The 72,089-nt window shown below is 43.5% G+C and overlaps 1 protein-coding gene and 1 pseudogene across 1 annotated transcript; both read right to left on the bottom strand.

Moving 5' to 3' along the window:
• Window positions 1-18,016: 18,016 nt before the first annotated feature.
• On the bottom strand, window positions 18,017-59,832 carry LOC147437246 (ubiquitin-conjugating enzyme E2 2-like). Its single transcript, XM_086486831.1, has 6 exons — window positions 59,658-59,832; window positions 59,368-59,452; window positions 18,723-18,815; window positions 18,543-18,631; window positions 18,378-18,463; window positions 18,017-18,298 (listed from the first exon to the last, which is right to left on the bottom strand). Exons 1-6 carry the CDS (start codon window positions 59,721-59,723, stop codon window positions 18,259-18,261), a joined length of 459 nt encoding a protein of 152 aa, XP_086342957.1. The 5' UTR covers window positions 59,724-59,832; the 3' UTR covers window positions 18,017-18,258.
• Window positions 59,833-69,383: 9,551 nt separating this feature from the next.
• LOC147437245 (uncharacterized) lies at window positions 69,384-70,490 on the bottom strand (annotated as a pseudogene).
• Between the last annotated feature and the right edge of the window lie 1,599 nt (window positions 70,491-72,089).

Here is a 72,089-nt window from a genome sequence, read left to right as displayed (position 1 = left end):
AAGAAAATGCCCGATGCATAAGGTAATGCAGTTTGCAGACCGCCAAGGTATAGGAGTAAGGGGAACGGAAAAGAGTAAAGTTTTAGGGGTACATTTCAAGGGGATTATTACCACGACATCTCAAGGGGAGCATATGAATTAAGGGCAATGTACCCTTAAGGTCAAGGTAAAAAACTCCCACCCATTTTTACTAGGGCTATAGGTTTGTTCCCATAATGTTACCGAGAGATAAGAGTATTTAAGAGGTATTTTACATTAGTACATGTACCAAGCAATCATGCGCATAGTATACTGCAAAAGTACTCACCCATTACTTCTAACATGGTGCAAATTTTGAGTGTGGGAAATAGGTGGAGGGGGAAGGGTGTTTTGGTTGGGGTTTTGTTGTGTTTTGGGTTCTGGGTTCTCTGTGTGTGTAAGGGTTGTTTGCAACCACCAATCTTTTTAACAGTTAGTGCCTCGAAACTAGAGAGAGCTATTTCTTATCTCAGTGTAGGATATAGGTTCCAGTTTAATTTAGAAACTTTAGTATTATAATACAAAAAATAGTTAGCAATGATCAGATGTATGTGGCTGTTTTAACTCATATAATAAGACATAAATGAACTTTTACATTGAAAAGACAGTTGGCTTCATAGAAAAGGCAAAAATTAGTACAAAATCAACTCAGTCTTAGGATTATCTTTGTACATGGCATATGAGAATGAAGCCTCGTTCTAGTATACAATGATAATGATCCAATAAAGAATAACTTCCCCAAGTGGTAAGAGCAAGTATACTATCTAACAGACGATAGATTTAAGCCAAAAAAAATTCAAGAAAGGATAGATGCATTCATCCAAACAAGACAAGAGATTCATTAGCCTTGGATGTGTATTATATGTGTCAATAAACTATATCAGTTATTATCCATGTCCAAATTAGAACCCTTTTTAACTTAAAACCACTATCCAAAATGTTCATGTCTTTTAGTTCTTTTTAGAAAAAAACAGTTTATTTATCTCATTTACTGTCATTTATTGTACGGTTTCTTTAAAGTCCAACGTTTGAAAGACCTTTAAATAGATATTTAACATATATATCATTTTGATCAAAACGCCATTATCCCTTTTGATCCAAGTGCCCTATTTTAACCCATAGGACAATTTTTTAGACATTGTTTTGCCAATTTGTCAGGCCCAAATTCCTAAGTAGCATAAAGTAACCTAATTATCAGCTTGAGATATGTAGCAATACCAAAACACAAATTTTGTCAGGCTCCGATTTTACTAGCTTTACCAAGCACCATGAAGCCATAAAGTGTCCTCAATACCAACAATAAGTACCTTCCATTTTTTTGAAAAAACCTCTCGGCTTTTGTCAAGCCAAATCAACAATCTCATAATCATTTACAAATATCACTCTACCAGAGTTTGTAAGTTTAATGAGACAAAACACTAAAAGAGCCTAAGTTAAGAAGATTAGTTGTAAGGACATGGGTTAGTATAGGCAAGGCCACCGGCACGGTCGGCGAGTGTGTACGCTAGGGGGAGGCTATAAGATAGCATGGTTGGGAGGAGACTAGCACACGCATTACCACCACCCTTTCACTGGTATCCGAGCTATTTTTGTGAGGAGGCTAAAAGCGGCTTGCATGTGCGTGCAACGCCCTGCTTCTCTCCCACTTTCCGCGACAGCGACGTCTCCGCTATGCAGCAAAAAAGGGCAGGCACAATTTTTTGTACGAGTAGCGTGTCGACAAACAGCGACGGCCGACCGTGGCCGCCTCATCTACGCCCTGCACAACGCACAACGCACGACGAAGGCGGGCGACCAAGGCAAACTCGACCGGCTACTCGACGACACCAACGCTCTAAAGGCTTCCATTGGCACCGTTGGTTGCGCGTGTAGGAAGGTCGCTTAACCCTTGCATGAAGGAGGGTTGAACCCACCCCATGAGGGTAAGAGGCCAACACTTTACCATCAAGCTATTGGCGCTTGTTGTGTATAACAAGGAAAGATAGTCTACTTGTGTTGAAAGGAAAACTAGAAGGAAAGGGAAAGCTTCAAACTTCAAGGAAGTAGCTTTACCCTTCCTTTTCATTTCTTGGAGGAAGGCAAGTTTTCCTCCAAAATCCGAAGTAGCTTCAAAGTGAAGAAAAGCCTTCACAAAAACGATGAGTTTTTGTGAAGAATCATCAAAGGTGTTCTTACAAAGAACGACAAGTGAAGCGCTCAAATTCCTGCAAGGCGAGGTTCGCATGCAACGCAAATTGTGGAGCATACAAAACACAAAGACTTCAATTTCTCAAAGGTACAAGTTGTTGTTTCTTTTTCTCTCTTTGCATTAGTGTGTGTTTACCATGGCCAGTGAGGATATCCCACCTACACACACGTTTGATTTTGAGCATGTAGATCAAAATCAGGGCACCACGGGTGCTGCTGACACTAATATGCATGATGATGATGATCTAGGAGATCATGGGCTTGTAGATATGGCTTCTTTCAAGACTTTGGAACATCACCAAAGCTTACTTCAAAGAAACCTCTCTGCACTCAATGCAAATGTTACCAATCTTACAGAGTTACTTGTGAAGTTTATGAATTCACAAACAACTCAAGGAGCCACAAGTGGCACGGTTCAAGGGAACCAAGCTCGCATGACTCAAGGAGTCCAAGAGACAAGTGCTGCAGAAGATGCAGAAGGTAGCAATGCATTACTTAAGAATATCACCATTCCTGAGTTTCACGGGGAAGAGCGTGATCGTAGCAAGGATGCGATCAATATGTTCTTACACAAATGGAGTGACATTCATAGATGGAGACACACCCCGGATATAAAGACGGCTGTGGAAACAAGTCTATCTCTTAAAGGCAAGGCCTATAAGTGGTGGATGACATTTCCAATAGATGCTCGTCCTCTGTCTTGGGCTGCGTTTCAAGCTTCTTTCTCCAAAGAGTTTTTGGACTCCAATGAAGAAGATAAGAATTGGTTAGCATGGGATGCATGCCACATGTCTGGCCTCTCTCTCACACAGTACCTTTCAAAGTATCGAAAATCATATTAAAACTAGAAGGTCTAGATGAATTCCAAAAGATACGGGGTTTTAATAGGGGTCTTGACAAAGAATATTGTCTTCATGTCAAGACCCAATATCCAAAAACTTTGGAAGAAGCCATTAGTCATGCACAAAGATATGATGATGACCAAGAGAGGAAAGGAAATGTTCCCTACTCTAAGAATACTTTTGCTAAGAGCAATGTGGCTAAGAGCTAATGGCGAGGTAGATCTCCCACACGTTCCAATAGGAATTAGAGACAATCCACCTCTCCACGCCCACAAGAGGCTAAGAAGCCTAAGCAATCACAGATACTCTACGTGGGTCTCTCAGCACTGCTGATTTTGAGCGTGCAAAGAAACACAATTTGTGTTTTAGATGTCTTTCGGACCAACATAACAAGAAATATTGTCCTCTTTTGCAAGGCAAAGAAAAGGCCATGCACACGGTGCAACGCCTCACATTAGATTCATCTCCTAAATATTGTGATGTAGAGGTTCTTCATATGGAAGAAAAGCGCAAGTGTTGTGTGCCTGCTTCAATGTGGCAGCCCACCTTTGGCCTCCATGATTTGATTCGCATGCATGGCACTATTAACGGACAACGTGTTCGTATTTTAGTGGATGATGGTGCAACTCATAACTTCTTGAACTATAAGCTAGTCAAGAAATTGAAGCTTACACAGACTCCCTACTCTCACGAGTATATGGTGGAGCAGATGTCAAGGAATGATAAAGAAGTATGGGACACGGTAGTTCAAGGGGTTGAGCTTATTGTTCAAGATCATACGATAACCCTTGACTTCCAAGTTATGAACATGGACCGTGCTGATGTAGTTTTAGGACGGGAATGGCTGCATGGTTTAGGAAACACATTGCACACTAGTTATGAACACAACTCCTTATCCTTTATAGCCAATGGTAAACATGTGCTTTTGCTTGGTGAGAAAAATATACCATCTGCACCTCGAGCTTTCTATTTTGCAGAAATCAAATTTAATAGATAAAGTCTTTTTGTGTTACTACTTGTCTCCAAGTCTTGTGAATTCTCAAGAGCAAAGTGCGGTAAATTCTAGTATGGGTATGCAAACTGCAATGAATTCTAGTAATAGTATGCAAAGTGCAATGAATTCTAGTAATGGTATGCAAAGGGCAATGAATTCTACTGATAAACAAAGTGTTAATAAATCTAACGAGCAAAGTGCTCTCAATTTAATTCTATAGAGCAACGTGCAACTGTTGTAAAACAAACATTACAGGAATTACAAGATTCTCCATCCCAGCATAAATCTAGTTTACTTTCTACTTTTGCACGGCAAAATCTGACTCACTTACTCATGGAGTATAGTGATGTGTTCTCAAGTGATTTACCATCGGGTTTACCCCCTACACGTGATGTGCAACATGGCATAGATGTCTTGCCAGGCACTAAACCGGTGAGTAAACCACCTTATCGTATGAGTGCTAAAGAAGCCAAGGAGGTTGAGAGTCAGTTGACTGACTACCTCGCTCGTGGTTTCATTAGACCTAGCACATCGCCTTGGGCATCACCAATTCTATTGGTAAAAAACAAAGATGGTATTATGCGCATGTGCGTAGATTATCGCGGATTAAATGCGATAACCATCAAGAACAAGTATCCTCTGCCTCGAGTGGATGAGTTGTTTGATCAACTCCATGGGGCAAGATACTATACAAAGATAGATCTTCGTTCAGGATACCACCAGGTACGTATCCTACTGCAAAATATCTCCAAAATTGCCTTTAGAACACGGTTCGGGCATTTTGAATTTTTGGTTATGCCTTTTGGTCTAACCAATGCTCCAACTACATTTATGACACTCATGGATAGTGTCTTACGTCCCTATCTTGGAAAATTTGTTGTGGTTTTCCTTGATGATATTCTCATTTACAGTAAGATTCAAGATGAACACATAGAACACTTACGATTAGTGTTTGAACAGCTACGAGCTGCCGCGCTGTATGCTAAGCAAAGCAAGTGCGATTTCTTTAAAACAGAGATACATTACCTCGGTCATGTGATATCTTATTCTGGCATCAAGATGGACACTGACAAGGTCGTTGCCATTCTTTGATGGCCACATCCCAACACGGTTGAGGAGCTTCAAATATTTTTAGGCATGGCTGGATTATATCCGTGACTATGCCAAAATCACTGTTCCTATTATGGATCAACTTAAAGCAAAAGGTAAGACCTTTTCTTGGGAAGAAGCCCAAAAACGCATTTTCTAACAACTCAAGGTAGCTATCGCCACTGCTCCCATCCTAGCAATCATCGACCCACTTAAGCCGTTTGTGGTAGAGACTGATGCTAGTGATAAAGCCATCGGTGCAGTACTTCTCCAGGAGGGAATACCTATAGCCTTTGAAAGTAAAAAGTTAGATAGAGCTCAACAGAATTATTCTGTCTGTGAGAGAGAGCTCTATGCCATAATTCATGCTTTACGAAAGTGGAGACACTATTTATATGGTGCCGAGTTTGAAGTAGTTTTTGACCATGAGAGTATCAAATGGTTTACTACTCAAACAGACTTGAAGGGCCGTGAAGCTAGATGGGCAGAAATCCTTCAAGATTATGATTTTAAGCTACGATATGGCAAGGGGCGATATAATGTAGTAGCGGATGCACTAAGTCGGATGCCTCAAATTAACTCACTTGCTTTCACGGAACTAAAGAGTGGATTTTTGGAGTCATTACGTGGCAAGTGTGCACAAGATCAATCATATGCTAAAGTGTGGAGTGCAGTTTTAAAAAGGGATCCCTCACACTCACATGTCTCTGAACAGCCAGATCAACATGTCTCTACATGCGCAGATAGAAACTCCAACACACATAGCTCCACCCCTACTCAGGAAGAGCTTAAGCGATGGAAGAATTTTTCCATTGATGATGGCTACTTACTCCACAAAGGTAGAGTATGCGTGCCAATGACTCAGACACTAGGCGCAAAATCTTATTTGAGTGTCACGATAGTCCAAGTGCTGGTCATCCAGGTATCCGTAAGACGTATGCCTTAGTTCGACGGCAATTTTATTGGTCGGGCTTACATCACGATGTTCAAGAGTATGTACTAAACTTCCAACAGTGCCAAGTTAATAAGGCAGAGCGCCTCAAGGTAGGTGGCCTTTTACATCCTTTAGAGATTCCACAAGGTAAGTGGGAGAGTATCTCTATGGATTTTGTAGTAGGACTACCTACTACAAATCGTGGCCATGATGCCATTTGGGTAATTGTAGACCGTCTCACAAAGATGGGTCAATCCATTCCCACTAAGACTACGGTTAAGACAATGAAATTAGCACGGCTATTTGTAGAGAATATATATAAACTCTACGGTCTTCCAGCTAGTATCATTAGTGACAGAGATCGAAAGTTCAATAATCACTTCTGGAGAGCTGTGTTCCAAAAGTTGGAAACTAAACTTAATCTAAGTATGGCTGATCATCTAGAAACAGATGGTCAAACAGAAAGGGTTAATCAAGTGCTAGAGGATATGGTACGAGCATACGTTAGCAAGAAGCAAACCAAGTGGGAATACTACTTACCTATATTGGAATTTGCTTATAATAGTTCAAAGCATGTGACTACAGGGTTTAGCCCATTTATGCTTTTGTATGGATTTCAACCTAGATCACCCGTTACGGTGGGGTTGGCTAAGCAGAAGATACAACAAGCGAAGGATTTTCTCCAAGACCATTTTGACATGCCTCGAGTTTCTCGGCAAAATGCTAAGCAAGCTCAAGATCGATATAAGAAGTACGTAGATGAGCATAGACATCTTGCTACTTTCGAAGAAGGAGACAAGGTTTTCCTCAAAGTTCCGGAGCATTCAGAAAGTCTGAAGACGGGAAAAGTTGCTAAACTTTCACCACGCTATTGTGGAACGTTTACCATTCTCAAACGTATAGGTCAAGTGGCCTATAAGTTAGCTCTTCCAAGGCACTCACAAGTTTATCTTGTTTTTCATGTTAGCCGTTTACAAAAACAGCTAGGACAAAATGATAATGTCATTAACACAGGTGTGTTGGTTGACCTTATCACACCGCCAAGCATTCCTCATGAGCCCGAAAAGATTTTGGATTCTCATGAGCTTCACACCAGACATCATGTGAGACGACAAGTATTGGTAAAATGGCTAAATAGACCTAAAGAAGGTTCTACATGGGAGAATGTCTCCTCACTTAAGAAACATTTTCCTACGTTTGTTTTTGAGGACGAAAATGATTCTCCAAGGGGGGGGTAATGAAGTACATGGGTCCTATGGGCAAGGCCACCGGCACGGTCAGACAATGTGTACGCTAGGGGGAGGCTATAAGATAGCACGGTTGGGTGGAGACTAGCACACGCATTACCACCGCCCTTTCATTAGTAAAGAGAAAAAACCCATATATGTTACCAGTTTTTTTACCGTCATGCGATATAACCTACTACGCGGGATCCTTTATAAACGTAACAATCCCAAAAGTGGCATGAGGGAGGACAAAACCCCCTTATACTACACAGTAGTATGCAAAAATATTCATGCGTTTGATATAAAGTCCCAACAGCCCCGATTCTAGGTCAAAAAAGACAATATCAAGTATAAGGTCCCCCATTTTTCATTGTCCGAGTATTGCCACATCAAATAAGCACTATACTGGTTGTGCATTGGTTACCATAACATCTAAAATGAGTTACTGGCGTTGTTCAAGCTTAAAAAAACCAAACTTTTGTTCAAAAGAAACAAAGCCCCTTCACACTACGAAGTAGTATGCAAAAATTACCATGTATCTGATAAAGTAAAAAACATCCCCAAAACTAGGCCACACAAACGACAGCATCTTGTATGAGATCCCCCATTACTCTATTCGAACATTGCCACATCAAGGACCACTTGTATGGCTATCAAAACACCTTTATCAAAAATGATTTACAGGCGCTGTACAAGCTAAAAAAAGACAAAAACTAATTACCCTAAAAGGGCAAAAAAACCCAACAGTAATCACTATGATCATCAATCAATTATGTATTACAAGCCATCTTTAATTGCCTAGTTATGCAATCGCAGAAAAAAATTAATATCAAAGGGAAAACCGAGTATCGTCAGCAGCAGCTGGTAATAACTGCACGTTTTAGCAAAAAAATCATTAATGTATCTCATCAAGGTATCAAGTTGAGTACCAACCTGAGATGGTAGCTCAACAACTTCCATAGCTACTTAGTATCAAAAAAGCCCTCACACCTCTCCTTGAAAAACACGCGCAGAGGAGAATAAACCCATAGACTAAGTGAGGGGCCAGAGCACCCTCACCTTATATAGCGCCTTTGGGCATGTTCAAGGTGAAGACACCCACGATCAAGTACTCAATAGCTATTGCCTCCCAAGACGCCTCTATGGCCACTCCTGCCTATATACGGGGAGTTGAGAGGGAGAGAGACCCATGTAGGGAGTCTCATACGTAGTGCAGTGTAGTTAAGTGAGATAGACAGAGCCAGTGGGTGTGAGCTTTAAGATAATGAAAGCAACTACCTCAAAAAATCCCCCAAGGGGTGGGTTCCCATGTGGTGTTTAGGAGGAGAAGGGTTACCCCCCATTTTTTTTTTAAACACCACACCAACTAATTCCTGTTCCAAAAAAGTATTTCCACAAGGAATCTGGGTTAAAAAATACATGTTTTTTTGTTCTATATATAATCAAACTATTGTATAGGTAAACATGTGTGTGTGTGTGTGTGTGTGTGTCCGCCCTATCCCAGGCACCATACACAATGGGTCGATAGTAGGCCCATTGTGAATGGGCCTACTACCTTATCAGAGAAATGAGGTTAAGTTGGTTGAAATGAAAAATGGATTCTATGATTCTATTAATTATGTCCTTTCTTTTGAAACCATTAAGAAAAAATTTATGTATAAAATTCCCAAGCAAAGAAACAATTGGAAGAGGAGTAAACTATAAGATATAGGAGGCTTATACACGTACCAAGAGCAGCTTTATGTGGACAGTTACTGTTCTTTTTTAAGAATTTAATAGGTGGGATATCTAATAGGTCTCTTTTGGTCATAGTCTCCTACACAAGGGCTATGTAGTTTAATAGAAAAGTTAAGGAATTGGACAGTAGTGGCAAAAAATCCAGATGGTGAAGTAAACCCATGTTTAAAGGTTGGTTCAATCTTTACGCAATTGGGATAAACAAGATTAATCTCATCCGAGAATAATCTATTGTTGAGACTTAATAAGTCATCCATGTATCTGTAAGTATGATTGAAAAGTGGAAGTATATGATATTTACTTTTGTCACTCATGATTTTTAGAAACCATTTGTATTCAAAGAAGACTAAGTATAGATTACACATTGAAAATGAGCAAGAAAATCTTATAAAAATTCCCTGGCTTTGATTAAAACACTGTCCTCCAAAGAGAATGGTACAGTTATCAAGTACCCAATATATGTTATTGAATAGTTTTACATCATCAAAGTGAAGGGGATGAGAAAATTGTGTCTTTTTAATCCATCTAGGGTGTCTGGAAAGTGATAAATAAGAGTAACCATTCACCCTAGCAATTTTGAATGCCAGTTTAATCATCTGAGATAAAACATCTTTCAGACCTAATTCCCCTTCTAAAGGTATATTCTGATAGCATTGAGTAATATTTGATGTGAAGAGATGAAGTAGGTTAAGAGTAACCTTAGTGAAATTTTTAACTAACAATAAAAGGGTTGTAATGAATTTGAAGAAAGAGCAGATTTTCTGTTTAGAGGCACAGATTTTTTCAAATTCAGAAAGAATAAGGTCAAGGTAAAGGGTAATATCTTTAGTAATAGAAAAAAAAATACTATTTGAGGCATCAGATATCCATCTAAACTTATGTTTGTGTAAATTATAGGTGGGAAAAAGTACAAGAAGTTTGGTATTTTAATCAAAATACCCTATACTTTCAAGATGTTTTGAAATATCACAGGTGACTTCATAGAAGGAAGCTTTAAGTGGTGTAAATTCCTTCCCAAAAATCCTAAAGTGTGTTGCATTCTTGGCCAAGTTTTTTCATATAAGAGTGGGACAATTGAAGCTTTTATCGAATCCAACAATAAACCAATTATGTGAAAGTCTTTGAAAATCCTCAGCTAGTTGTGGTGTGATCCAAGAGCTGTTAGTAGAAAGTCATTGAAAAGGTATATGTGAGATCTTTTGAAAGAAGCATTTTTCAACTAGTTTTATTAAGTCCAGTAGGAGTGCCTTCTCCAGCCGAAGAATAGTGACAAGGTCAGCTACACAGCTAAGTAAAACTGTTAGAGTAAGGTATGGGTTTTTTGGAAAAGTGGGTATGTGATTAAGTCCTTTAGCAAGGATTTTCTTGATTGTGGTATTTTCAATGAGATCCAGACTACGAGTGCAAACATGTAAGCCATAAGTGTCAAAATATTTGCATTCCGAGATATTTAGCACAATCTCAAACAGGCATAGTGTTGTGTCTTAAGAAAACATTGTTGTAGACCACATTCCTAATAGGTTGTTGATACCTCCAACCAATAAGAACATTATCAAGTATCTCATGGTTTCCAAATAATAAGTCAAAACAATCACAAAAAAGTGTTTTTTGGTGTACCCAATCCAAAAGTTCATTTTGAAAAAGATAATGTTCGTAGATAAACTTTTTGTCAGACGTCTTTTTGGTGAGGGATAACCTTCCACAAGGGCCAACAGCAACCTGCACAATCATAAGTGATCATAAGTCAAGAAGGTGTCGAATGGGGGTATTCCTTCCTCTTCCCCTAGTGAAGCTACGAGATGTTCCTCTAGTAAAATTAGAGGAGGAGCTGGGAGTCAGGAATGAAGTGAAAGAATTGGGAGTGGCAAAAGATTTGGATATTTTTAGTGAGAGGGAATCATCATCATCAATACAAGGTTTAAGAAAACTAGTGATAATCTTTAACACCTTGTAATTGGTAGTTAGATAGGTCCCAGGTTCATCAGCTTTCAATTCTTTGAGAATATCAATCATAAGCCCACAAAAATTGTTAAAAGCAATTTGAGTAATAACCAATTGTTTGGTCTGGCCACCAAGCCAAGAGCAGATGAGAGACAAATGAAAGTCCACAGGTTTTTTAGGAAAGAGCTGGTCCAAATGATTAAGAATAAACCAAATAGCATGGTCAAACCACATGATGTTAGATTCACATGGGGCTTTAGGATCTAGAAATTTACAAGCACATTTAATATAAGGTTGAAAGACATTCCAAATGGATTATGTGTAAAAATCAGGATTACTTTTAGCAAACTCCATGTTCCCTTTCGTCCTTATGTATAGACTTGTACTAGATGAGCACTTGGAGTGGTCTATCAGGTTGACATTGAAGGGGGCTTTTATGAGTTCTCCTTTGTCTAAGAACTGACCTCCTTTCATAATTTTGAGTCTACAGCCCTCAATAGTGGCAGCTAGAAGGTTAGCCAGATAAACCCAAGTCTTGCTAAGAATAGGTGTTAAAACAGCTTTGTTAGGAAGAACCCAAAGTTGATGATCCACACCAAAGGATTCAATTTCAATATGTCTGACAGGGAGGAAAGGAAAAACCTTGGATACCTTGGGAACCATGTCTAAAACGTTAGAGTCACTTAGGGAGCAAAGATTGTTTTGAAATTCCTTGACAGCCTCAAGTGTAGCGCTATCTCTACAAACTATTTCACCCGTTTTGAGGAATATAAGGAGCAGCGAAGGCACTAATAAAAGATGCATTGAGCCCACACTATTTTTTCAAAAAGTTAGATCAGCTCCAGAAGAAGAAAATAAGGCAAGCTCTTGCTGATAATGTAAAGAAAGAATAGGCAATTGGGCTATATATTGAGGAATCATATTCACCCCATCTTTGGAGTCCTTGTCCAAGGTAGCTAAAATTTTGACCCAATCATTAAAGGACAGCATGTGTAAGATAGACATTTTTTTGTCAGAAGATAGAGCCAAATCATATGTTAATTGAGAAGAATCCAGACTGCCAATACATCTGAGGATAAGAGAGGTAGCCACAGAAAGGGTTTCAAATATAGTTCCAATCCTTGCGAGAGAGCAAGGGTCTACAATAAACAAAAATAGTTAGTAATTCATGGATTACTTGTGGTAGTATGTAATACAATGTTTGCCCGTCTAGCCAAAAAAGGTCTAGTTCTAACAACTAGGGCATTTTTAGGAGTCTGGTCCTTTAGGTAAAGTTTAATTTGTTCTAAAATCCTTGTATGTTTCTTCGAGTCGCGGTTTACCCTCATGCGAGCTGTCAATTGAAAGCGTTTGTGATCCTAAAAGAAAGTATATATACGATTAGTCCAGTAGTTTAGGCCTGCAATCCTTAAACCGGCAAGGTCGAAGAGCATGAAAGCCATGAGCAGGAAACCAGAATCTTAGCCTATGTAGGACCACCTAACACTAGCCAACCAATCAAGGAATTAAAGGCAGTGGGTCCAAGCATAGAACCAAGATTCAAGAGAGTCTCTAAAGCTAGCGTCCGGGTTTTTTCAAGAAATGAAAAAACCTTATGTATAGGATGTGTGTAGCTATTTTAACTTATATAATAAGACATAAATGAACTTTTACATTCAAAAGACAGCTGGCTTCAGAGAAAAGGAAAAAGCATTACAAAATCAACTTAGTCTTAGAATTATCTTTGTACGTGGCATATGAGAATGAAGCCTCATTCTAGTATACAATGATAGTGATCCAATAAATAATTACTTCCCAAGTGGTAAGAGCAGATATACTATTTGACAGACAATAGCTTTAAGCCCAAAACAAATCCAAGAAATGATAGAGTCCTCACCTGCATCATCCAAACAAGACAACAAATTCGTTAGCCTTGGATGTGTATTACATGTGTCAATGGACTATATCAGCTATTATCCATATCCAACTTACAACCCTTTTTAACTTAAAACCATTGTCCAAAATGTTCATGTCTTTTTAGAAAAAAACAGTTTATTCATCTCATTTAATGTAAGCAATTGTATGGGTTCTTTATAGCCCAATGTTTTGAAAGACCTTTAAATAGATATTTAACATATATATCATCTTGATCAAAAGGCCATTACCCCTTTTGATCCAAGTGTCCTATTTTAACCCATAGGTTAGTTTTCTAGATATTTTTTGCCAATTCATGAGGCCCAAATTCCTAAGTAGCGTAAAGTAACCTAATTATCAGCTTGAGATATGTTTCAATACCAGAACAACTTTGCCAATTTTGTCAGGCTCTGATTTCACCAGCTTTACCAAGTACCATGAAGCCATAAAGTGTCCTCAATACCAACAATAGATATCTTCCATTATTTTGAAAAAAACTCTCGGCTTCTTCCAACAAGCCAAAAATCAACAATCTCATATTCATTTACGAATATCAATCTACCAGAGTTTGTAAGTTTAATGAGAAAAAACACTAAAAGAGCCTAAGTTAAGAAGATTAGTAAAGAGAAAAAACCCATATGCTTTACCAGTTTTGTCAACGTCATGTGATATAACCTACTATGCGGGATCCTTTGTAAATGTAACAATCCCAAAAGTGGCATGAGGGAGGACAAAACCCCTTTTACTATGCAGGTATGCAAAAATATCCATGCGTCTGATATAAAGTCCCAACAGCCCCGATTCTATGCCAGAAAAACGACAGTATCAAGTATAAGGTCCCCCATTTTTCTTTCCTTGTTCGAGTATTGCCACATTAAAGCACCACTATACTAGTTGTGCATTGGTTACCATAACATCTAAAATGAGTTACAAGTGTTGTTCAAGCTTTAAAAAACCAACCTTTTGTTCAAAAGAAACAAAGCCCCTTCACACTACGTAGTAGTATGCAAAAATTACCGTGTATCTGATAAAGTGAAAACAGCCCCAACACTAGGCCAGACAAACGACAGTATCTCATATAAGATCCTCCATTATTCTGTCTGAGTTGCCACATCAAGCACCACTTGTATGGGTTATCAAAATACCTTTATCAAAAATGATTTACAGGTGTTGTACAAGCTAAAAAGGCAGAAACTAATTACCCTAAAAGGGCAAAAAACCCCAACAATAATCAGTATGATCATCAATCAATTATGTACTACAATAGAAAAAACCATTAATGTATCTCATCAAGGTATAAAGGTGAGTACCAACCTGAGATGGTAGCTCAAAAACTTCCATAGCTACTAAGTATCAAAAAAGCCCTCACGCCTCTCCTTGAAAAACACACGCAAAGGAAAATAAACCCATAGACTAAGTGAGGGGCCAAAACACCCTTACCTTATATAGCGCCTCCGAGCATGTTCAAGGTGAAGACGCCCATGATCAAGTACTCAGTAGCTATTGCCTCCTAAGCTGCCTCTATGGCCACTCTTGCTTATATACGGGGAGTTGAGAGGGAGAGAGACCCCGTGTAGGGGGTATTATGCGCAGTGCAATGTAGTTAAGTGAGATAGACAGAGCCAGTGGGCGTGAGGTTTAAGGTAATGAAAGCAACTACCTCAAAAAATCCCCCAAGGGGTGGGTTCCTATGTGATGTTTTGGAGGAGGAGGGTTACCCCCGATTTTTATTTTTTAACCACATCAACTAATTTCTTTTCCAAAAAAGTATTTCCACAAGGGATCTATGTAAAAAAATACATGTTTTTCCGTCCTATATATATAATCAAACTACTGTATAGGTAAACATATGTGTGTGTGTGTGTGTGTGTGTGTGTGTGTGTGTGTGTGTGTGTGTGTGTGTGTGTGTGTGTGTGTGTGTGTGTGTGTGTGTGTGTGTGTGTGTGTGTGTGTGTGTGTGTGTGTGAGAGAGAGAGAGAGAGAGAGAGAGAGAGAGAGAGAGAGAGAGATCACTCAATATTGCTATTATGGCATCATTGCATAGAAGAGAGGAGGGAAGAGGGGGGGGGGGGGGGGGGGGGGGGGGGGGGGGGGGGGGGGGGGGGGGGGGGTGTATACAAGCATATAATACACAAGAGGAGTAACCAAACGATGCACACAAGCTTGACTCTAAGGAAAAAAGCCTCGTTTATGTATTAAGTATACAAGTTGAGATAGGGGGGGGTAATGAGTTTAAAAAAGAATGACCCAAGGCATTGGGCGTGGCCGCCGGGGGGGGGGGGGGGGGGAGAGGAGATGTACCAGTTCCATTTGAAGACTTTAAATGCACATAGGATGCTGAGAAGTATCCCCACCTACGATAGGAATTCTTGATATTCATGCATGTAGATCAAGAAAAGTTTCTTTCATGGCATCCATGTGCCAATGGTTTTTTCCCAAAAGTCAACTATCATACTTAAAATAATTCTATAAGAGAATCAAAAGGCAGCTCACTTAAGAGCATAAGGTCTCAACTTTTCCCAAAAAGAAAGCCATTCCTTCCATTGATTTACTACTCCCAACGTTGGTACCTAAAAAACCAGCTCTTTGTTGTCTATTGTGCAAAGGGTTATAATTTATCTAGCAATGGTCCCCAACATGCATAGTGAGCTGTTTGTGAGAGATTGGGACAAAATTAAGATGTGGTATCAAGTGCACTTATGTGTGCAAGTGGTATCAAGTGTACATGTGTGCAAGGAGTATGTGTGCTAGTAACCAATCCAAGAAGGGGATGGATAGCCTTACTTCTATCTCGTTTACATTAACTAAGCAAATTTCCAAAACTAAACTATGTAAGGGATTCCAAGTTCTCGTTATACAATCTAAAAACAGCAATGCTTCGCCTAGTTTAGTTTGTTCCAAAGTCCAAATGCCCCTTACAGATTCCCAAGCATCAAGCAGGTTATGGAATAACCATCACCAAAGTATTCCATCATAAGTTAGGTAGGTATGATAGTAAGCTAGTAAAACCTATTACTACTAGTATGTGAACCGAAATTTAATCATATAATCAAAAAAATTTAGAAAAAGCTAAGCATCTCGTCTTTAAGTCTAATTGGACTACAAGTGGGAAAGCTTAATAACTCCATTCCAGCCAAGCATATCGAGTCAACAAATAGCCACCATCACTCAGATGTTCAATATTATTACTTAATGAACAAATGCCTTATAATTAGCCAGTTTATCAAGCCAGCACTAGGTAATTTAAAACCATCGGTTTAACAAAAAGTGAACCAATGTTTCTTTTTTAGATAAAATATATCCTTTAAAACCCTATACGAAACAAATGTTCCCCATTTTAACAAAGCAATATCAATATCAAGTAAGGAAGCTTAAAAGCTCATTAATTAGGCAGGCACTCCGAGCCAATACAGTCACAGAAATTATCCGCTAGTCTAAACCAGAAGGAGCTCTTATTGCTCAATCAGACTCATGGAGATATCAATTTGTGAATAATTTATAGGAAACATGACATGGGTCGGCATAAGCTTTCCATCATTGATGGGTAACCACTTACATGATAATAACAACAAACGCAATTGTTTAATCAGCAAGTTAAGTCACATTAGATTTATTTGCATCATAGAGTAAAACAATATCAAATTTGGGGAAGAGCATCAAATCCAAGTTACAACAATTTAAAGATTATAAAAAAAAATTAATACCATCACCAACCTAAGAGGTTGCAACATCATCAATGATTTCCATAATGCAAACAATGAGCCAATAAGCAACCACGCTCCTCATTTTACCTCATGCAAGACCAAACAAAATTCAAGGCTAAGTGAGGGGGAAAATAACCCTCACCTTTGTAAAATAGGCAACCCTTAAACCAATGGCGAAAATACCATCAACATCTAGACTAGCACGGCAAACGTATACGCCAACACTAGGAACTTCAAGTTTAGCATGGAGTCCAACAAAAGGATCCAAATACCCCCACACAATGCTGAAAGTTGTATGTGTTGTTATCGTAGCCTAAGTGTAGGGGAGATCCTCCAAATCCATAACGCAAGTGCAACAAATATTGTTGGGGAGGGAAAACATGATGTTATTGAGGAGAGCAAACGATCATAGTCGGTGAATAAACCAGGTTGCAAGCTCGGGTAGATTCAAGAGGAGGCGTATACATTAGGACCCGATTGGATGTAGGGGGTAGCTGCTTAAGCCAAGGTTGGCTTTGTTGCAAAAACCAGAGTAGAGAACAACTACATAGGGGCAACCCAACAAATTGATGAGAAAGCCATAAAGGCACGACACATCATATTCAAGAGGGGGGGCCTCCTTAAAAATTGTACCCATTTATGCCAGGGTCATTATACCCATTGAATAATAAGTGTTTTTATGGGAGTATTCCAACCAACTACAGAGTAACATCACAATACAAGCATGCTTAAGGGTGCATTCAACATGATGTATACAAACCCTAGCGCTATAAGCCGAAAAGGGGGGTTCGGTCAAAAGGAGAGCCACAAATTGTAAGCTATAAGTGGAAGGTTCCACCGGCCCGAACTGCTCAAAGGGTCATGTATAGAGAGTTTCACTAGTCCATATAGGTACGATATTCTAGGCCATCTGGGAATATCATATGAAATAGTTTAGGGATAGGCTCCACTATCCAAAGTCTATCATGCAAGTAAAGTGACCAAAAGTGTGTGTGTGTGTGTGTGTGTGTGTGTGTGTGAGAGAGAGAGAGAGAGAGAGAGAGAGAGGAGAATTTTAATAATCGTAGGAAACTATCCCAAGAGACCTTGAAGATCTATCCGACAAGGAGAGTTGAACTCAAGACCTGTGTTTCAAGAGGAAAATGGCATAACCAACCCACCACACTTGGGTGATAGAAAGGTAGTAATAAGGTTTTTGTGGTTGGGTGATAGAAAGGTAGTAATAAGGTTTTTGTGGGTGAACCTGCAACACTATCATTCGCACATCCAAAAAGAAGGGGAGTAAGGAAAGAAAGGGGGGAGGGGGGTCTACGTTACTTCCCATGCCCTTCAAGATTGATGAGTATCATCACATGCATTCAAAAGGTTGCCCGGTCAAAGTTGTAGGCGTGTCTTGAAACAAAACCTTGAATTCCAGGCAAAAAGAGAAAACTTGCTTGAGCAGGGATGTATACTTTAAAACACCGGTTGCATTGTAAATTCTGTTAGGTATGCATGTGCAGCTTGAACGTTTATCAATTTGAAAAGACACTGGTCTTGAGTACAAGAATTATAAATTGTAAACATCTGTGCACAAACAACCCATTTTCTAAAGATTTCAATGCTGTCTCCTTTTGAACGCATTCTGCTATAATCAAGCTGTACATACAAGGATGGGCTTCGTATGAGCAGATCCATTATATTGCTGTCCGCTTTACGAATCCAATGATTTCCGTACACACTGCCTTACCTTCCTGCTAGAACGACAGCTCAAGGTAAAACCAGTATCAAGCATTGTGATACAATACATTCAAGAGACCGAGAAAAGGTTACCTGTTGTATGCCTTAATATCAGCCTGATATAAATGGGCGGCATCTGGGTTGGCTGGGCTCGCAGGATTCGGATCTGTTAGAAGAGACTGGATACACGACGGCCTAGTCTCTTAGTTCCAAGCACAATCGAAAAGCCTCTCTCAAGCTTACTATTAATAAGTTCACCTGGATAGAGGTAAGAATGGTGGAAACATTGTGACAAGGTGACCAAGCATCCTGAATAATATCCATGCACAAGGTCCCATCACTGTAGACTGCCAAAACAAAGTTGAATAGAAGTTTGCCGTAACAATTGGGCATGGGCATGGTACAAAAAGGATAGCAGAATGCTAGCAAAAAAAGTACCATTTGGATGATAAACCTCTGATGTGAATCGCACTCTGGGCGGCTTCGCTGGATAGTGCTCTCCAAAGATCAACCGCAGAGAGAAGATTCCACCTGGATTATGATTCAAGTTTGCCCGCAATCAGATACCTCTAATCCTATCAGAAACAAGCAATGCAGTGCTATCTCGATCTGGAGTTAGACCTCAACACCACCAATTTAAATAAACAAAGTGTATGTTTGAAGTTTTCACAACTGGTAGATCTTGGAGGCTGGTCTGACAATACAGTTTCAAATGCTCTGAACTTGCGGACAAACACACCGCAAAATAACTAAAAGGCATTTCTGGTGAAAGATATGTTTTTTTTTCATGAGGCTGACCTGCAAAACTGAACCTATCATGAGAAGGGGGAATTTTTCTTTCTGTTTTTTTGCGGGGCACCGCGGGGGTGGGGGGTGTTTGAGCAGAAGAACCAGCATAGACAGCAGAGAGGAATCTGAAGTCGAAGCCACCAGATGTAGGCACAGAGTCAAGAGTCGAAGATCGAGCCAGGCTCAAGGACAAATACAGATGGGAGAAACAGCCAGTTGTGGTTTATCACAGACAAGAGAAGCCCGTAGATATAGTCAGCGGGAGCACCTCTCGACAAATGAAAGTGACCCTTCACACGTATTACAAATGGATAACGAATTACACTCTTAGTGGCTCTCCTATTGTCATGTGTCCACTACATAGTGACATAAAAACGCATTTTGGCCCTACGAAACCCCGAAACGTTTCGGCGAATCGGGCAAAACGAGTTGATTTTTTCTTGCCCCCTTTTAACTAATTGACCTCAAACCAACCGTTTGGGGATTTTTAAAGGCATGTACAAAGGCCATCTCAAAAAATCTATAGATTTTTTGACCCTTACGCACATCAAATAATTTCTCTCAATCTCTCTCTGAACCTTACTCGTCAACCTGGGCCTCTTGTCTTTACCTGTATGTTGCTGCATTTGGCTGCCGACTTACCTTGTTCACTCATGACTAGGTCTCACATCTAAATTTTGATATTTCACGTCTTGACAAGTGAATTTGTATGTATAATTATAGGTACATACATGTAAAACGAAACCTGTGTTTCGCTATGTTTGAGCTCCGAAATGAAACGTTTCAAAAACCTCAAAACTCCGAAACGCACGAAACCCCAAATTGTTTCATTTCACTATGCCCTTATAATTCAATTTCTTAAACCCTCCCGGCTTATAAAGTTGTCAGTAACTTGCCATGTGGCCCAAATTCCATTTAGATGCACACATGCTTCCATGCTCATCAGAATTCAATGCTAACTAAAGGAGTACGAGCGAAAGTGCGACGCGAGAGAGAGTGCGAGAAGAAGAGCACGATGATATGGTGAACTCGCTCTACTGTAATGTGTAGAGCATAGTGAGTTCTTATTAAGTTTTTACAAAAGAATATGTGTACATACCTGGCGGCCCGACCCACTTACCTGGGCGACCACATTGGGCTTTATACCCCAACAACCTCCCACTGAAAGTCCAATGTGGTACTTTAAGTGTGAGAGAAGCTACTATACAAGCTAATATACAAGAGATGTAGAGAAGTGATGTACTACCCTACACCTAACTGCTTGCGAAAATGCGCAAAGCTCTCTGAGGGAAGTCCTTTTGTAAGTAGATCAGCAGGATTTTCTGTGGTGTGAACTTTGACAAGCTGAAGTTGCTTATCCTCGAGCATTTCCCTGATGAAATGATACTTCACATCCACATGCTTTGTCTTTGAGTGATAAACTGGATTGCGAGCCAATTGTATAGCACTTTGACTATCACAATATAACACAAGCATCTCTTCTTTGATTCCCAAATCTGTTACTAGTCGATTAAGCCAAATTGATTCTTTGCATGCCTCTGATGCTGCAACATATTCAGCCTCTGTAGTAGACTGAGTAACACAATCTTGTAATCTAGAACGCCATGATACTGCTCCACCAGCCAATGTAAAGACATACCCTGACGTAGACCTTCGGTTGTCTAAGTCACCTGCATAATCTGAGTCTGTAAAACCCTTTACACTTAGCTCCTGACTCCCATAGCATATACGCATACTCTTTGTAGCTTTCAGGTATCTCAATATTCTTTTCACTGCCTCCCAATGTTTCTTGCCTGGGTTTGACATGTATCGACTTACTACTCCCACTGCAAATGCAATGTCTGGGCGAGTAGCAATCATGGCATACATCAAACTACCCACTGTAGACGCATATGGAATCTTATCCATTTCAGCCTGTTCTTCCTCAGACACAGGACAATCTTGTTTGCGAAGTTTCACATATGGTGGCAATGGAACACTCAATGCCTTTCCCTTCTCCATATTGAAACGTTGCAAAACCTTGTCAATATACTCTATTTGAGATAACCAAATCAACTTCTTTGATCTGTCTCTCTCAATGCGCATACCAAGTATATGACTTGCTTCACCCATGTCTTTCATGTCAAACAATTTTTCCATCTTTGACTTCAAAGCTGAAATTTCTTCCAAGTGCTTGCCAGCAATCAACATGTCATCCACATACAAAATAAGGATCAGTCAACTACCATCCTTAGCCTTCTTTGTATATAGACAGTGATCGAACTCACTACGTTTGTAGCCTTGAGAAAGCATAAACTTGTGGAATTTATGGTACCATGCCCTCGGTGATTGTTTTAAGCCATAAAGACTCTTTAACAACTGGCATACCCAATCTTCCTTGCCTTTCTCAACAAACCCTTCTGGCTGCTGCATGTAAATTTCCACATCTAAATCACCATGCAAGAACGCTGTCTTGACATCCATTTGGTGCAACACCAAATCTAATATGGCAACCAATGCAAGAAAGCATCTCAATGTAGTCATCTTGACCACCGGAGAGAAGACTTCATCAAAGTCAATGCCTTGTTCTTGCTTAAAGCCCTTGGCAACAAGCCTTGCTTTGTACTTTGGCTCACTATCATGAGCGGTGATCTTATACCTGTAAACCCATTTACAAGGTAGAGTCTTTTTGCCCTGTGGTAATTTAGCTAGCTTCCATGTCTTGTTTTTATGCAGAGCTGTCATCTCTGACTACATGGCCAATTGCCAATTCCCGGAGTCTTTCATTTGCACTGCTTCCTTGTAACATGAAGGCTCATTGCAATCAGTCAACATGACATAGTTCATAGATGGAACAAACCTATCAGGAGGTCGCGTGACATGTCCAGATCTACGCACAATAGGTGGCTCGGGCTCAGCCACAACCTGTGGTTCCACTCTATCCTGTCCTTGCTCCTCTTGAGCCCTGACATTTTGTCTTGCACGTGCAGGTTCATCTTCTTGGAAGACAACTCTTCTAATCTCCTCAACCCTCTCTGGTTTAGAATGATATTTGGATTCATTAAAGTGAACATCATTGCTGCGGACAACCTTTCTGGACTCGGGATCCCAACGTCTGTACCCCATCTCACCAGAATTACCATAGCCTAGAAAGATGCACTTTCTACTCTTTGGCTCAAGTTTGTTCCTAAATTCCTTTGGAACGTGAGTATATGCCTCACAACCAAAGACTCTGAGATGCTTGTATGAGGGCATTTTGCCTGACCATACGATCTCTGGCACTGAATCTTTCTGCAAAACCTTGCTAAGAGATCTATTTACAAGATGAACAGCTGTTGATACAGCTTCAGCCCAAAACCCATTTGGCAGCTGTGCATTAGACAACATACTTCTGACCATCTTTTGTATGGTCCTATTCATCCTCTCAGCAACACCATTTTGAGGAGGATTGTAAGGAGCAGTAAGTTCACGTTTTATACCTTTTGACTCACAAAAGTCCTGAAAGACCTTTGAAACATACTCTCCACCATTGTCAGTGCGTAAGCATTTAAGCTTCTTGCCACTCTGATTCTCCACAAGTGTCACAAACGTTTTGAAAACACTAAACGCTTCATCCTTGTGCTTGAGAAAGTAAACCCATACTTTCCTCGAGTAATCATCTATAAATGTCATAAAGTAAGAAGCTCCCCCTAGAGATAGGTTAGGCATAGGTCCACACAAATCACTATGAACAAGTGCCAACTGTGTATCTCTTCTACTGCTTCTATGCTTATGTGGCTGCTGTGTTTGCTTACCTTACAGACAATGTTCACAGAATTCAAAATCATTAAATGAAAAGCCAGGCAAATAACCAAAACGAGACAAGATTTCCATTCCCTTCTTGGACATATGTCCTAACCGGCTATGCCACAAAGAAACGTTCGGCTGCTCGGTTACATTGATTACATTTTTAGAGACATTTGATATATAAATCATGTAAAGTCCTCCAGACTTTACTCCATGTGCTACTGTCATAGAACCCTTGGATATCTTCCACATGTTCTGTCCAAAAGTGGTGACGTAGCCAGCATCATCAAGTAAACCTGTGCTAATCAAGCTCTTTGTAATTGCGGGAACATGTCTCACATTCTTCAGCGTGAAAGAAGAGCCATTCTGAAACTTCAATTGAACATCTCCAACACCTAAGATCTCACATGTCTGTCCATTGCCTAGCCGAACATGATCTTTAGTGGTCACATAAGAGGTAAACCACTCCTTGTTTGGAGACACATGAAGTGATGCCCCTGAGTCTATAATCCACTCACTCAGTGTATTTCCATCAGATGCTGTAAGAAGAGCTGAGTCCATTTTATTCTTCAAGAAGTAGATGTCTCCTGACACTAGACTGTCATCCTTTGCAAGAGTGTTTGTCACATTTATTTCTTGAATCTTCACTGAGGACTTGTTCTTCTCACCATGGTCTTCAGCTTTCTCTTTGCCTTTTTCTGCTTTCCATTCTCTGCAGTCTCTTTTCATGTGACCCTTCTTGCCACAATGGTAGCATTCTATGTCACTCTTGCCTTTTTCTGCTTTCCATTCTTTGCAGTCTCTTTTCATGTGACCCTTCTTGCCACAATGGTAGCATTCTATGTCACTCTTGCCTTTAGCACTGCGAGACTTGCTACGAGACTGATTCCTCTTTCCACCTTTGTACTTTTCTTTGGTCCTTCCCCTGACAACTAAGGCTGTTCCTTTGCCTTTGTCCATTGTCTTTCTATTGGTTTCTTTAGTAAGCAGACTTGCTTCTACACCTGCTATGTTCAAACCATCTGGAGGTGTAGAATTACTCAAAGCTGTGCGAAAAGTGTCCCAACTTTCCAGCAATGTGATCAACAGGAACATAGCTCTAACAGGTTCATCAAACTTGACACCTTGAGCTGACAACTGACTATAGATTGTGTTGAATTCATTCAGATGATTGGACATAGGTGTCCCTTCTTTCATCTTCAAGTCAACAAGCTTCTTAAGCCAGTATACCTGTGAAGCTACACTCTGCTTCTCATAAAGATCACTCAGCTTTAACCATGCTTGATAAGCCGACATCTCGTCTGCTACATTGAAGTAAACGCTTTCTGCCAAAGTCAGCATAATGGTAGAAAGTGTCAATTCATCCATTTCGCTCCATTCATCTTCGTCCATATCTTCTGGTTCTTTCCCCTTGAGCTTTATAGGCTTTATAGGTTTTATCTGCTTCTTTTGTACCAACACGTGCCAAATCTGCTGCTTCCACAATGGGAAATTGGTTCCATCCAGCTTCTTGATATTGTAAAGAGCAGTGTCCTGTGATCCAGCCATAGCTACGCTTCACAATGGTTTACTTTCCTGGGAAAAATTCGACAGAGTTTCCCCTGTAAACTGACCTCTGAACCAATATCAACCTGTCAAATGAACCAAGAAAGCTTCAGATTCTGCATAAATTTCGGCAAAGTCTCCTTTGTAAAATGGCTCTGGTGTACTCAAAAACAGCTCAAAAAACACTGTCTCTCTGACACTGTAAGCTGTGGGTAAACCTGTCCTACACCTGTACTGTCTCTGACTGTTCTGTCACTGTCCTGTAAGCATAGACTGCGACAATGCCTCAACGGCAGTAAAGCAAAGATGCAATCCCAACTGTCTAACTCACAGTCAATACATCCTAGCTGCCTATCTAAGGGTGCTCGAGGGATCGCTCCAAGACCTGTATCACCGAAAGGATCTCAACATTCGAGAATCCCCCAGCTCAATAAAACCTCACTCGACCCTCAACAAAGGCTGCAGTAAATCTGACAGTACATAGACTTCCCACAAAATCATACATCCACAAATGTCCCACTATATGCTGTAACCGCTGCGGCTGTCACCAGCGTGTGACTACTATCTATCCTTTTTGTTGATTTCTTTCTTATTATCTATTTACTTACACTTTTTGAAAACACCCCTCGGGAAATCTAACTGCCCTGCATTGCATAGCTAGTGTGGAACTGTCCAGAGGGAGTCCAGGCCTGAGGGCAAGAGAGCACTAAGGTTGGACAAAGACTATGGTTAGCCAAAGTGGGGTCATTGACTAGCCAAAGTGGAATCCTTTGCTACAGAGGCTACATTTCAGTTTTGGATGTGGTCGTAGTGTACAAAGAGGGTCGGATGACCTAGAAAGATACAATGGCAACATCTCCTAAATTTTAGGGAACTGCTATTTTGGGACCTGAAAATGTGTTGACGTCATTACCTCCGGAATGACAAGGGGAACATTTTCTTACTCTGCCGTGAAGTCAACTGGGCGATCGGTTGGGAGATTTTTAGGCGGCAACCCCGAAACGGGAAAATGCTTATAAATGTGCCAAGTGGCACATTCTGGTGCAGTTTCTAATGCAAGAGAGAGTTGGAGCTGAATTTTAAGCTGGGAGAGGCTCATTTGCAGCTTTTGTCACAGGTTAAGAGCTATGGAGTGCTAGCTTTCCCTCTTATGCACAGTGCGGTGCCAGGAGTGATGCCCTGCACGCTACGCACTGCCCTCTCTCTCCCCCTTGGCAGTATGTTATGCCCCACTAGTGGGCTCTTCATTTGACCAATGTACAGTTGTGTGGGTTCATGCGCGATTGCCGAGGCAAGAGCCTCTTGCACACGTACTGTATTAGCTAGCGGCTAATCCCCCCACAGGTACAGGTGAATTCGGAGAGGTTTCACGCCAGAAATCTCGTCTGATTCAAAGGGCAAGTAGCCCTACAGGTGCGGGAGCTCGAGGACTTGCTACGGATGCGACCGGCACGCGAAACGGAGCCCGAAACAGTGAATTACAGCCTGCTGTGTATTTTTGCAGGTTTAGGGTTTTGGCCCTGAACGGACCCTAATACCCCCAGGAGGTTCGGGGACGCAAGGGGACCGCTGTACAGGTGATCTGGCGCATTTTCAGGGCTGAAAACAGAGAATTCAGCGTGCTGCAGATTCTCAACAGGTTTTGCAAAGTGCCCGTATGCGTCGGGAAAGTCATTTAATGTGTGGGAATACTGACCGTGAAGGGTTCTAGTACAGTTATGCTGCCGAAATCGGGCTGGAACAGTGGAAATTCAGCCGAGTTTGTGCGGGGCAGCTTGTAGGGAACCACAGCGTTTATTCCCTCTTTTGAACAATAAAGAAATACCGAAAGGGGCGCCTAAGTTAGGGGCCAATCTGGTGTCCGTCTACTCATACAGGTGCAATTTAGTAGCCTGTATCCCTCTCCCCTTTGTTGTGTCTTGAAAGTACAGGTAAAATAGACGACTAATAATGGGTGAAAGCTAAATCAAGGTTTGAAGTAAAATCTACCGCCCTTTTTGGATTTAACAGGCCGGTTACATGGTTCCATCGACGGGATTAAATCACTTTTTCCCATAGAAGTGAGCCTTGGTCAGTTTTGGACTTGAAGACACAGGGGATCATAGACCAGACACAAGAAATAGCAATTATGGCTGATAGACCAGATGATGTGACTGAAGAGGTTTCCTCTTCACAGGGTCAACAGACACATGAAGTGGGTGAGTCCTCAAGACCACCACAGACAGATGATGATATATTCAGGACCCAGTTGGCTACTGCTATGGCTATGTTCACACAAGTAATGCAGAACCCGAGGTTTTTAGCCTTTCTGCAACCTCCTGTTCCATCTCAGCAAGTTGGGTCACTGGATCATATTCAAAAGCCTGTTAAGGCTCGAGCACAAGTGATTCATACTGCACAGTCAATGGAAACACCTGTACACTTGACGGAGAACATGCAGTCTCCACAACCTGTGCCTAAGGTGCAAGAACAGGTGGCTAAGATGCCAGTCTTTCAAGCTGTACCAGTTCAACCCGCCAGCTTTCAGCAACCTATAGCTGGTTCTAATGGGCAGGGAAGCAACCTACAGGCTATGCAACAGGTCTTCCCACCACCTTCAGTACACCCTGGCTATTTTGGAGGTGGATCGGTATTCCAGAGCATGGCTGGTCATGCACCTGGAAATCAGTTTTACACGCCAGGAACAGTGTAAGAGGCTCATTTGCAGCTGAATTTTAAGCTGGGAGAGGCTCATTTGCAACTTTTGTCACAGGATAAGAGCTATGGAGTGCTTGCTTTCCCTCTTATGCACAGTGCGGTGCCAGGAGTGATGCCCTGCACGCTACGCACTGCCCTCTCTCTCCCCTTTGGGAGTATGTTATGCCCCACTAGTGGGCTCTTCATTTGACCAATGTACAGTTGTGTGGGTTCATGCGCGATTGCCGAGGCAAGAGCCTCTTGCACAGGTATCCCCAGGAGGTTCGGGGACGCAAGGGGACCGCTGTACAGGTGATCTGGCGCATTTTCAGGGCTGAAAACAGAGAATTCAACGTGCTGCAGATTCTCGACAGGTTTTGCAAAGTGCCCGTATGCGTCGGGAAAGTCATTTAATGTGTGGGAATACTGACCGTGAAGGGTTCTAGTACAGTTATGCTGCCGAAATCGGGCTGGAACAGTGGAAATTCAGCCGAGTTTGTGCGGGGCAGCTTGTAGGGAACCACAACGTTTATTCCCTCTTTTGAGCAATAAAGAAATACCGAAAGGGGCGCCTAAGTTAGGGGCCAATCTGGTGTCCGTCTACTCATACAGGTGCAATTTAGCAGCCTGTATCCCTCTCCCCTTTGTTGTGTCTTGAAAGTACAGGTAAAATAGACGACTAATAATGGGTGAAAGCTAAATCAAGGTTTGAAGTAAAATCTACCGCCCTTTTTGGATTTAACAGGCCGGTTACAGCGGCGGTTGTTTGCTGCGTGACTCACAGCCAGCAAACCCTCAACAGACATACATCATCTCTGACAATACATCCCATGTGGAAGTACCTGCAATGTCAGGATGAAATCTGGAATATCAAGCAGCAAACACAAGCTACCTGATGAACTAGTGGATTTCGCCTACAGTCTGTATGTAGATACGCCCGTGTCGTATGTGACACGTCTCCAAGAACTGTGAGCCGTCCTTCGATGTGTAGACAGCCACAAATCAACACTCTGGGAGTGTGGATATCAAAAACACCTGCAGTCGTAGGCCGAAAACCCCAAATTTGCAGAGTCGGATCTGCACCCGTCGAGACCACGTAGTCGAAAATGGCCTGCGCAGACCTTTGTCAAAGCCGAACGGTGGCCTGTCGAATTTCACTCCAATCTGAGTTGGTAACTCTAGCCTGCTGCAGTGCTGCCCCGAGCCTCGATCTGAGCTCTGATCCCAGTTGAAGGAGTACGAGCGGAAGTGCGACGCGAGAGAGAGTGCGAGAAGAAGAGCACGATGATATGGTGAACTCGCTCTACTGTAATGTGTAGAGCATAGTGAGTTCTTATTAGGTTTTTACAAAAGAATATGTGTACATACCTGGCGGCCCGCCCACTTACCTGGGCGACCACATTGGGCTTTATACCCCAACACTAACTAGCCCAACCAATCACCAGTTGACCGACCTAGTTCTCAATGTGAGAAACCCATTCGGTTGCAGCCGTTTTACAGTGACCATGCAATGCCCACTTGCACCTTTTCAAGGGTTTTCGAGGAAAACAAGCAAAAATAAAATAAATAAAAATATGTAGTACATATTTAAAGAAAGCAACATGAAAAATACACCTCTTGGTAACATACTCCACCCAAGCGATGTTACAAGCTTGGACACTCCAAGCAAGTAATCAATAGCAACACACCAACAAAATCTACCAATAATTGAACGAGAGAGAGAGAGAGAGAGAGAGAGAGAGAGAGAGAGAGAGAGAGAGAGAGAGAGAGAGTTGGTGCGGCACAGCAAAGTTTCGAGCCTAGATGTACTCACCCCAAAGATTGGCGCCTCTTCTTGTAATTTAATATTGCTTATCACTTGTTGCTCTCAAAACCAAGGTGGTTCAGAACGTATTGTACATGGCGTATATGTACGTATTGTACGTTGTTCCGTACAGGAAAAAATTATGTACATAAAAATACGTACTCTTGTAAAAAAACTGTTAAGTACTAAATTTTATAGGACATTTCCAATTAAAAACAAGAGAGAAGGAAACAACTTATAGAGACATTCAAAGACATGTTTTACAAGACGACCACATACTGTGTAACTATTGCAAAAGACTTCAAAGTTAAGACGACATTGATGATTGAACAGGAATATCAAAGCTCAAATGAGATCTGAAATAACACTGAACACACCAATACGAAAACAATGAACATCAAAGTACCATAGGTGATAGCCTACAAGGCCCAAGCTATAACAAAAGGCTCATCATAGAGCGTACAAGTGTCATAAATGAAACCATCCTACTCAAAATGTAAGTCTATATAGTAGCAGAGAGTGCTCGATAGCTAGCTAGCCCATGTGATGGCCCCATCCTCAAAAATCATCAGATGCAAATAAAGACTCCGCTAAAGAGAGCAAGTCCCCATCTGTTAGGACATTGGCCTCTTCGTCGTACTCTGGCTCTGTTATCACGGACACGTGTGCCTTATGTAGATCATCCTGTCTCTGACCAACATCATCCTCTACTGCATCTGTCGAAGCCTCAATGAGATGAACAGCCTTGTTTGTCCATTTCCAAGAAGAACGAACGAACAGAAAGCTTCCCTTTACGAATGCTCTCCCTTCGAGCACTCTCTGGGTCTAGAGCATGCTCACGTAGAGGAATAGCCAAAGCCAGTGTGCATGACCTCGTCACACGCCAATCAACACTCTCCAACTCCCTGTGAAGCAGCCGAATAATCTCCTCTTCCTCCTTTCTGATCTGCAGCTCCATGTCATCCATAGCACTAAGATCTGCCACCATCTTTACGCTTGTTGGATCTACCTGTTGAAAATTGAGGAAACATTAATTACTGTATTTACTAAGCACCCAAGGGTCAAGTTTATCATTATTCAATCATTCGTGTGAAAAGTAAAAGTGGACCTGCTTGGGTGTTCCAAAAGCGCGGTAGGCTCACACAAGCCTCATATTTGCCTGGAAATAGACTAACTTCTCTAGTTGAGAAGTGCTGAGACGATTGCGGATCTTTGTATGTATCAAGGAATAAGCGCTCCAGTTGCGCTCGCATGCACCAGCCAAGCAATCCTATAGCAATGAGCATTTGAGATTTCACACTTGGTTTAATATATGGCAATAGTAAGTACAAATACTACAAGTCTCAAGATTTTCAATTACCTGAGAAAGTACTCGTAAAGCCAGATGTGTAAGCGTTGGAAGACCTTGTCTTCCATAATTCTACCACCATCTAAGAGGAAACTTCGTCGCCTCTGGCCTCAACACCATAGCTCTAGCAAAGGATAGTCCTAGATTGTTCATGAAGCTGATCATCTCTGCATTAATCTCCAGTTGTTCGTCAATGTCGTACATCATATTGATGTAATCATCCTTGAGCTTCAAGAGACTCCTCTCATGGAAAAGCTCTGGCGTTTTGTAGAAAGGATGAAGCAATGCAGCCATCCCATGAATGGGACGGCTCATAAAGGTCCATCACCTTTCTACAACAGCCAAGATGTCATCTCGGCTGAAAATTTCGGCAATGAAACATAGTTGAATTGGGTCACACCGCAAATTGAAATGACAACAAAACAGTTTGCAATGAAATCAATAATCAATTTCAAAAGACTAGTACTTTCTAGTCCTGTGTCAAAGACTTGCACTACTCTATAATGTGTCTCTTCATCTTCATGAAGAGATGATAGACTAAGCCCAATGCAGAGCCCTCCATGTCTGTGACTCGTAGAAGCACATACACTGGCTGCAATGCCACTGTCAAACTCTAAACATGTGTCCAAAAGGACTCATCGAGCACCCGTCGTTGTATGTATTTAGTGGGCTCCATCTACAACTGGTGCATCAATCTCCACTTTGGGTCCACGACTGCCTAAAGAAGAGGATCCCTCAATTTGAAGAGTCTCTATAACACTAAATACATATAAGAAAACCTAGTCTTCAAGGGCCGCACCATGTCAAGCGTACTGTGGCTCCTGAAGATAGTAAAGCCTGATGTTTTTTGCGGAAAAAGGTGGTCATCTTAGAGGCATCTATAACAATAGGCAATGCATCATAGTAGTTCAGCATCACATTAAGCTCAAGGAGGGAAGTAAACCTGTAGTGCAGAAGCTCAGGCGGCTAGGAGTAATTCAACAAGACACGTTGCTCAAAGAGGTAAGGAAACTTCTAGAAGCAGGTTTCATCTATCCTGTTGAAGACTCAGAGTGGGTTTCTCCAGTAATAGTCACACCAAAGAAGAATGGTAAGTATTGATTACAAGCTGAAACCGGCCCGTGGGGCGGTAGGCGTTGGCTTTCACCCGAAATTCTTTACTTTAGACACCCACAAAGTACTTTGCAAAGGTAACTTGTAACGGGAATTAACACTTAATCACACACACAGCTCGGAAGCTAGAATGCTCCGAGCAGACACCGACAACCTGTAGGCCCCAAAATTGGCGCCCCTTTCGGTATTTCTTTATTCTTTAACAGTGGGAATAAAACCTGTGATCTCCTACAAGCTGCCCCGCACAATCTAAGCTAAGAAACACCTGTTCTGGCCCGATTTCGGCAACATAACTGTACTAGGACGCTTCACAGTCAGTATCCCCACGCAATAGGTGACTTTCCCGACGCATACGGACACTTTGCAAAACCTGGCGAGAATCTGCAGCACGCTGAATTCTCTGTTTTGCCCCGAAAATGCGCCAGTTCACCTGTACAGCAGTCCCCTTGCGTCCCCGAACCTCCTGGGGATATTAGGGTCCATTTAGGGCCGAAACCCTAAACCTGCAAAAATACACAGCAGGCTGTAATTTCCTGGTTTGGGCTCCGTTTCGCGTGCCGGTCGCATCTGTAGCAAGACCTCGAGCTCCCGCACCTGTAGGGCTACTTGCCCTTTGAATCGGACGAGATTTCTGGCGTGAAACCTCTCCGAATTCACCTGTACCTGCGGGGGATTAGCCGCTAGCTAATCCAGTACCTGTGCAAGAGGCTCTTGCCTCGGCAATCGCGCATGAACCCACATAATTGTACATTGGTCAAATAAAAAGCCCACTAGTGGGGCATAACATACTACTCGTAGGGGGGAGAGAGAGCAGTGCGTAGCGTGCAGGGCATCACTCCTGGCACCGCACTGTACATAAGAGGAAAAGGAAGCACTCCATAGCTCTTAACCTGTGACAAAATGCAAAAGGAGGCTCTTCCCAGCTTAAAAATTCAGCACCCATTTTTCTGGAAGAGGCAAGTCCATGAAATTTTGCCACTTGGCGCATTTACAAGCATTTTCCCGTTTTGGGTTTGCCGCTTAAAAATCTCCCGACTGGTCGCTCAGTTGACGTCGCGGCAGAGTTGTAAAGTGTTCCTCTAGTCATACCGGAGGTAATGACGCGAACACATTTCACAGCCCAAAATAGCAGTTCCATAAATTTTAGGAAATGATTCCGTTGGGCTCCGCATCCAAAAGTGCAATGTGGCCCAACTGTCGGATACTTTCTGTTGGCAGTCACACCTTGACTTCATGCCTTTATTGAGTTCACTTCCTAGTATCCACCAACTTGCTAAGTGCGACGGGGGGACCTATATGATCTTGCTCTGAGCCTAGACATCCTCTTACCATACGAATTCCAATGCCAACCACTGCCCATCTGCGGGTGAAACTACCGTTCACATTGGCCATACAATGTCTGACCGTTTGCTACTTCAATAAGAGGGTCTCAAAAATAAAACAAAACCCCTTGGAAAGAAACCAACAACTAAAAGTTAGCAGTTGCCACGTCCTCGTGATATAGTTAACAGTTGCCACGTCCCCGTGACATACCCCCCTCTTGAAATCGCAAACGTCCTCGAAGAACGTCCCAACAAACTATTGATGCGAGCAGAAAATCCGGTCCATCATTCTGTTGAACGTGGCAGGAGCATTTGTTAGACCAAACGGCATCACTAGAAACTCATAAAGACCAAATGTCGTTCTAAACGCAGTCTTGTGCACATCCTCTGGCCTTATACGAATCTGATGGTACCCACTCTTAAGGTCTATCCTGCTGAAAATTGCAGCACCCTCTAAACGATCAAGAATATCATCAATTCTAGGAATAGGGAACCTATTCTTGATGGTATTCTCTAGTGCCCCCAAGTTGTCATATGGAATGGTCTGCAACATGGGCACTATAGTAGGCATGATCGGCACATCTTGGCCATTCACATTTTGCGTCAGAGGTGCGATATCTGGCTGCTGTCCAAAAAAACCAGCCATGCCAAAATGACCCTGTGGCACCCCAAACTGGCCCTGGTTGCAGTGAAAACCTTGCTGCATGCCGATACTACCATACATGGGGTTTGGCATGATGCCTTGCATACCCCCGAACACTGTTCCTGGGATGTACGGCTGACTTCCAGGAGCATAACCAGCCATACTTTGGAACACTCATCCACCCCCGAAATACCCAAGATGTACCGTGGGTGGTGGAAAAATTGAGTGCATAGCCTGGTATCCAGTTCCTTGTCCATTCAAGACAGCATGCTGGCTCTGAAAGGTGGCGGGCTGAACTGGCATAACCTATGGAGTAGGTGCTCTAGCCACCTGTTCAAGCACAGGAGGAACCTGTTTTGGAGCCCTTGACTCCGCAACCTGCGAGTGTTCCCTATCCTCCTGAGCCGCATGAAGTACCTGGGCTTGAGCATCAACAAGCTCTGTACGCGACGTAGGTTGCCTATTTTGTTGTTGCACTGGTGGTGCTTGCAAGAACTCCATAAACCTTGGATTCTACACCAGCTGCGAAAAGACATTCAACGCGGCAACTAACTGAGTCTTGAACGCATCATCCTCAAGTTGCCCAGTTATAAAGCCTTGTACTACTGGAGGGGCATTCACGTTGACAGGAGGTACAGACTGACGTGGCCGTGAGCTCTCGCCAATCTCAAAAACCATAGGGATCTCATGCCTGTCCTTTGAAGAGGAACCCTCTTCCATAATGCCCTTCCCATGTCGGCCATAGTGTAATCCCTGCGTTCTTGCACTCTGTCTTTAACCAAAACAATCCACACTCACTCTTTAAGGAAAAAGTGATTGATGTCCCAGCAACGGAACCATGAAACCGGCCCGTGGGGCGGTAGGCGTTGGCTTTCACCCGAAATTCTTTACTTTAGACACCCACAAAGTACTTTGCAAAGGTAACTTGTAACGGGAATTAACACTTAATCACACACACGGCTCGGAAGCTAGAATGCTCCGAGCAGACACCGACAACCTGTAGGCCCCAAAATTGGCGCCCCTTTCGGTATTTCTTTATTCTTTAACAGTGGGAATAAAACCTGTGATCTCCTACAAGCTGCCCCGCACAATCTAAGCTAAGAACCACCTGTTCTGGCCCGATTTCGACAGCATAATTGTACTAGGACGCTTCACAGTCAATATCCCCACGCAATAGGTGACTTTCCCGACGCATACGGACACTTTGCAAAACCTGGAGAGAATCTGCAGCACGCTGAATTCTCTGTTTTCTGCCCCGAAAATGCGCCAGTTCACCTGTACAGTGGTCCCCTTGCGTCCCCAAACCTCCTAGGGATATTAGGGTCCGTTTAGGGCCGAAACCCTAAACCTGCAAAAATACACAGCAGGCTGTAATTCCCTGTTTTGGGCTCCGTTTCGCGTGCCGGTCGCATCTGTAGCAAGACCTCGAGCTCCCGCACCTATAGGGCTACTTGCCCTTGAAATCGGACGAAATTTCTGGCGTGAAACCTCTACGAATTCACCTGTACCTGCGGGGGATTAGCCGCTAGCTAATCCAGTACATGTGCAAGAGGCTCTTGCCTCAGCAATCGCGCATGAACCCACATAACTGTACATTGGTCAAATGAAAAGCCCACTAGTGGGGCATAACATACTGCTCGTAGGGGAGAGAGAGAGAGAGAGAGAGAGAGAGAGAGAGAGAGAGAGAGCAGTGCGTAGCGTGCAAGGCATCACGCCTGGCACCGCACTGTACATAAGAGGGAAAGGAAGCACTCCATAGCTCTTAACCTGTGACAAAATGCAAAAGGAGGCTCTTCCCAGCTTAAAAATTCAGCACCCATTTTTCTGGAAGAGGCAAGTCCATGAAATTTTGCCACTTGGCGCATTTACAAGCATTTTCCCGTTTCGGGTCTGCCGCTTAAAAATCTCCCGACTGGTCGCTCAGTTGACGTCGCGGCAGAGTTGTAAAGTGTTCCTCTAGTCATACTGGAGGTAATGACGCGAACACATTTCACGGCCCAAAATAGCAGTTCCCTAAATTTTAGGAAATGATTCCGTTGGGCTCCCACTAGTCATCTGACCATCTATCCTCATTGGGACCGCATCCAAAAGTGCAATGTGGCCCAACTGTCGGATACTTTCTGTTGGCAGTCACACCTTGACTTCACGCCATTATTGAGTTCACTTCCTAGTATCCACCAACTTGCTAAGTGCGACGGGGGGACCTATATGATCTTGCTCTGAGCCTAGACATCCTCTTACCATACGAATTCGAGTGCCAACCACTACCCATCTGCGGGTGAAACTACCGTTCACATTGGCCATACAATGTCCGACCGTTTGCTACTTCAAGAAGAGGGTCTCAAAAATAAAACAAAACCCCTTGGAAAGAAACCAACAACTAAAGTTAGCAGTTGCCACGTCCTCGTGACATAGTTAACAGTTGCCACGTCCCCGTGACACAAGTCCCTTAATGCAGCCACAATCAGGGACCATTTTCCTCTTCCTTTTCAAGATGAAATTCTCAATGAGGTAGCAGGACATGAGCGCTACACGGCATGTGATGGCTACTCAGGCTACTTCCAAATTAGCATCGCTGAAGAAGATCAAAAGAAGACAACCTTCACTTGCCTATATCCTCCATGAGTAAGTCAAGACAATGTGCAGCACATGGAGTCAAAGAAATCCGAGGGTAAGCTGCCTTGACCATTTCACCCATAAGCTTACAATTTGAGGCATTGTCAGTCACAACCTGTACCACATTCTCTGGCCCAATCTCCTCTTGATGTGCCCAAAGATAAACTCACCAGTGATGAGATCTACGGCCTTCCTTGCATCCACAACGCGTAAGAAGTATGTACCAAGAGAAGAAGACACAAGAATATTAAGGATGCGCCGCCTACAAACATCACTCCAACCATCTGATATGATGGTGCACCCAAATTGCTCCCAATCTGCCTTGACTGGGACCAAGGCCTTATCTATCAAAGCCTTTTGTTCATCAAGCACTGTAGTGCGCATCTTGTTATACTCCACCCCTGACCATGAATCTGTGTGGCCAACATCAGCTATAGCGCGGACCATCATCTTCCACTGCTCAATCCTCAAAACATTGAAGGAGATGTTGCACTCAAGAGAGTGCGAGCAATCTCCATCTCACCAACCTTTTGACGCTCCTTCACCCAAGAAAGAGAGTTCACACGCGAAGGCAAGGTGCTTTGCCTACGTGCATGCATATCACCTTCATCCATCTCCTCCTACACAACTCGATCCCTCTTTCTACTAGAACCAGCACCTCTTGAACCTCGGAAGATGACCCACCAAAATCCCTAATAAGAGCATCATGTACGTGTTGTCCACCTATAATTTTTTTTTGTGCTGGTACTTCCGGATATCAACTTGTCCCTAATATCTTGTGGTACATTTTTGCACCTTCCACAATTATTGATTGTGCCAATGCCTGTCAAGTGCTTGACGACACGAGAAATTGTACTCGTGAGCTGAAAATTGCACTACTTGCATTGCCATCGTCAGAGTGCCGGAACCCACTTGGCTTGGAGTGTTGATAATTCCGATGACATTGGTATGCTCCTTCCAATACGGGTTGCATGGCTTAGGCATGACGATTCTGTTGCAAGCAACAAGACAGACACGAGTGAGAGAGAGAGAGAGAGAGAGAGACTGCAGGAGGAACTCGGAGAAGAGAGAGAGAATTTACCTGCGCAGAGCTCTCTACCACCTGCTATTTCTCTACAGTGAACAGTCTCTGCAGTCTGCACCTAGTGTTCAAACGTCTACAAATTGAGGCCTAAAAACTGCTCGCCCATTTGAAGTGAAACCCTAAGCCACGCAAAAAGGTCGGACAAAGAATTTTTTTTTAAATAGCACCAGACGGATCGTTCCATACGGTACGGATCCGTGCAAAACGTTCGTATAGTACAAATACATTTTGTATGTACGTGTAGTACAAATACATTTTGTATGTACGTGTTGAAACTATCTTGCAAGTCAAAACAGAAAGCAACCTCCATATGCAAACTTGTCGTGAATACTTGTTGGGTTGTTGCAGCACAGTCCTCCCTTCTTCTAGGGTTGGCAATTTCTTCTACAGACTGGGCACCTAGCCTTGCGTTTATAGGTGTTGTTGGGGACTCGTAGGAATAGCAGGAGGAGAGGGCACCTTGGGGGACATGTTGAAATAGAGGGGTATTGAGGGGTCGATTTCTACCAAAATAGCCAGGGATGGAGTTGCCTCCTTTTTTAGGTCTTTTTATCATAGGGCTGTCCACCAAAGTTACTTGGAATGGGAACGGCGAACAAGAATGAGGGGCTCCGGAACGGTGCCGGAACGTGTAGGCGGGGACCGGAACGAGAACGCCGGATCATGGATGTCATCCCAAACCTCATCCCCAATAGGCTCGTCCGCATCATCCAGTTCATGTAGAATTTCTATAGATCCACCCTCACCAAGTGTTAGGTGCAGCGGAATGATTGTTTGCGCTTTGCTCAAGATGAGTGCTCCGAACTGTGCTCAAGGTTCCTTTTAGTTCTTATGGAAGGGAGAGCCTTTCGTTCTTAATGGAAAGTGCTATGATCACGAACAAAGTGAATGGACAATGTGCGTGCAAGTGTATGAGACTGAGAGATAGAGAGAGAAGAGAGATACGACACCAGAGACGACGTAAAACCCTCCTCCGAAGGCCCCACTCTCGTCGGCGAGAGTCGTCTACTTATTGATTGCACAAAGTGGTACAATGACGATGCAAATGACTGATGCAATCTGGGACTATGCCAATGACGACGACGGGGATGACAACGATGACTTTAGGGCTGAAATCTGTGGTCTTCTAACTGCTGAAAATCTGCTAATCTTTGGGCTGTTTTGGGTGGCTGAAAATGACTGTTTTGGCTGCGTTTTTATGGCTGAAAATTGGGGGTCTTCTGCAACCAACTAGGGCTGATTCTGCTGTTGTCCCATAGGACTGAAAACGCTGTTGTTCTGATGCAGCAATGGCTGAAAACCACTGACGCTGGGCTGCCTTGTATCCTTAGCCAAAAACGCTGGGCTTGATGGAATCCAAAAACGCTGATGGGCTGAAATTGGAAACGCTAGCAAATTGAGGTGCTGGCGATGCAAACGCTAGGGGACTGGGAGAGGATGGCGATCAAGGCAATGCTGAAAACAACAGAATGGGGGTACTGCTGAGGTTGTCCAATCCAAAAGCGGTAGGCTATGGGGGAGCTTGGCGCTTGAGGGTTCTTGCTGAGAAGAATGTCTGTTGAGCATGTGCTCCTGCTGCCTCTTTTGCCAAATAGTGCTAGCTCGGATTTGCTTATATACAAACTTAGCAAAATTGCCCTACCGACTTTTTGAGGGAAAATAGGCTAAACGCACTGGAAAATTCCCCTGACTGAATCTGATGGATTCTGAAGGGAATACTGATGATCATGCTGTGTGCAACCGGAGGATATGCATCTATGCTAAGTGACTAGGCATGCACGGTCTACGAATAGACTCACAAAAGTACCAGATCACTGCTAATCTAGACTTGACTAGACTGACTGAACTTGTCCACGGACACATAGGGCTGGATGTGTCACGTGGCACCAAGTATCTCCGCCTCTGCCTCCATCTCCCACTGCAGAAAGGGATCTGATACTTTGGATGCCGACTTGCAAAGCATACACAAGTTTGCACTCACAAATACAAGATCATTGCTTTCTCCACGACAAGACAGTTTCTCTTCCTGGATGAAACGTGGCTGTAAACACTTCACAATTGCTCCAAGCAAGAACAGCTAACCGCTTGGCTGAGGATGCGAATAGCGAGTCGCTGAAGCTCTGGCCCATCTGAGCCATAGTCCTACCACCACAAAACTGAGGAGATCTTGGTGCGATCAACTTAGGCATCGGCAAGCCCAAATGATCCTCGCATATCCCTGTACATAGCAAGTTGATCCTTGATTTTGCGGCGTTCTTCTCGATCAGGGTGTAACATGGTCAAGATCTCGTTCCATTGCTTGGTCACCTCCCCATCATGCTCCCGTCCTGCACCTTGAAACTCTGGATCCAGCACAAAAGCCGCACCATGGAAAGGGGAAGCATAGGAGTCCCATCTGCTTTGACAAAGCAAGCTAATCTCCTCAAACCTGTCTGCGTCTGGCTAAAGTGTTTGGAGAGCCTCCACCATGCGACCCATGGCCTCATAAACCTTGCCAATGCAAGGTTGCATGCCATCAACTACTCGAAGCAAGTGGAGTACCGGCTGCACCATTTGGTCTATAGTCTTCAGTGACTCCCAAAACTAGGGATCCTCTGACTTGCCTGCACATACAATCCCGGCGACTGAACCTGCGTAGGATGAGGAAGTGTACTCCGTACTAATGAGGGTTTGCCGCACTGCACTCTGACATTCACATAGGCGATGAACCATTAGGTAGTTGTAGGCAAAGCGAGTCTCACAGTACTTCAAGAGAACCTTGCCCCTTGACCGATTCAAGAATGCAGCACGAAGGAGATTGTGATTGTTGATGGACACTAGCTTGGACGCACTTGTAATGAGAGGCTCAATCCAAGGTAGGCCCCCTATATCCTTTAAAAGGTTGTTAAGGCAATGTACTATACAAAATGACACTTTAATGCGGGGATACATGCCCTCCAAAATGGCGACGGCTACCTTGTTTGAAGCCTCCCCATCGGTGACAAGCTGCAACACCACCTCTGGGCCAATGATCTCTATGGCAGACGCCCACTCTCCTGCAAGCACATCGGCGGATTTTCCTATTTCTGTGGCGTCATGTGAGTGGGCAAAGTACATCTCTCCTTTGCAATAAGCCACAATGGATCTCCTCCTGGTGTCGCTCCATCCATCTGCAATGAGTGTCACTCCATACTTGGCCCATTGTCGCTTTATGTTTACGACTACCATCTCCACAACGGCCTTCTCTCTATCAAGAAGAGTAGTACGGAGGGCCTCCGAAGTGGGTGGCACGTAGCGTGGCCCGTAATCCCCAATCCTTGTGCACATTGCCTTGAAGTAGTTCGACCTATACAATGTACATGTCACAAAGGTCAAAAGTGAAGACAATGTTAAATGGAAAACGAACATACTAGTTATGGTCATAATATGAAAGAGCATTGAGAACTTGGAACTTACCGAGCCTTTATGAAAGGGATATGGTCGTGAAAAAAGCCGGCAACAACGGCATCCACATCCTCCTCCTTTTTTGGATCCCATGACGCATCTAAAGTTTGTTGACGATGGGTGGGAAGAGAGGGAGTAATCGTTTGAAATGATGTTTGAGCCGCCACACTACTACCTCCAACGGAAGCTTGCAAATGGGTGGTAGAGGAAGGAAAAACCGAGTGATTGGGGTCAATGGCTTGCCACTTGGGTCAATCATTTTCTTTGGCTCTCATGATGGCATCCTTGATTTCAAGCTCCTTCTCAACCTTCACATTCTTGCAATGCTTCACTTGCTCCCCCACTACGTGAAGAAGGTGTGCTCGAACCTTGCTTGTCCCGGATTTACGTTGGAAGCTACATAGTTTGCACGTCCATGATCTTGCACCACCTTTGCCCAAGATTTCGGAGTGCACCTCATTCCCACCATGAAGGCTCATCCTTCTTTCCTCTCTTACCAACCGAGGGACCTTCATGTGATGCGGAAGCTTATGCCATATTGATGGCGCTTGAAACTCGAGGCTTGAGGCTTGAAACTCGAGAGAGGAATGGAGGGATGGAGCTTGAAAGTTGAGAGAGGGATGCGATGAAGGAATGGAGCTTGTGAGAGGGATGAAGCTTCAAGCTTGAGAGAGAGAGTGAGAGTGGCTTGAAGCTTCAAAACATGAGAGAGGGTGTGAGAGTGAGACTCGAGAGTGGCTTCAAGCTTCAAGCTTGAGATGAGAGGGAGGGTGAACCGTGAGACTCGAGAGAGTGGCTTCAAGCTTGAGACTTGAGAGTGAGTGAGGGCCATGAAAGTGTGAGGGGTGAGGGCGAGCTTTTATAGGAAAAAAGACCCTTCCCCCCCCCCCCCCCAACACACACACACACCCCTCTAGTGTGAACCACCCCTAAATTTCAAATGAAAAAGGCGCTTCCCTAAAACTGCTGCCCGTTTTTCAAATTTCAAATTTGCCGCTGTTTTTCAAAGTTCAAATCTGCCGCCCCGTTCCGCCCAGCCATTCCAGCCCGTTCCGCCCTGTTCTGCCCGGCTGGAACGCCGTTCCCTTGTTACATTCCGGAACCGGAACGCTGTTTTGTTCCCGCGAGACTGTTTCCTCGACTGGAGATGCTCAGAACACCGTTATGGTACATATAGCCTCTGTTCCGCCCATTCCCAATTACTGTGCTGTCCACTTATTAAGTGGACAGCTGGAGTCTCAAGTCTCGACAAATTTTTAAATGGTGTGAACTAGTTCAAAACTCGGTTAAAACTTATGAGCTGAGAACCAATGCTTACACAGCACTTCCCAAGGGTCCCTGGATGCAACCTCATGCAAAGATGCAATGCAAACATAGACTCCCTCGCGGGAAATAATACGCTTTCCCGGAAAGCACTTAAAATCATCATGCTTTTATTCAAAGCTTCTCAAAACCCATCTTTATGCGTAGTTCTTACCCAGTTGAGATTTCCTCCTCAATCCAACAGAGTATTCCCTATTTGATGCTCCCGTGGGCCGTCACCCATTCTGCAACGCATCGAGAATACCCGTAACCGGGTCTCTCCCACCGAACTTACAAAACAACTACTTTGTGATCCTTAATGTCACCCATCATATGACACATCGGAGATGTTCGTTCCTGATGGTTATCAGTTCTTGTAGATCTACAATTCCCAACTTACCAATTCTCAAGTGCTGAAATTAGATATCCTATAGCATTCAGATCAGCCCTAGCATTTTTGCAAGACACCAACGTCAGCATCAGCATTTAGTACTCAGCATTTTCAGCATTGTAGCAATTGTGTGCAAGTAATCTAAAGCAAGTACTTGCGTTGGCAACAAAGCAAGGGCGCCCTTGAGGGTGGTTGGGACCCAACATGCGCTGTCATCTCTCCTTTCTCTCTCTCCGCCTCTCTCTCTCTCTCATTGTATTCAGTTCTCTCAAGTAAATGTTTGTGCCAAGTACTAGATCTGAGCAAAATCCTTAAACCCTTCCACTACACCTGACACTATCTTAGCCTCTGGCCTCCAATATCTAGTGATACTTGTTTGCCCCTCCTGAGTCATTCTATGCAATCTCTAATCTGGATTCTAGACACTCTATCCTCCTAGTGCATAAAGCTGTCATATGCTCTGCTCTGCCACATAGGCGAGGCTAGCTAGATCCAACCCTTGCCTCCATCTATACAAGTGACAAAAAGATGAGGGACTCTATACCAAAGCTCGAATAGTCTGTCTGATGTCTCAAATTGAACCCTGTAGCAACCTCTCCCTAATGGAGAGACGATCGTAAAAATTGAAATAGGCGACACAAAAAAAGCAGCTCTCAAGAAGTCCAAAAGCTTTTGCACTGACAAAATTTCTCCCACAATTTGCATGCTAAACCCTCTAAACAAGGAGCTTACCAGGGTCAAGAACTTGAGAGGCTCATGTGCCCCTAACCACGGATTGCCACTAATCAAGAACACCACTAATGACACTCAATGTTACCCCTTGACGTGCCAGTAATAACATCGACCTTCCTTAGAAAAATGACTTGTTCTTCTGCCGTTATGTATCCTCCTATGATTCCTTGTGCAGCTTTTTCATATGGGGTGAGCTTAGGTTTAGCAAGTGTGTTAGCTTTACCCTTAAATTCATTTTGAGAGTTCTTTTCTGAAGGATTAGTGGAAGATTGGCTAGAAGAGTTTCTTACCATTCTTACCGTTCTGAGGAGTCTGAGAGGTACTGTGAGAAGACTTGTTCTCCTTAGGCTTTCCTTTGTTGTGCTTCATCTCCTGTGCAAGAGCAATCGTACCGCCTTGTTGAGGTCTATTGGATCAAGTACTTCGACATCATACTTGATATACTCGTCCAATCCATAAAGAAATGCCTCTTTGCGCTCATCATCCGATTTGCGTAACTGGGTGCCGAGCTACAAAACACGATCAGAGAAAAACATAACTAACATACCATTTTGCTTGAGACCGCGCCAATCGTCTTTCAATCGTGCTAGGTACTGAGTTGGCATAAACCGTGCCTTGAGCTTGTCTTGGAAGTCGGCCCAATTGAAGGAAACGGGCACGCCTTCTTCGGCTTCCTCTAGGTACGCGGTCAACTATGCCTCTTGCCATGTGTGATACCAATTAATGGCATCACCGGCAAGGTACATGGCTGTCATCAAAACCTTGCTATTCCCTGTCTTCTTAGTTGTCGCAAAATAAGCATTAAATTGATGCAACCATTCTTACCGTCATACTTACTAAATGTCAATGTCACATGATACATCCAACCCTATGTGTCCGTGGACAAGCTACGGCATGATCAGGGTTCAGTCAGTCAAGTCAGTCTAGAATAGGAAGTAATCCGGCACTTTTGTGTGTCTGTTCGCAGACCGTGCATGACCAGTCACTTAGATTAGATGCATACCCTTCGGTTGCACACAACATGATCATTATTATTCCCATCAGAATCCATCAGGGGAATTTTCCAGTGTATTAAACCTATTTTCCCTATTTGTGACATTTTTCACTTATTATTTTTAAGTGACTTTTGTTGGAAAGTAGGTAGGGCAAATTTACTAAGTTTGTATAAATAGAAACCTAGCGCTAGCACTTTCTGGCAGAAGAGGCAGCAGGAGCACCTTGCTCAACAGGCAATGTCACAAACGAGAGCGCATAACAATATAAAATACATTCGGATAAATAGGATTTATCACTTATTACTGAAGCCAGAGGATATAGAGAGAAATAAATAGAGAGAGAGAGAGAGATAGAGAGTGAGAAGATCAACACAGTACTGGGGACCAGAAGATGGGCTGGTCCCCCCCCGTAATAGTATCTTTATTACTGAGGAGAAGTCTATACAAGCACTTGAACCGAACGTATTACCACGTTCGTTCTAGAATAAGACTTGATGGTTCCCGGAAGCCTCAGCTTCCGATTCCTAGGGCAAAACCCTATTCCAAGGAACTTCCGTTCCTTATTCCAATTCCTCGAGAATCAAGGTTCTCGCCTCTGGATCTCACCTTCCAGACTCAGGGCATGGCATCCCTGCAACTCTTTTCCAACTCTCTTTCCAGAGTCCTCTTCCCGCAGAACAACTCTGCTTTCCCGGACACGAAGTCCTTACTTGGGAATCCCAACTTCCGGATCACAACTTGAGAGACTACCTCTCTCCGATCCGTGGATCTACTTCCCAAACTCAGGTACGAAACCCTTGGGCTGATCTGGCTCTAGTTCCTCAGAGCGCTTTTCTCCTACAGAGGCTCATGCCTTCCTCTGCTCCTACTCCCTCACGAAGAGGAAGTACACCTGCAATCAAATACTCCAAGATCAGAACATGAAAATCGTTGCCTTCAAAGTCTCGATGCTCGAAACGCAACTCGATTCTCGAAAAGCAATTCCTCGGAAGAGATCTCTCCATAGAAAATCCTCTCTTCCAATCCTACACACAAAAGAGGGGTGTTCTCGGGTTCCTTCTCGTAAATCAGCCCCGTCTGCGACGTTTATGGGCTGAAAACAGAGAAAAACCGCAACTTGTCGCGATGGAAACACGCTTCGTAGGCACTTCTTCGCGAGGGAACTCGCGCACTGGGTCTTGGCGACATCTGGTACACTTGGGGCAGCCATGTGCATCACCTGCAACGTCTTCTTTACGGCTGAAATTTGCAGCAGCATCTCCTTCTTGCAAAGATTGGTCCTCCCCTCTGAGTGAGGGCATGTGATGCTTTTATAGTTCCTAGCCACGGGCACGAATAGCTGCTCACGTAGAGATCGCGGCCGGGTTTTTTTTTTTTTTCAAATTTTTTTTTTCATTTTTTTTTCTGTTCTGCAAGAAAAAGAGAGAGAGAAAACGCTGGCTGATCTATTGCCTTATTTATCAGATGGCTGCCCACTTATTAAGTGGGCGGCCGGCGTATTTTAAAAATAGTCTGAACCTGCCCAAAAACTCAATAAAACCTTATAACTTAAAAACAATGCTTTCACAGCACTTCCCAGGCGTCCCTGGATGCAATCACACGCACAATTGCAATGCAAACATAAACTTCCTCGCCGAAAAGCATCTGCTTTCCCGAAAAGCAATCCTGCTTTCTCAAAAAGCATCTGTTTTTCCTCAAAGTTTCCTCTGAACCCATCTTCATTCAAGTGCTTGCTTTTCCTTGTGCACAATTCTAACACAGTTCGGAATTTCCTCCCGACTATGGATATTCCCTTTCCGATGCACCCGTCACCCACCTTGTGACGCATCAGGAATACCCATCACCTATTCCTTTCCTACCGAACTTACGGTACAATCTCCTTCACGATGCTCTATGTCACCCATCCTATGACGCATCAAAGATGTCCGTTCCCGGATGGTCGGATACTTCTTTCCGATGCTCCCTGTCACCCATCCGATGTGACGCATCAGAAGTACCCGTTCCTGGTGGCCTTACAGATATTCCCGTTCTCAGTGCTCCCGTCATTACTTTGAATGACGCACTAGGAATACACTGTACTGGGATGTCCCCAGTGAGAAAAGCCCTCTCACTTAAAATTCCAATAATTCATTTAGAATTATTTTTCCTTGGTGTTCCAAACGAGAAAACCCTCTCACTTATAATTCCAATAATTCATCTAGAATTATTTTTCTGTAAGATAAAGCCAATTTAGCAACATCCCTCTCACTTATAAACAGTTGTCCTCAACTGTAGAGGTCCAACTTAACTGCCGGGGAGAAATCGGAAAGATTCCAAATCTTGCTCAATGGTGAGTTGAGCTAGCTCTCAAAAGAGAACTTTAAAATTAATTTAAACAGAAATTCAATAATTCAATACTTACCTTACCGGTTCATGTCCTTCCTCTAGTACCTCGAGGATATCCTTCACCAATTATCAAACTTACGAACCATGTAAGAACTCGTCATTCGCGTCTTTCCAACAGATAGGAAGTTTCCTCATCCGAGAATCTGTTAACTCAATTCCACCTTCTCAATCACGAGAAGAATAATCCTCCTAGAAATCAATCTAGGTATCTGTCCTTGCGCATAATCTTGCGCTGTTAGTCGAGAGGGTATTAAACCTCTTGTGTCCTCCCACATAGGGAATGCCCAAATCATGAGTATTAATCTCAATATCTTCCTTCACAAACAAAGTCTGCGATCACCTTAAAGAAGGTTCTTGATCCGGGCCGTCGCTCAACGTAGGCGGACGGTTCCAATCCGAAGATTCCTTGTGCACGGCGGCACTTCCTTCCAATCTTATTCTCCTGCGAGTTATTACCACTAGCAGTGTTTTCCCAACACCCACTAGCGTCTCTTTCTTGCAAAATCATAAAAAATGATTCACCTTGCAAGCAATGACAACTTGCAAAATCTCAGGCAGATAGGATTCTAGCCATAGCATTTTCTGAACGTACGTTCAAACCCGGTTCACAATAGAGCGAACCCTCTTTGAATCTCAGGGATGTTCTCCCATATGTAATTCTTACCATTTTGAAACGGTTGGCGAACTATATTCTTACGAACATAATAGTTCGAATTTATTCCAGCAGCGTGTAAATGCTACTTGACCTTCTCATGGAGAAACGTATACCCCAACCAAAAGTTGCTACTATAATGGTAAAAGCACTTCTCCGTAGAGAATCCTTCTACCGAACACATCTCAAATAGAGATTCTCGTGTCGGAATATCCTTGCGCATAAAAAGGCGCTCAAGAGAGTATACCAAACTCTCGTCGAGTTCCTGAAAAGGAAGTTGGTTCATCTCATTCCGTTTAGCAGAAAAAAAATTCAACTGATAGATGACCCACCTTGGCATAGGTCTGTATCTTTGTGTGTTATCCATGTACCCAAAGGTGTACATAATTCTTAAGCTGTGTTAGAGTTTTGGTGAACCTGGGAAATTACCTTCCCTTTGTAAGATCCTTAGAGCGAAGACGCTCAACTTGACGATCACTTTGCTCGATCTTAGAGCAAAACCCGCTCATCAAATAATCTAGGATTTTAATCCTTGGATTCCTCAAGCACAGGCCGTAGTCGTCGCTTGTTCCTTCCCTCTTAAAGAGAGTGTTCATTCACTTGTGCAAAAAGCACTACCATATCTTCCCTTACCGGGTAGGGGGTGAGGGCTTAAACAGTACTCAAGCTTCATGAAAGCTTTTCTTCGCTTGAAAACTCAGAATGGTTCCTTCATAATTTCCTACCCGCAATAGCAGGTAATTTGTTGGAGAACTACCGGATACCAGATCAATCATGGACCTTCCGAATGGTTAAGCAAAGCAATTCATCGTATAAACAATGTTCTGACTCAACCTTACTCTCATAAACACTCGAGAGTGATTGTCCTGGTTAGACACAACCATACCTCGTGCAAAAGAGCAAACAAGCATAATGCACTTTATGATTTCCTCAAAGATGTAACTTTGATTAAAAACCTGCCCTCTCACTTAAAATTCAAGGGTCTTCTATTCAAGAACTCTGGAGTTAGATTTAATTCCCTTACTCCAAACTTTCTCTGTTCAATGTTTCCCGTCCCCCCACGGGGATTGGATTCTTTGTACACTAAGGTGTACACTTTCAGCTTTGTATTGCTGACTCCACCATCTGCTGCAAAGTATCTTGCAGATGGGTTTACAAATTCGGGCAAAAGTCCTTCGTTAAATTTGTTCATCTTTCCTTCCTCAGAGAGGATCAAGAATGGAGCTACCTTGGCAAGAGTGAACCACTACTTTCTTTGACTCACTCGTGTTCCTATTGGGCAAACCGATCCCAATCTTCTTGGATGCCTTCTTCAAAGCATAGAGGAAAAAAATTTGTCAAAAAATTCAGCCTTGAATTGAATCCAAGTCTTGTTGTAAGTTCCTTGCAGAGCTTTGCTATACCACGAAGTACTTGCAATCCCCTTGAGGTGTTTAATCACATGCCTCATCTTCGACTTTTCAGAAATTGCCGTTTGCAAAGGCAACTTCAAACTTGTCGAATCAATGCGGTAGCTTTCGGGGCATCTTCTCTTCCGTCAAAAGTATCAAACTTGACTGGAAGTGTTCCTAGGTCTAGAGACCTTCTTCATATCCTTCCCGGAATGACGGATTTCATGGCTATAGTTCTGGATTGACATTCATGGATATTTTCTGGATTCTGAAGAATCTCGAGCATTCCGCTCCTTGGATTCTCTAGCTTCTTGAGCATCATGCTCTTGTCGCTTTCTCAGAGAATCCCAAGCCTTGTGTCGACTTCTTGCAGAGAGAAAAAAAAAAATCCAACTCTGCGAGCTTTTCCTTGCAGGACTTAGGGTTCCGCCTGCTTACTTCTCTCTTGGCTTGTCATGGCTTCTTCCCGTATCTTCCCAAAGTCGTCCTCCTTTACAGAGAAAGAGAGGAGACATGCTCTGATACCACTGTCACAAACGGGAGCACATAACAATATAAAATACATTCGGATAAATAGGATTTATCACTTATTGCTGAAGCCAGAGGATATAGAGAGAAATAAATAGAGAGAGAGATAGAGAGTGAGAACATCGACACAGTACTGGGGACCAGAAGATGGGTTAGTCCCCCCCGTAGTAGTATCTTTATTATTGAGGAGAAGTCTATACAAGCACTTGAACCGAACGTATTACCACGTGCGTTCTAGAATAAGACTTGATGGTTCCCGGAAGCCTCAGCTTCCAATTCCTAGGGCAAAACCCTATTCCAAGGAACTTCCGTTCCTTATTCCAATTCCTCGAGAATCAAGGTTCTCGCCTCTGGATCTCACCTTCCAGACTCAGGGCATGGCATCCCTGCAACTCTTTTCCAACTCTCTTTCCAGAGTCCTCTTCCCGCAGAACAACTCTGCTTTCCCGGACACGAAGTCCTTACTTGGGAATCCCAACTTCCGGATCACAACTTGAGAGACTACCTCTCTCCAATCCGTGGATCTACTTCCCAAACTCAGGTACGAAACCCTTGGGCTGATCTGGCTCTAGTTCCTCAGAGCGCTTTTCTCCTACAGAGGCTCATGCCTTCCTCTGCTCCTACTCCCTCACGAAGAGGAAGTACACCTGCAATCAAATACTCCAAGATCAGAACATGAAAATCGTTGCCTTCAAAGTCTCGATGCTCAAAACGCAACTCGATTCTCGAAAAGCAATTCCTCGGAAGAGATCTCTCCATAGAAAATCCTCTCTTCCAATCCTACACACAAAAGAGGGGTGTTCTCGGGTTCCTTCTCGTAAATCAGCCCCGTCTGCAACGTTTATGGGCTGAAAACAGAGAAAAACAGCAACTTGTCGTGATGGAAACACGCTTCGTAGGCACTTCTTCGCGAGGGAACTCGCGCACTGGGTCTTGGCGACATCTGGTACACTTGGGGCAGCCATGTGCATCACCTGCATCGTCTTCTTTACGGCTGAAATTTGCTGCAGCATCTCCTTCTTGCAAAGATTGGTCCTCCCCTCTGAGTGAGGGCATGTGATGCTTTTATAGTTCCTAGCCACGGGCACGAATAGCTGCTCACGTAGAGATCGCGGCCGGGTTTTTTTTTTCTTCAAATTTTTTTTTTCATTTTTTTTTCTGTTCTGCAAGAAAAAGAGAGAGAGAAAACGCTGGCTGATCTATTGCCTTATTTATCAGATGGCTGCCCACTTATTAAGTGGGCGGCCGGCGTATTTTAAAAATAGTCTGAACCTGCCCAAAAACTCAATAAAACCTTATAACTTAAAAACAATGCTTTCACAGCACTTCCCAGGCGTCCCTGGATGCAATCACACGCACAATTGCAATGCAAACATAAACTTCCTCGCCGGAAAGCATCTGCTTTCCCGAAAAGCAATCCCGCTTTCTCAAAAAGCATCTGTTTTTCCTCAAAGTTTCCTCTGAACCCATCTTCATTCAAGTGCTTGCTTTTCCTTGTGCACAATTCTAACACAGTTCGGAATTTCCTCCCGACTATGGATATTCCCTTTCCGATGCACCCGTCACCCACCTTGTGACGCATCAGGAATACCCATCACCTAGTCCTTTCCTACCGAACTTACGGTACAATCTCCTTCACGATGCTCTATGTCACCCATCCTATGACGCATCAGAGATGTCCGTTCCCGGATGGTCGGATACTTCTTTCCAATGCTCCCTGTCACCCATCCGATGTGACGCATCAGAAGTACCCGTTCCTGGTGGCCTTACAGATATTCCCGTTCTCAGTGCTCCCGTCATTACTTTGAATGACGCACTAGGAATACACTGTACTGGGATGTCTCCAGTGAGAAAAGCCCTCTCACTTAAAATTCCAATAATTCATTTAGAATTATTTTTCCTTGGTGTTTCAAACGAGAAAACCCTCACTTATAAATCCAATAATTCATTTAGAATTATTTTTCTCTAAGATAAAGCCAATTTAGCAACAGGCAACTTCTCAGTAGAACCCCAAGAGGTCTAGCATTTTTACTCCACAGTATAAACCTAGCGTTTTTGGACCAGATCAGCGTGCGTTTTTGGATCTTGCAAATTCTTGGCAATAACAAGAAGCAGAAGCCCCAGTGTTAGTAGATTCACCGTAGCAGGACCATTTTCAGCCTAGCGTTGTTGCCTCAACCTGAAGCCATCAACGTTTTTGCAAACCTTCACGACAGAACCTCCATTAGACTCGGCGTTTTCAGTTTCAGCAATCAGTACACGCAAAAGAACCCCTGGGCCTCGCAGATCTCACCTTCCCGCAGCAGCAGATCCTCGCTGCGCGGTCAAATTCCGCGAAGTTTGCAGTTTCAGCCCGGAAAACGCAGATTTCAGCATCTGCATTTTCAGCGCGTCGTCGTCACACCGTCGTCATCGACATAGAGTCAGAATTCAACAGATAGAAGATTTGCAGATTTCAGCCCTTAGCATTTTCAGATTTCAGCCCGTCTCGTCATCGTCGTCAACATTGTCGGCAATTCCAAAGCATTGTAGAGATTTGTGCAATCATAAGTAGACCGCTCTCGCCATAGAGAATGGGGCCTTCGGAGGAGGGTTTGACAACATTTCTGGTGCGTATTCTCTTCTCTCTCTATCTCTGTCTCATGCACCTTCACGCACAGTGTCCATTCACTTTGTTTGTGTCCATTGCACTCTCTCATTGAAGAACGGAAGGCTCTCCCTTCCGTACGTAAAAAGAACCCTTGAGCACAGTTCAGAGCACTCATCTTGAGCAAAGTTCAACATTCACTTCCACTGCACCTTACATTGGTATCAGAGCTTTGGCAGTGTTCTGTATCACTCAAGGAAAGAACCACAAGAATGTTTTTTGCTTGTTAAGGTCGCACGAACCCAAGTTCGCTTGAGCGTGTCGATTCCTAATCGTGTTTTTGAAGAGTGACAGGAAACCCAAAAAAAAAAGGCCTTGTCCAACCTCCCCTTGTGCCTCTTTTCACTCATTGAGAGCGGACCGTGCACTTAGCGGCCGGCCAATCGACGTGAGGTGGAAAAAAGCAGCCTTGGTGTGAGCACAAGGCCGCCAAGGGGTGCGCCCGCGGAAAAGAGCAGAACTTGGGTGAAGAGAAGATCCTTCTCTAACACAGTTTGCAAGCGAAAGAAGAACCTCAAGAATCTCAAGACCCCCAAGAACCCAAGACCCACAAGAACCCAAGTTCCTCGTGAGCTTAAGAACCCAAGACCACAAGAACCCAAGACTTCAATGGATGGTCATCACTCAAAGCAGAATGGATACTTCGCTTGGAAGTGATGAGCATGAGAGAGGCGAAGAAGAATTTTCCCCACCAGGAGGTTTTTCCGACCCTTCCCCTTCCCCATCTATGCCAAGGATTGCACTAACTCCTATGGAGGCTTTCGACAAGATGATGATGGATAGGAAGTTAGAACGCAAAGCACGAACCGCAGAAAGAAAAGCAAAAATGGATCGCTGACACGAAGAAAGAATGGCAGCCGTAGAGCATGAGCACAACGAAAGAATGGCATCATTGTTCCGACTCTTTTCTCAAGTGCAGGCACAAATGCAAGAGATTCGGGAAAAGGAGACTCTCTCAGTCTCTTCTTCTCCCAAGCATGACACACAAGTTGCATGATAAGCGTTTTTCAACATTGCAAATCAATCCCAGAGTTTTGCAGTTGCAGATCAACCTGGCGACAGCATACAACAGCAGATCGCTTAGCATTTTTGCAGCAGATCAAAATCAGCCCTAGCATTTTTGGACCAGAATTTCAGCCTAGCGTTTTTGCAAATTTCCAGCGTCATAACCTTCTCTGCATCAGCGTTTTCAGTTTTCAGCATCTAATCACCGCAAAATAGTCCCCCGAACCTCACAGATCTCACCTTCCCGCAGAGCAGATCCTCGCCGCACGGTTCAATCAGCCAAAGTTTGCAGATTCAGCCCGGAAAACGCAGATTTCAGCATCTGCATTTTCAGCACGTCGTCATCGACATCGTCATCGACATAGTCAAAATTCAGCAGATTAAAGATTTGCAGATTTCAGCCCTTAGCGTTTTCAGATTTCAGCCGTCTCGTCGTCGACATCATCGGCAAGACCATTGCATTCAGACCATTGTAGAGATTTGTGCAATCAATAGTAGACCGCTCTCGCCATAGAGAGTGGGGCCTTCAGAGGAGGGTTTGACAACATTCTGGTGTCGTATTCTTCTCTCTATCTCTCAGTCTTAGTACCTTCATTCACAGTGTTTACCACTTTGTTTGTGATCATTTGCACTCTCTCACTAAAGGAACGGAAGGAACGGAAGGCTCTCCCTTCCGTAAGTAAAAGCAACCCTTGAGTTCAGTTCGAAGCACTCATCTTGAGCAAAGTTCAACATTCACTTCCGCTGCACCTTACATTGGTATGAGAGCTTTGGCAGTGTTCTGTATCACTCAAGGAAAGAACCACATTTTCTTTTTTGCTTGTTGCGATCGCACGTAACCCAAGTCCTCTTGGGCGTGTCGATTCCTAATCGTGTTTTGAAGAGTGACAGGAAACCCAAGAAAGAAGGACTTGTCCAGCCTCCCCTTGTTTCTCTTTTCACTCATTGAGAGAGGACCGTGCACTTAGTGGCCAGCCAATCAACGTGAGGTGGGAAAAAGCAACCTTGGTGTGAGCGCAAGGCCGCCAAGGGGTGCGCCCGCAGAAAAGAGTAGAGCTCGGGTAAGAGAAGATCCTTCTCTAGCACAGATTGCAAGCTAAGGAAGAACCTCAAGAACTCAAGACCCTCAAGAACCCAAGAACCAGAAGAACCCAAGTTCCTCGTGAACTTAAGAACCCCAGACTTCAGTGTATGGTCATCACGCGAAGCGGAATGGATACTTCGCATGGAGGTGATGAGCATGGAAGTGGCGAAGAAGAATTTTTCCCACCAGGAGGTTTTTCCGACCCTCCCCCTTCCCCATCTATGCCACAATTTGCACCAAATCCCATGGAGGCTTTGGTCAAGACGATGATGGACATGATGAGACAACAAGAAGCGTGGCACGCAAAAAGAAATGCAGAATTGGATCGTGAACACGAAGAAAGAATGGCAGCCTTAGACCGTGAGCACGAGCAAGCGCGCTTGGAGGCCGAAGATAGACAAGCGCAAAGAGACCAACACATGCAAAAGTTGGTCCTACTATTTTCTAATGTGCATGCGCAGATTAAAAAGAATCAGGAGAAGGAGACTCTCTCAGTCTTTTCTTCTTCAAAGCACGACACACATGAATTGCATGATAATGATGTGATTATTCACAAGCATGATGATTTGCATGATAAAGATGTGATTGCTCACAAGGATGATGGTTTAGTTGATACTTCGTCTAATGAAGCTAACCTCATAGGCTCATTGCAGATTCGATCAATCCCGAAGAACCAATCTTGGCTCTCGAGTCGAGGTCCCAAGAACCCCCACAGGAAGTATTGTGTTGCGAATGATTAGTCAGCACGCATTGTTCGAGTGTTTCATTCGTGATGCTTTCCTATATTTTAGTCACCGTCCTTATGTGATCCCTTTTCATAGGCATGCCATATTGCACGATGAACACGATTCACTCATGAATGAGCACGGATGTATGCGGATTACTCATGAAAAGATGCAATGTTTGCATTCAAGGAATTCACATTCCATGTCTCTTCCTTGACATGACACGGTATCCGAAAGAGCACAAGAAGGATTGAGCATCAAGCATCGGCATTCCCATTGTGATTTGCCACAATTGATAAATTTAGATCAGAAAGACAAGTTTCGATTCCAATTTTTGTGTGTGTTTGATGAACGGTTTGGGACTCCGTCTCTTTGTTCATCTCCATTGCATGCACAATCATTTAGAAAGCATAGAATTTTTCCAGTCACTTTACATGGAATGGGTATGTTCATGTTTTTGTGTTGGAAGTGGTTTCAAGAATTTTCATGCTTGGAGATTCTTGCAGAAGGTAGACACATGACTATTAACGAAGTTAAAGCATTGAAGGAACTATAGATGACTTTGTGACGCTTTCGGCGCAGCCCAAAGAAGCAAGCGTTGCAGACCTTTATGAAGTTCATGTATCGCATGACCCACGCATCAGAGTGGGCCAGCGAAGAGTCCTTTCCAGGATTCCAAACGCTGTTGGCGATCCCCCTCGACGCCATACAATTCGGTACCAGTACCTCGCTTTGAAAAGGAGGGGATGTCACGTGCACATCGAACCCTATGTGTACGTGGACAAGCTACTTCATGACATGCTTCAGTTCAATTCAGTTAGCTTAGGAAGTGTTTAGCACTTTTGTGAGTGTTTGCAGACCGTGCATGTCCAAGCACTTAGAGTAGATGAATATCCTTTGATTGCACACAACATGATCATCAGATTACCATCCGAACCCATTAGGAGCATTTTTACAGTGCACAGACCTATTTTCCCTATTTTAGCCATTTTTCACTTATTATTAATAAGTGACTTTGTTGGGAAACCAGGTAGGGCAAATTGACTAAGGCAATATATAAGAAAAGCTAGCGCTAGCACTTTCTGGCAGAAGAGGCAGCAGACCACAACCTGAAGTGCACCTTCTTAGCAAGACGGCAAGAGGACCTAGCATTTTCAAGCCACCAAGAACCAGCATTTTTCAACATTGCAGATCAGCCCCGGCGTTTTGGGGTTGCAGATCAGCCTGGCGACAGCAGACCCCTGCAGATCCCTTAGCGTTTTTGCAACATATCAAAATTAGCCCTAGTGTTTTTGGACCAGAATTTCAGCCTAGCGTTTTTGCAGATTTCCGGCGTCGTTAACCTTCTCTGCATCAGCGTTTTCAGTTTTCAACATCTAGTCACCACAGAATAGCCCCGGAACCTCGCAGATCTCACCTTCCCGCAGTAGATCCTCGCCGCACAGGTAGATCAGCCAAAGTTTGCAGATTCAGCCCGGAAAACACAGATTTCAGCATCTGCGTTTTCAACGCATCGCCGTCGTCACCGACATAGAGTCAGAATTCAGCAGATACAAGATTTGTAGATTTCAGCCCTTAGCATTTTCAGATTTCAGCCGTCTCGTCGTCGACATCATCGGCAAGACCATTGCATTCAGACCATTGTAGAGATTTGTGCAATCAATAGTATACTACTCTCGCAATAGAGAGTGGAGCCTTCGGAGGAGGGTTTGACAACATTCTGGTGTCGTATTCTTCTCTCTCTATCTCTCAGTCTTAGTACCTTTACCTTCATTCACAATGTTTACCACTTTGTTTGTGATCATTTGCACTCTCTCACTAAAGGAACGGAAGGCTTTACCTTCCGTAAGTAAAAGGAACCCTTGAGCACAATTCGGAGCACTCATCTTGAGCAAAGTTCAACATTCACTTCCGCTGCACCTTACACATACTAATGATTATGTTGTGTGCAACCAGAGGATATGCAACTACTCTAAGTGCCTAGACATGCATGGCCTGCGAACAGACTCACAAAGGTGCCAGAACACTTCCTAAGCTGACCTGAACCCTAGACCTGAAGTCGTTTATCCACATGCACATAGGGTTAGATGTGCACATGACAAGAGCCCTGAAAAGCATCAGGTTTCAAAAGCTCTTATCCCAAAAGCATCTATCTTTAAAAGCTAACATCAAAAACTCTGACGCCCATGCGTAGCTGCCACATCAACAAATCCAGTGTTTTGCAGCCAACATGCCACGTAAGCAGGTTCTGCGTCTTTCGGGATTGTTTGTACAACCAACCACATCAGCATGTTGCGCCAAATTTTGAAGGTCTTCACCTTTTAGGCCCCTCGGCCATTCTACATAAGTTGGTTAGGGGTTAGGTTTTCAAAATCCCTAACGGTTTAACCCCCTAGGCCCCTCAACTTTAAAACGTGCCACGTCACAAACTTGTGACACTCATGCACTATCTGCATGAAAGAAAATGGCAAGCCACACTCTTGGCAGTTAACAGTGGCAACCAGAGGGAAGGGCCGTGTGACCCGCCACAATGCTCAATAGCTAATCGGCAAATCTGTCCACTGGCGCATCAAAAGAAGTGCACCATAGTCATCTAGTGATAGTTGATAGCTTTGCCTAGAGCCTCTAGTCGTGTCTGAAGCCGTCCCCTTGAGGTGAACACTATGACAGATCGGCTAGAGCTAAGACCTGTATAAACTAATACCTACCAGCTAAAGGGGAGACACGCTACAGTCAGGGGAGGCGTGGGATGCAAAGCAAGGGCTCTCTAAATTAACAGCTCTCTAAATTCACAGCTACAACTAAGCTCTCCCTTCACTTCCTACATGGTGACCTGTCAAGCAAGTTACTCTCCTCCTGCCATACATCCCACTTTCCACTTAATGAAGCCTCTAACTCTTGAGCATGTGAATCCTTGCTTGATTTTCTTATCCAGACAAATATCAAGAGATATTTGTCGAAATATTTGTCCTCTCACAAATTCATTTCAACCAGAACTGACTTTGTCCACATTTTAAAGTTCGTCGAGACCGCTACGCTGGTGTGCACACCTCAGATCTCAATGCCAATTGGCTCAAACACAAGCCATGCCCGTGGCTAATTCGCATTGACCCATTTCACATTGGCCATGCATTGTCATGGGACCTCTAGGCCTTGTCCACTTGTTCATAACAAGAGCTTCACAAGAAAGAAAAGAAAACTAAATAAAGTAAAATAAACACACCAAGATACACCTCCTTGCGACACAAGCATGGGTGAGTTCAAGAGGGCAACCAATTCAAGCTATGGCTAAGGGTAACGAGAGGGCAACAATCGTGCAAGCTAATGAAAACGAGTGGCTAAACATGCAAGAAGCGAGCGTCATGAGTGCAGCTATAGAGCTGGAGGCTACCGCAAATCAGCTAATGTATAAGGCAGCGGCATGGAATTGCAACCCGACAAGTATATTGTATACAAGCAACGGTAGAGGGCTTCAACAAAACAAAGGGACAGTGTTTGCTTTCTCCTACACTCAAGGGACACACGTAAGCTAAAAGAGCAAAATTTCCTCTAAGGCTCTAATACCAATGTCTTACGCAAGAGATTTGTAACAAGATGGAGTATCACACAAATCACACTCCTTTACACGGTGCCCTTACTGAGCAGGGAGAGATACAAAAGGTGGTGTATTAGAGGCTGAGTTCCGTGATTTTTACCTCACCTCAATTTGATGTCCAAAAACCACATGGTCACCATCATCGATACTCAAGATACTGTGTCCAAAGAGGCAAACAAAAAAAGAGAGGTAGCGCAAGATGGTACATGTTGCACATCCAGTGATTGTATTTCCTTTGAACTAGTTAGTCATCAAATATCAAGTCTCTACTAACTACAACCTCCCATCTACTCATTCAAACAACCAATATTCTATCCATTTTAAGTTGTATGACAAAGATACGTTTTTGGGCTTGAAGCTAATCTTTCATGTCTTGCTTTGATGTGCTAGGAATAGGCATAACACCCAAAGAGGCAAAAAAATTTACGGACAATCTTACAAGGTACTAAGGGAACAGTTAAGGATGAGAACCGCAGAAGGCACCCGAAGCATCTAAGGTAGATTCTTGTGCTCCATCTCCTCTCCACTACTCCATTCTCCAATGCTCACTACACCACTATCCACTATCTTGTGTAAGCAAAGTCTTTCATGATGCCTTGTGTAGCACGAAACTAAACTTGTTGCCTTTTGTCAAGTTCAATTGTCTTCATTACACATCCACATTTGCTCACACACAACGTGAAAGCCCACTCTATCAGTCCAAACACGAACGTGGGAGAGACTTAGATCCAACGAATCCCTGCAAATCATAACTTGAAGACCAAAGTTGCACATTCAATCAAAAGACAAGTTAATACTTGCTCAATCCAAGTAATCAAACCACGGTGGAGAAAAGTGCCCTAAACTCTGTACCCTTTGTGTTATTTCTTTATTTCGTCACTTAAGCACATAATGCTAGTAAAACTCTCACCCTCTCCTATGTGGAAGCTTGTGTATACTACACAAGGCTTGGTAGGAATGTCAAAGAAGAATCAATTATCTACGTGTGCTATAACTCCAAATAGCAGCTCATGTATCCATTGCAAACACCAAGTGAGTTCATTGTACAACTGGACAAGACTTCCTGCCTGAACACCATATGGGCCCCATGATTGTAGTGATAGTATTTCTACAAGTCGAGCAGGAGATCAGAACAAACCCGCCCTGCTTAAAAGTAAGTCCGACCTCAGATACCAAATGCCATGGCAATAGAGAGAAGTATCAAGTTTCCTTGAGCTGAGAGAATTCCCAAAATGCTTTTTTTTTTCAGAAGTTCCACCATCAGCCAGCCTTGCACCAAAGACTCTCACGTCAAGTTGAAAACATATCCAGCACAGCAATGATAAATGAGCACGTCTTGAACCTTCCAATACGTTATCATTCATAAGGGTAACAACTATTTTGTCTTTATGAATGAGTGTAGAAAGAAACAAACCACATATTAATTTGAAGGAGCCAAGAAGAAAAAACAATTTTTCTTGCTAGAGAAAGAAAGAAAACGTGTTTTATTGGCTTTCCTAAAACCGAAAACTTGAAAGACTTGCCTTCCCAGGGAGTGTCTTCCGGACCAAAAACGGTCGCACTCCAAACGAATAAATTCTCATCACCATAAGGACTTGCACTGCATCCCTGAACAAAGGTGAGTAGTAAATACGTCTGACGAAAAGCTGAACATTACCATTGTAAAACAAGGAAACACGGAATCAAGATGGAAAAACCTTGAGAGCACAACAGAAGAGCTGCGAGAGTAAGAAGTAGGAACACAGAAAAGATCTTCGTCGAAGCAGATGATGAATACAGCGAGACATGGCAGCTTACGAGAAAAAAGGCATACCTCAGGAGGCTCGTTGCGGATTGCCTTTAAATCGGACATGAGGCGCAGCTGTGCAGAGGATGCCATCGCCGCGTATCAACCAAGCTCTCCGCGCCTGCGGAGAACCCTTTCGACTCCAAACAACACACAAAATAGCACGATAGGAGAAGACGATGACGCCGTCCTGCCAAACAATCAGCACGTCCCGTTTACTTTTGAATACTTTTACCTTTTCATGCCTCCTTTGGAATCTCACCATACAAGTTGGTACCTTAGCGAGCCTTTTCTCTTTCAGGGAAAACTTGAAAATGATTTTGGCCACTAGTTGGACCTCATGCGAGATACTTTTGCTCTGCTGACAGTTGACCTAACTCTTATGGGGTAGGGAATGGTCATTTAAAGTGAAATGGTCATTAAATGACCTCATAATATTGACGATCACATGGCGATCGATGGGAGCTAGGGAGCCATGGTGGGAGTCGATATTATGGTACATCGCAATAGCACTGCGGCACAACGGATCAGCACTGCAGAACAATGGCAGAGAAGCGAAACACACACAGAGCTATGCAGTTGCAGCGAAAATTTCAATGGCTGGCGTGTCAGTAGCTCAATGCATTCCCAAGGCTGATTTGGAAGCATATCAATGGTGGTTGACAGAGCAGATTATGCAAGCTAACGTGTCGATCATCGAACGATTGTGGCATTGGATTACTATCCAAAACGTAAGGAGATTCGACAGTGGAGATCTCCTGCCCCCTGACGTCCGACCTTGACAGTTCCTTAAATGCCCACTTTTCTCTTATATATAGATCAAAAGGTCGATTTGTTGTTTGTTAATGGACAAAGGCAAAAAAGGATGGATAAGCACACTAACACACATCCCAAAACATCCACACTTGTAGAGACACCTAAACAATTACTAGCTACCCCCCCCCCCCCCCCCCCCCTCTCTCTCTCTCTCCCCCCTTGCATGCTCCTTCTACTTGAGTTGGGATCACGTCCCATTGAGGTAATGGGAATGGAAATAGTTGTGGAGTACATGTCCAAGCTCGCCACATTGGCTTCCCAGAATTGCAAGAGAGACAAGTAACAAAGTTCAAACGACTCATACAAGTGAAATATTAAGCAAAGTTCATGAGGGAATCGGAATGGAGAGAGTTGTGGGGAGACAAGTAACAAAGTTCGAATTACTCATACAAACAAAATATTAAGCTTTGCATGACATTAAGAAGTGGTTTGGAGCAATTATACAAGCATGTTCTTCTAGAAGAATTACGCATGCAAATATGCCCTTATTTGCAATCCGCACAGCAACAACAATCAGGCTTAACTCCCACTCCCAATTGGGCCATTAGCTAAAAGTCACTTCATGTATGCAAGCTATGTCAAAGTTGACGATGTGAAGCGTAAAGCAATGGGGAGAATACATGAGAGAGAGAGAGAGAGAGAGTCATAAAAACTAATATTTAATTCTTCCAAATGATTTTCTCATGTTAAACTGATCATTTAATATGGGGAGGTACCAAGGGAGTAAAAGCTAGAATTTGGTAAGGCTGCCAGACACCGCGGTCTGAGCAGGGATCTAAAGGAGGGAAAATAGGGATCCAAAGGGGCACAGTATGCAAAAGAGCAATGTGCATCTATGGAGCTTAAAAGACCTAAGGTTCATCTCCATTAAGACTTCCATAGGCTAAGGTTCCAAAATATAATTGAAAAGTCCAATGGCCAAAAGTGGGGAAAATTGGATGGTTATGGGAAGACTAAAAAGTCTTCCCACATCCCTGGGAAGGAGGGGGCAAGCCCTAAAGGTAGGGGAAGAGAGAGAAACACACACACACACACACACTCCCAAGCTCTCCCTTTACACAAAGGAATAATGGACACATGGCAGGCTCCTAGCCCAGATGCCCCCAATCTCCCCTCAAATCCTATTGGATGGCCATAGAGGTGGACCAATAAGAATTAGGCTAGAGTAAAATTAGTCTAATCAATTAAAAAATGCTTGATAAAAGAACCAATAGAAATTAAGCTCTCTAGAAGACTATTGGACAGTCTACCAAGGGGTCCAATGAGCATCCACCAGCCCAATGGCTTGCTTGATTCCTATTGGCCAGAAGACTAAAAGGTCCAATGAGAGTTTAACTAAATTATTTTAATTACCCAAAGCTCTCACAAAGGGGAAAGGGGGACACTTGTCACAAGACTATCAACTATGCTTCTTAATTGCTATTGGTTGGGCTCTACAAGAGCCAATGGGAAGCCAGCAAGAGAAAATGGGAAGAGGGGTTGACCAAGAAGAGAGAGAGCTGACATTTTTAGGCTAACTAATTTTGTTGCACACACACACACACACACACACACACACAACTCATGTGTTAGCAAGAACTCCATCTCCTTCTCCAAGCATTGAGAAGTAGAGGCCTACACCAACAACTCTTGGCTATGGAATGCAAATCCAACCAAGAGCCAAGATTCAATGGCATGCTCATCTCCTCTACCATTCTAATTACTAAGCTAAGCTATGCTAGAAGAGCGATTATGTGAGGAGAATACTTCTTTCTCGTAAGATACATTTTCTTCCTCTTCATCTTTCCTCATTCCCTGCTAGCTCTCACCATCTTTGAAGGTGTGTGAGGTCTTGGGACTGAGGCTAGTCCCACTAGGTGTGTTTTTCAAGCATAATTTGTTGCTTGAAGCTTCCATCTTCATTGCACCAATGAGTTTTGTCAAGGAACACAAACATTGTATTGTACAAAAGTCTCCCTTGATGGGAAAAGCTATAATACAAAGCCTTTTTGGAGGGGGGATCAGCTCCATGTAAATCTGGTCCTCAACTGTTGTCAATTGTTCTATTTCTCTCTCTTTTCAAATATTGTCTATGCCAAACTAGCTAGGTGTAGTTTTTGCGTTTCTTTCTCCAACCAAGTACTCTCTCTATGCTCATTAGGAACTTGTCCTTAATGAAATGCTCACTATGTTATCATTTTTCGCTACACACAAGCTACTAGTGCATTAAATGTTACATTGGTATCAGAGCTATTGGTTTCTCTTTTATTGCTCAAGAAGAGAGGTCCTCAAGCTTGCTACAAATGGTTGGTGTTATTAATTGCAAAAGAGTAAGTAGAATAGGGATTTTTCATCATTGAAGCACGCCTGCTTTATGCAGTTAACGGGGATACCGTCTAGAGCTATGGTCTTAATAATGGAGTCCTATGGGGCTTTCCTACGACTTAACCATTATTGAGCTATTAATAGCTTGATAAGAACCGGTGTTGTCTCGGTCTGTGAAACCCTCTCTTCTATTCCTCGCAATTAATAATAATCGAGCCATGGGTATAGATGCTTGAGTGCTTATCTTTGAAGGTAAAGAGGAGTAGTAACTAGGGCTTGAAGTGTCAAAGTACAAGTAAAAATTTACATCTAAAATTTGTTAGTATGGCTGACAAGGGTAAAGAGATTGAAATGAATGTTGATAGCTTTGATTTTTCTAATGATAGAGCAACTAATGATGCCCCTATGCTTGTAAATTATCTTGTTTCTAGGCTTCAACAAGCCCTGGGCAATCCATCCCTCCAAGGTGAAGTGCTACAACAATTGCGCACCCATGGTATTCTCCAAACTCCCCACCAAGAAGAGAGAGTACCTGGGAAAACTCCTGGTGAGACTTCCAAAAGAGGACTCTCTCCGATAAGGGAAGAAGAGGAGGATCCGTACGAAGGGCTCAAAAACTTACTACTCGATGAGGCATCTCCCTCTCAAAGGAGAGCCCAAGTTTCAACGGTAGAGCCCCCACCAAAAGAACAAGAAAGAAGCGAGTCTCCTGCCACCTTGGCAGAGATGGCTCCACGAAGACGGCGAGCAAAACACTCTCCAACACCCCCTAAAGGGAGAAGACCATCGCATACTCCTCCTCACCATAATTCAAAGAGGGAAGAGAGGAAACAAGAGAAGAAAAAGACGAGAAAGAGGTCACCCTCTTCTCCATCTTCCTTGTCCTCTTCCTCTTTTGAAGAAAGTAATGGTGCAGAAGAGGAGAAACAAAGGAAGAAAAATGCAAGAAAGAGGTCACCCTCTTCTCCATCCTCCTTATCCTCTTCCTCTTTTGAAGAAAGTGATGGTGCAACTCTCGAACCGCCCAAGAGAAGAGGCCATAGGAAATCCTATGCCGCCTGAAAAAGGTCATCCAAGCTCAAAAAGTTCAAAGAGGGAGTAAAGAACATCTCTTTCCTTACCTACGATGGCACCTTTGGTGCTATGGACAAAGTCTTGGCATTTATCCAACAATTCGATGAGGCGTTTAGTGATGAGGGCTTCACAGAGTCCTCTAAGCTATGCCATGTAGCTATGCATTTTCAAAAGTCCACCAGGCAATGGTGGTTTAGCTTACGAGCAAATGGTGAAACTCCACAAACATGGAAAGCTTTAAGAGCTTCCATCATGAAGCAGTTTTTGGCTAGCGATGCCAAAGACAAAGTACTCACCGAATGGCGAAGATTGAAGCTCTCTCCCTACGAATCTATTCACATATATGTAGACAATTTTTGGGATTTACATCTCAAAGCCACTGTCTACAAAAAGATGGATTTTGGAGAGCAAAAACAACAATTTTTGTGCGGGTTTATATGAGGATGTGGCGGAGTATGTTAACTCCCAAAGGCCTCGCACCATATCTGCGGTCATGCACCATACCATGGTGGTTTCAAGAATCAGCTTCCAACAAGTTACAAGGGGCTAAGAGAAATCTTAAGCCCATGGAAAGCAAGGACCCTAGTGAGCCTAGGGGGAAGGACAACGTCCAAAAGTCTCCCAGAGGCAACTCCAGCAACAACAAAGCCAAGGAGAAGGGAGTTTATGAAGGCAAAAATGAACTCTCTCCTGAAGAGCTAGAGCGTTATCGAAAAGATAAACGTTGTTACAAGTACGGGGAGCAAGGGCATGCCTATCATGCTTGCCCCCACAAGAATACACGTAATGAGCCTCCTAGAGCTTCCCTAGTCAAAGTTCAAGGATAGGATGCTCATCACAAAGGATCTCCTCTATGTCATGCTTGGGGAAAGGTAAGAGAACATGATGCTTTCATTCTCTTAGACCCTGGTTCTACTCACAATTTCATATCCATGGAATTGGCCACCAAGCTAGGCATCCAAGCCTATGAGATGAGAGATGTACTACCTGCCGATGGTGCTTTCAAGGGACAAGAAGTTTCAGTCACCCCCTTAATTGAGGCTCCATGTCCAAATCTATGTGGACAAGGAGGATTTCTTCATCTCTCCTCTCAAGCATGAGGATGTAATCCTAGGGGCACCATGGTTTGATTGCACGGCTACCAATGTTAAATTCCCTGAAAGACAAATCTATTTGAGGTTCAGGGAAGAAGATATGTACATAGATGCTAAGGAGTCGGGTAGCACCATACCCATTGTACATAAGCAAGCTTTCATTAAGTCAATAAAGAGCTCTATTTTCGTGTACATGATTTTTGTTAAAGACTCTCAAAATGAACCTAATGTTTTAGCAAAAGAAGATATAGGGAATCAAAAGGAATTAGAGTTATTCAATTTCCTAAATGGATTCCAAGATGTTTTTGTTGACAACGTCCCTTGTGAGCTACCTCCCAAACGAGGGGATGACGACCATGCAATTGAGCTTCTTCCAGGAAGCTCACTGCATAATAAACCTCCTTATTGAGTTTCTCAAGCTCAACAAGATGAGATTATGTGGCAAGTGCATGAGTTGATTGAGAAAGGCATGGTTAGGCCTAGCTCATCTCCATTTTGTTCGCCAGTTTTATTAGTGCAAAAGAAAGATGTCACATATCGTATGTGTGTCGACTAGAGCACTAAATAGGATCACTATCAAGAATAGATTTCCCGTTCCACACCAAATGGATCCATCAAAGTCAAAGGTAATAAAAGAATGGCCTAATCCAAGGAATCTACATAAACTAAGAAGCTTTATAGGTATGTGTGCATACTATAAACGCTTCATAGAAAAATTCTCACAAATCGCGGGACCATTACACGACCTAACAAAGAAAAACATAAGGTATATATGGTCCACCAAGGAGAACAATGCTTTCGAAAATCTTTAAGAGAAGCTTATCTCTCAACATGTGCTTACACTGTTGGATCTCTCAAAGCCATTTGAGGTCCAATGTGACGCCTGTGGTGATTGCATTGGAGCTGTTTTGCTCCAAGAAGGGCACACCATAGCCTATGAAAGTCGAAGGCTCGACCCTGTTGAGCAAACTCTAGGTATATATGAGAAGGAACTCTTAGCAGCTCTACATGCTCTAGACTTGTGGAAGCACTATTTATCGAGGACTCCTTTCATTCTGTGAACGGATCACCAAAGCCTTAAGTACTTCATGATGCAGACCAAGCTCTCTGACAAACAAATGAGGTAGGCAAATTTCCTTTTTCAATTCCATTTTCATATTGGCAAGCATAATCAAGTAGCCGATGCACTCTCAAGACGATCAAGAGTGAATGCGGTATCATAGCACTCACAATGATCTATCTTCTATGATAGATGAGTATGCTATCTATTCTGATTTTAAAGATGTGATTTCAGCCCTTGCACTAGGGAAGAAGGAAGAACCATTTACCTTGATTTCAACCTTGATCTATCTTCTATGATAGATGAGTATGCTATCGGTCCCGATTTTAAAGATGTGATTTCAGCCCTTGCACTAGGGAAGAAGAAAGAACCATTTACCTTACAAGATGGTTATCTTCTCTATGGCAACAAGCTATGTGTTACTAACTCACTACGTGAGAAAGTAATGTATGAATCTCATGCTCCACCTTATGCGGGGCATAGAGGGATTCAATCTACCCTAAAAGGGATAGAAACATACTTCTATTGGCCTGCCATGAAAGCAAACATATAAAAGTATGTTTCAAAATGTGTGGTATGCCAAAAGACGAAGTTTGATAGAGGGAAGCAACCTGGATTGCTTCAACCTTTGCCAATCCCTAATTCACCGTGGGAGAGCATATCCATGGATTTTATCTTTGGATTTCCCAAGTCTATCCATGGGAATACACAAATATGGATGATAGTGGATAGGTTTAGCAAACAAGTGCATTTCATACCTGTCAAAAAGGCTATCAAGGCCCATCAAATGGCAACCCTCTTTATATCACAAATCTTCAGGTACCGCAGCTTGCCAATGTCCATAGTGTCGGATAGAGATCCTAGAATGACCAATAATTTTTGGAAGGGTCTCTTTGAGAATTTAGGTACAAGGCTAAACTTCTCTTCGGCCTATCACCCGCAAACGGATGGCCAAAATGAAGTAGCTAACCTAACAATTCTTGATCTACTAAACGCTTATGTCACAGAAGTAGATCAAAATTCCCAATGGGAGAAGTACTTGCCTTTAGTGGAGCATGCTTACAATAACACTATGATTTCAAGAGAGAGGTAATGTAATAAAAACTAATATCTAATTCTCCCAAATGATTTTCTCATGTTAAACTAATCATTTAATATGGGGAGGTACCAGGGGTGTAAAAGCTAGAATATTGGTAAGGTTGCCAGACCGGTCTCAGCAGGGATCCAAAGGAGGGAAAATAGGGATCCAAAGGGGGATAGCCTGCAAAAGAGTAATGTGCATTAATGGAGCTTAAAAGACTTAAGGTTCAGCTCCATTAAGACTTCCATAGGCTAAGGTTCCAAAATTTAATTAAAAAGTCCAATGGCCCAAAGTGGGGAAAGTTGGATGGTTATGGGAAGACTAAAAAGTCTTCCTGCATGCCTAGGAAGGAGGGGGCGAGCCCTAAAGGTAGGGGAAGAGAGAGAGAGAGAGAGAGAGAGAGAGAGAGAGAGAGAGAGAGAGAGAGAGAGAGAGAGAGAGAGAGAGAGAGAGACACACACACACACACGCACGCACGCACACACACTCTCTCTCTCTCTCTCTCTCTCTCTCCCAAGCTCTCCCTTTACACAAAGGGAATAATGGACACATGGCAGGCTCCTAGCCCAGATGCCCCCAATCTCCCCTCAAATCCTATTGGATGGGCATAGAGGCGGACTAATAAGAATTAAGCTAGAGTAAAATTATTCTAATCAAATTAAAAAGGCTTGATAAGAGAACCATATAAATTAAGCTCTCTAGAAGACTATTGAACATTGTACCAACCTCAGGACTATATGACACGGGAATGGGGGCATGGGATCTATGGTGAGAGCATTGAGCACCGTAGATCTTGTCGGCACCGCAAAAAGTAATCTCGGGTATAAAAAGTAATCTCGCGTACCCGAGATTAATTTTGGTCACATTTGGTATAAGAGTAATCTGGGGCCCATACCATCACAATAAACATGCGGGTGCTCGTGGATAGGACATGGGAGTCGCAAAGGTGAGGTCAAGGGTTCGAGGGTCGGCTGCGAAGTAATCTCGGGTATCAGAGATTACTTTGCCACATCTATGGCTCTCCTTCATCCCACCGTAGATCCCACCGCCTCAATGCCCGTGTTAGATAGTCCCTAGGGTCTACCAAGGGGTCCAATGAGCATCCAACAGCCCATTGGCTTGCTTGATTCCTATTGGCCAGAAGACTAAAAGGTCCAATGAGAGTTTAACTAAATTATTTTAATTACCCAAAGCTCTCACAAAAGGGGAAAGGGGGACACTTGTCACAAGACTATCAACTATGCTTCTTAATTGCTATTGGCTAGGCTCTACAGGAGCCAATGGGAAGCCATCAAGAGCAAATGGGAAGAGGGGTCGACCAAGAAGAGAGAGAGCTAGCATTTTTAGGCTAACTAATTTTGTTACACACACACACACACACACACACACACACACACACACACACACACACACACACACACACACAGAACTCATGTGTTGAGCAATAACTCCATCTCCTTCTCCAAGCATTGAGAAGTAGAGGCCTACACCAACAACTCTTGGCTATGGAATGCAAATCCAACCAAGAGCCAAGCTTCAATGGCTTGCTCATCTCCTCCACCATGCTAACTACTAAGCTAAGCTATGCTAGAAGAGTGATTATGTGAGGAGGATACTTGTTTCTCGTAAGATACATCTTTTTCCTCTTCATCTTTCCTCATTCCCTGCTAGCTCTCACCATCTTTGAAGGTGTGTGAGGTCTTGGGACTAAGGCTAGGCCCACTAGGTGTGTTTTTCAAGCATAATTTGGTGCATGAAGCTTCCATTTTCATTTCACCAACGAGTTTTGTGAAGGAACACAAAGATTGTATTGTACAAAAGTCTCCCTTGATGGGAGAAGCTATAATACAAAGCCTTTTTGGAGGGGGGACCGACTCCATGTAAATCCGGTCCTCAATTGTTGTCAATCGTTCTGTTTCTCTCGCTTTTCAAGTATTGTCTATGCCAAACTAGCTAGGTGTAATTGTTGTGTTGCTTTCTCCAACCAAGTACTCTCTCTATGCTCATTAGGAACTTGTTCTTAATGAAATGCTGCTCAATATGTTATCATTTTCTGCTACTCACAAGTTACTAGTGCATTAAATGTTAGAGAGAGAGAGAGAGAGAGAAGAAGAAGAAGAAGAAGAAGAAGAGAGTTTTAACATCTAAGAAACTATCCCAAGAGACCTTAAAGATCTAGCCGACGAGGAGAGTTGAACTCAAGATCTGTTATTCGAGAGGGAAATGGCATAACCAATATACCACACTTAAGTGATAGAAAGGTTGTACCATTTTCCTCTTTTTATTAGCACACACACACACACACACACCTTCTTTGTTATTCCCTACACAGAAGCTATATTCGGGCCAACATAGGGCATATGGTACTCGAAAGCCTTGGAAACGCTTGTAGTATCACTATGAGTAACAAAAGTAGATCTCAAAAGGCATTGAAAAGTATACATCCCCGCAAAGAGGCATACCAAGCCCTTAAACACATTGGAGGCATCTGCACAATCATCATCTTTCTTTGGAGCACCCATAATTTCCGCAAGAGTTACTTCTTCATCCAGCAGACGATCAAAAAACTCATAAGTAGCATTTTCTAGCATGCCAATATCAAAGGAAGAAGAGAAAGACATATCATCTCCTGCTTCAGGCATGAGGCTATCAAAAAATCATCAACTCCATCATTAAACATACGCTCAATATGTACCACTTCTATGCATACACTCTCACCATCACAAAAACTCGTAACCTCTTCAAATGAAGCATTCCCACTCTTCTCTACTACTGGTTGCATTCATTCCTCATGAGAGACAAGACCTTGCTCTCCCTCTTGCTGTGATTTAAGCTCCAAAGCATCCTCATACACAACATCATACATATCTTCCACAACAGTTAAACCATTTACCTCTTCATGCATTACTTCCATGTCATCCCCATGTGATGACAGGTCACTAGTGCTCTCTGTAGACTTTAACTCGTCATCAACACTTTCCCCACTATCACTACATGCAGATGTTTCTTTGTCGCTCTCATAACCCTTACTATCAACTGTAACCATTTCATTATGCATATCAAAACCGAACCCCTCATGGGGCAAGCATACTTGAGATACCGAGGTCTCCAAGCTCTCCCAGTACAGTGCCTGAAGTTCTCTCCAGGACTCGATGAGTTGAGATCATTCTCAATGGTACAAAACAACTTTGGAGGATCATAGAAAGCTAGAAAAAGAGCCCTTTTCATGCTTTTCCAACTCCATTGTTCTTCTTCGGACAACATGGAATAAAGGTAGTATGCATCATAAAGAAGCCCGTGCCATGCATAATCGGTTTGCAACTCGTCATCATAAAGCTCCAATTGAGAAACTTGTACTCCACAAGGCGAAACCATGCCACAATATCCTCATGCTGGGCACCTGTGAAGAAGCTGCTTGTAGCCACATCCATATTGGATCACATATAGCATAAGACCATAGTGAACCGAAGCTACTGGATCTCGATCCTCAGTGGCGGGCACCAAAACGATGACAGAAGAAAGCCAAGACACAAAACCTCTATAGCTAGGCCTCTCTGCTAGTTTGGAGTACCAAAGCTAACCTTTCAAACACCACGCGGATGACTTCATAACACCTATATTCAAATGGAGCCCGTAGGTGAACACAGAAAGAAACTTCAATAAAAGCTGGCTTGTTCTTTGCCACAAAGTTGTGGCTGCAAGTGACAGAAAATTGCATTTCTAATATCAATAATGGTGCAATTCCGTGGGTTGATTCCCTCTGTTTGCAGGTGGTGGCCGCCCCTCATCACTATATGGCACGGCTCTGGGTCAGAGGGGATCTAGGGCCCAAATTTGGGGGCGCGAGGCGGCTTTAATCTCTGCCGTCGGATCACAAAGTGAACTAGGGGTGGGTGAACTGGGGTTGAACTAAGGGTGAACTAGGGGCGGATAAGCTAGGGGTGGGTGAACTGGGGGTGAACTAAGGGCACCTAAACTAGGGTATGATCATGTGCCATGCCAACATGGGACATCGACGCGCGCAAACGTGGTGGTAGGGCATTTGTGTGGCAACCGAGACGTCCTAGGTTCGACCCACACCCCGCGAGGCGGGTGAACTAGGGAGGTGAACGAGGAGTGAACTCGGGGCGCCATTTTTGCCCCGAGTTCACCCCTAGTTCACCCCTAGTTCACCCCGTGTTCACCCCCAATTCACTGTATGATCCGACGGCCAAGATCAAAGCCACCTCGCGCCCCCAAATTTGGGCCCTAGATCCCCCTTGGCCAAAGCCGTGCCATATAGTGACGAGGGTGGCCACCTCTTATGTAGTCGGTGACTCTGCAATCGTACAAATGACGACCTTTTCTTTTCACAACCCACCTTCAATTCTTGCAGCCTTTGCCTCCTGACCTGACACTTTGTACAACTTTGTAGAGCCCCGTAGCTTGCACACCAACCTATGACCTGCAGCCTTGAAGGGACCTCTTTTGGTTGCCTGTTTGTGACGAGCCCTGTCAACACCCCGTGATGGTCATTAACCCTTTCACTCATGGATCACCCTGCAACCCCACGCCGTTATGGGCAGCCCTTCAGATGGTGCCCTCCTCCTCTCTTACTCGGCCCCTCGACTTCCACTCACCCTTTTGCTCCCCTTTGGCATCAAGCCCGGCGGCGGTTGCAGCGTGTAGTCGAGCTCCTCCTCTGTTGCTTGCTGGCGAGCCCTGGCCGCTCTTCTCTCTATGCTTGCTAAGCCTGGCTCAGAGAACCCTTTCTCTACCTCCTCCCCCACACTCTGTATGCTCTCTCTTCTACTCTGATCGACCCTCTCTCTATGGCAGATTCCTTTCATGCAGACCCCTCCCAATGTCCATGAAAGCCCCCCTTCACCTGCTCGCTACTCGACTCCCCTGTCTCGTCCTCCCCCATGGAAATCCATGCTGGTTTTTCTTCCCTCGCGCCGCCTAGCCTGGACTTGAGAGCCTCTGGCCTCCCCTCTGTCTTGATTGCAGCCCCTCTTTGTACTATAGTAGCCTGCACAGGTCGGCACGTA

This window comes from Adiantum capillus-veneris, chromosome 17 (genome assembly GCF_014529385.1).
Source record: "Adiantum capillus-veneris isolate H3 chromosome 17, ASM1452938v2, whole genome shotgun sequence".
Lineage (NCBI taxonomy): Eukaryota > Viridiplantae > Streptophyta > Polypodiopsida > Polypodiales > Pteridaceae > Adiantum > Adiantum capillus-veneris.
The sequence above is the reverse complement of the archived record's forward strand: the minus strand, read 5'-3'. Positions and strand labels throughout refer to the sequence as shown.

Bases quoted from the DNA above. Each gene is read 5' to 3' on its own strand.
- LOC147437246 (XM_086486831.1), bottom strand. From the start codon at position 59,723: ATGGCATCCTCTGCACAGCTGCGCCTCATGTCCGATTTAAAGGCAATC. The intron at 59,453-59,657 runs GTATGCCTTTTT...ACCTTTGTTCAG, and splicing joins TCCGCAACGAGCCTCCTGAG to GGATGCAGTGCAAGTCCTTA. The intron at 18,816-59,367 runs GCAAGTCTTTCA...ATCATAATCCAG, and splicing joins GGAAGACACTCCCTGGGAAG to GTGGAATCTTCTCTCTGCGG.